Source organism: Entelurus aequoreus, linkage group LG06 (assembly GCF_033978785.1).
Source record: "Entelurus aequoreus isolate RoL-2023_Sb linkage group LG06, RoL_Eaeq_v1.1, whole genome shotgun sequence".
In the NCBI taxonomy this organism is placed as follows: Eukaryota; Metazoa; Chordata; class Actinopteri; order Syngnathiformes; family Syngnathidae; genus Entelurus; species Entelurus aequoreus.
Window position 1 is genome coordinate 8,056,511 of NC_084736.1, and position 72,089 is coordinate 8,128,599.

General features: G+C 36.6%; 2 protein-coding genes across 4 annotated transcripts in view; one reads left to right on the plus strand and one right to left on the minus strand.

Moving 5' to 3' along the window:
* The first annotated feature begins 2,506 nt into the window (after positions 1-2,506).
* Positions 2,507-29,551, plus strand: lfng (LFNG O-fucosylpeptide 3-beta-N-acetylglucosaminyltransferase). The gene is made up of 8 exons (XM_062049949.1): positions 2,507-2,990; positions 17,767-17,815; positions 18,007-18,109; positions 24,649-24,802; positions 24,882-24,967; positions 25,038-25,203; positions 25,280-25,365; positions 28,953-29,551. Exons 1-8 carry the CDS (start codon positions 2,604-2,606, stop codon positions 29,017-29,019), a joined length of 1,098 nt encoding a protein of 365 aa, XP_061905933.1. The 5' UTR covers positions 2,507-2,603; the 3' UTR covers positions 29,020-29,551.
* A 37,941-nt stretch (positions 29,552-67,492) lies between these two features.
* LOC133651803 (protein tweety homolog 3-like) overlaps positions 67,493-72,089 on the minus strand; it is a 58,187-nt gene continuing 53,590 nt past the window's right edge. For 2 of the 3 annotated variants that reach the window (XM_062049939.1, XM_062049936.1), the window contains exon 15: positions 67,495-68,844. In XM_062049939.1, the coding sequence (XP_061905923.1) occupies positions 68,764-68,844 (81 nt within the window). In that variant the 3' untranslated portion in view covers positions 67,495-68,763. Of the gene's footprint in view, positions 68,845-72,089 lie in introns of all 3 variants that reach the window. The other variant, XM_062049937.1, reaches the window with a different exon arrangement.

Consider the following 72,089-nt stretch of genomic DNA (forward strand, 5'->3'; position numbering starts at 1 on the left):
TCATGGCACCCACCTGTAAAAAAAATATGGTGAGTTGGAATAATTTCACCTCAAAATTTGTTGTATATTAATGTAAATGGAAAAACAGTACTGCTGTTTTTATGGTAAAACAAAGGAAGCTCAGTGGCCAGACTTATTGTAAAATTGACATTAGATTTTTTTTTACTGTAAATTAAAAAAAATGAAATTTTACAGTAATTTTTTTTACTAGTTTGTTTTTGTTGTTTTTTACTGTAAAATTTCCATTTGTTTTTTTTACTGTAAATAAAAACCCTGCAATTTTACAGTAATTTTTTTACTAGGTTGTTTTTGTTGTTTTTACTGTAAAATTTACATTTGATTTTTTTTACTGTAAATTAAAAAAAACTGCAATTTTACAGTAATTTTTTTTACTACTTTGTTTTTTTTGTTTTTTTACTGTAAAATTTCCATTTGTTTTTTTTACTGTAAATAAAACACCTGCAATTTTACAGTAATTTTTTTACTAGTTTGTTTTTGTTGTTTTTTACTGTAAAATTGACATTTGATTTTTTTACTGTAAATTAAAAAAACTGCAATTTTACAGTATTTTTTTACTAGTTTGTTTTTGTTGTTTTTTACTGTAAAAAGACTTAGAGGGCTCATGTCAGCTCAAGACTTAGAAAAACTTGTACATGCCTTTATTACCAGTAGGCTAGACTATTGTAATGGTCTCCTTGCAGGTCTTCCCAAAAAAACTGTCAGGCAGCTACAGCTTGTTCAGAACGCTGCTGCTAGAGTTCTAACAAAGACCAAAAAATGTGAGCACATTACACCAATTCTTAAATCCTTACATTGGCTCCCTGTACATCAGAGAATAGATTTCAAAATCCTCCTGCTCACATATAAATCACTACATGGTCTAGGGCCCAAGTATATCACTGATATGCTCCCACTATATACGCCCTCTAGATCACTAAGATCTTCTGAGACCAATCTGTTAGCGGTTCCAAGAGTAAACTCAAATCAAGGGAGATCATCATTCAGTCACTATGCAACAAATAGCTGGAATAAACTTCCTGAAGATGTCAGACTCTCCCCAACTCTCACTACTTTTAAAACTAGACTGAAGACTTTTATGTTCACCTTAGCTTTCAGCTAAATCTTTTAATCTTTTAACTTTTAACGTCTGCACTGTTTTTATTTTTATTGTCTGCATTTTAATTTTGCTTTTATTTTCTTTCATTTCACTTTGTTGTCTGTGAAGCACTTTGAGTCTGCCTTGTGTATGAAAAGCGCTATACAAATAAAGTTGCCTTGCCTTGCCAAGTTGCCTAAAATGTCCATTTGTTTTTTACTGTAAATAAAAAAACTGCAATTTTACAGTATTTTTTTTACTAGTTTGTTTTTGTTGTTTTTTTACTGTAAAATTGACATTTGTTTTTTTACTGTAAATAATAAAAAAAAATTTTTACTGTAATTTTTTTTTTTACTAGGTTTTTTTTTTATTTTTTTTTACTGCAAACTGTAGGCACCACAGTTTATTACAGTAAAAAAAAGTACTGTTTTTTTTCATTTAGAGAAAAATGCTGTAAAAAACACAGTAAATTTCACAATTTTACCATGAAATCTATTGCTACTTTTACATTGCACAATCTGATGGATAACTTGCTTTGAAATCATTATTATTAGTATTTATTTCTATTTTAAAAATGGTTTGAATGTTGGATAACATATTTTTGCATAATTAGTCAATATTTAAGTTAACATAATTTGCGATTACATGAAGTACATGTATTTTTTTTCCTCCCAAAATAGAAATAAATAATATATTTAGTAAGAAAAGTACAGCACTTTTATTGATATATATTAATTCCAGGCTTCCGAGGGCCAAATAAAAAGAAGTGGCGGGCATCTTGAGTTTGACACCTGTGCTCTAAAACCTTTGTCAGTAAATTTAGTGTAAAAAAAACAAAAATTTGGAGTAATATTTCACACTATCAAACACTGGAAACATGCTGTGCAATGTGTTTTTTTAAATATTTATATAGCGATTTTCTCTAGTGACTCAAAGCGCTTTTACATAGTGATGCTTTTAAAAAAAGGCTTAAAAACCCTTCTTTAAAAAAAAGCCTTTTTATAGATATATGCATACTAGTTCTAGCTATTAGGCTGTTCTAGTTTGAATTTTTTTTATTATCTTTTTATTATTATTATTATTATAATTCAATACACTGTAGCACTTTCAGGTTGTTTGCTCAATGTAAAGTGCTTTTTACAAATAAAATCTATTATTATTATTAATTATATTATCTTTTTTGGTTCTTGTCGGAAACTCTTAGATGTTTGACTCAGATGACAATAAAACTTCTTTTTTTTTTCCATCTTATCTTTCAACTGTAAAACGAAACAGCCTCGAGCGAACATCCTGCGTGCGGTTATCTTAGACAGGGCGTGGCCTTGGTGAAACTCCTCCCAGGGGGCGTGGTTAGCGTCAAAGCTTATATATAAGGGCTGCTGTGACGTAGCGGCCATTCGCTGGGTAGCAATGCACAGAAGAGGGCACGCAAGAGGACACCAAAAGTTACCGTATGGACTTTAAATTAGAAATGGTTAATCGTTTTTGTCATTAAAATAGTTGAATTATGTTAAAAAACAACGGGAAGAAGACCGCCATCTGCGTGGCCACCACTGCGGGTCTTTGCCTACTCACGCTGCTGGTCGCCGTGCGGCATCACCGGGCTTATGCGGAGAGCACCCTCCGGGGGACGCGCACCGAGCGGGACAGCGGCGCCGCCGGGCAGAAGGGATTCTCGGCGTACTTCAGCAAGCTGAACCGCGGGCGGAGGGAGGCGGAGAAGCCCGCGGAGGGAACCCCCGGCTCGGAGAGCGCGGGTGCTCACGCCTCACCTCCGCCGGCGGAAGACATCAGCCCCAACGACCTGTTCATCGCGGTGAAGACCACCAAGAAGTTCCACCAGGCCAGGCTGAACCTCCTGCTGGACACTTGGATCTCCAGAAGCATGCAGCAGGTAGACTTTATTCATAATTATATTAATAATCATTAATTATTGCTGGGTCTTTATGCCCCTCCTTTTGTGCACTTTCCATTATTTTCTGAGTGATGCACACTTTTAATGAGGGAGCCCCTCTTTCTATTACGCAAGGGGTGTCAAACGTACGACCCACGGGCCCAAATTTGCTAAGTATAAAAATGAGCCGGAATTTTTGAATGAAAGAAACTGCTGTTCTAAATGTGTCCACTAGATGTCGCAATACCAATTATGTGTATCTTTGTAGATGATGCTACATATGTAAACAAAGTTAAAGTACCAATGATTGTCACACACACACACGCTGGGTGTGGGGAAATTATTCTCTGCATTTGACCCTTGATCACCCCCTGGGAGGTGAGGTGAGGGGAGCAGTGAGCAGCAGCGGTGGCCGCGCCCGGGAATCATTTTTGGTGATTTAACCCCCAAACCACGTGATGTATGTACACCAGTTGAGGGAAATGAGCAAACTATAATAATAATAATAATGGATTAGATTTTATATCGCGCTTTTCTATTATTAGATGCACTGTAAAAAAAAAATCCTATTTATATGGTTAATTTACTCTAAATTTCTAATGTAATTTTTCTATTTTTTTAAATAGTTTATAAAACTGTAGAATTGAAGACATTATCTGTAAATAAACAATCCGCCTGTTATTTTAAGTAATATGCCAGTAATGACAAACTATGTATATTTCTTTTTTTTTTTTTTTTACACAAAAATACCAAATTAATTATACATAACATTTTCTGTTTTCTTAAATCACTTTCAAATTCATGTAATATTACGATATTTTTCCGTAAAACGTTTCATGAAAATTTCTGTAATTATATTTTTGATCATTATTTGGTTCACAATGTTTTACTTTAATTTTATGGTTTTCGTTTGGCAGCCAGTAGATGACCGTTTTTTTACAGAATTTTTTTTTTTACAGTGTACTCAAAGCGCTCATAAATAACATCCTGTAATTTGATTTTTTATATTCTTTTTTTTTATCTTGATAGATTGAAAATGAACGCCAATGAGTTGACTCGCAAACATTATCACAATTTACTAATAATAATAATAGATTTTATTTGTAAAAAGCACTTTACATTGAGCAAACAGTGTATTAAAAACTAATAAACCGATGATAAAATAAATTAAAAATAAAAACTAGAACAGCCTAATAGCTAGAACTAGTATGCATTTGGGCTGCAACTAATTTGATAATCGATTAATCTGTCGATTATTACTTCGATCAATCAATTAATAATCTGATAAAAGAGACAAACTACATTTCTATCCTTTCCAGTATTTTATTGAAAAAAAACAGCATACTGGCACCATACTTATTTTGATTATTGTTTCTCAGCTGTTTGTAAATGTTGCAGTTTATAAATAAAGGTTTATTAAATTTTTTTTTTTTTTTTTAAAAAGTAGCCTCCACGCATGTGCATAGCATAGATCCAATGAATCGATGACTAAATTAATCGGCAACTATTTTTATAATCGATTTTAATCGATTAGTTGTTGCAGCCCTAGTATGCATATATGTAAAAAAAATATTTGTTTAAAAGAAGGGTTTTTAAGCTTTTTTTTTAAAAACATCCACAGTCTGTGGTGCCCTCAGGTGGTCAGGGAGAGAAAATTTATTCAGAAAGTATAAATAATGACACATAAACGTAGAACACTATTAACCGCAACATGTAAGTGTAAAAAAACAACAACATTATGATTTGTACATTTTCAAAATGTGCTTGTTCTATTTTCTAAACAAAGAAAGCAATCTGAAGTCGTCTTTATTTTTAAGTTATCGTGCTGTGATTTTACAAGTCCGGCCCACTTGGGGAGTAGATTTTTTTCCATGTGGCCCCCCGATCTAAAATGAGTTTGACACCCCTCTCTTTTTTGGGGAGAGGGGTGGGTTTTTTTTCCAAGCCCCCCCCCCCAGATGCTTCTTTCTGCAAGCCAGCACCACAACTCCTGTCCCCCTTTCTTTCCAAACCATGAAGGAGGAACAAAGGCCGTCTTTTTGGGGGGGTGGGGGGTGGGAAGAGCTTTCCCAGCGCCTAGTCTCCCCTCTTTTTCTCCATGGGAACACTAGAGCCGAGTCTGGGTCAAGCGTACGGAGGTGACGGGGGGCTTCCTTCGAGAAGGGGGACGCGGACAAAAAAAAAGGGGGTGCGTGTGAAAATGTGTCCCGACAAAGACGCTCGGTTAAAGTGGTTTACATCCTGCAGATGGGGGGTGGGGGGGGGGGCTATCATCCCATGTGAAGATGCATGGAAAGTGTTAGGCCACACCACAGGTTTTCTATTGGATTTAGGTCTGGGCTCTGTTTGAGCATGCTTTTGGTACGTTTATAGCTGTGCATGTGTGGTTGAAAGGGGCAGGCTAATTGCTGGTAATGGCCGCGAGTTAAGATCTCTAACGACTGTAGTGAAAAGAAAAAGTGGTGCAGGGCAGCTGGTGACAATAAGGAAAAAGATAGAGACATGGTGTATGGGCTACAATGCAAGAGGGAGTTTCCTGCAAGGGAGGGGGGCGGGGGGGACAACGCCAGGTGGTCAGGAGACACGGAACAAAGGATGCTCCCGGTTCCCACCGTGTACATATGGCCGCACATAGCCAGCGTCATTCATTCTCACGCTCAGCTGATGAACATCTGCGCTGCTTTAGGCCATCATTTTTGGCAACCAGAGTCAGACAGATGTCTTCACCATGGCTACAGCCATCGATTGTTTTAGTGACCTATCGATTAGTTTATTCGATTAATCGGGTAAAACGCACTTTGCTTAGTCTGCTTGCCATGGCCTTCATTCTTCATTTCTTTCAAGTTGAATCCATTACTTGATTACTCGAACAAAGTAGTCAATACATTACTTGAGTGTAGCCCTAGCCTTAGGGATGTCCGATAATTATCGGCTGATAAATGCTTTTAAATGTAATATCGGAAATTATCGTATCGGTTTCAAAATTATCGGTATCGTCGCTGTGTACACGGACGTAGGGAGAAGTACAGAGCGCCAATAAACCTTAAAGGCACTGCCTCTGCGTGCCGGCCCAGTCACATAATATCTACGGCTTTTCACACACACAAGTGAATGCCATGCATACTTGGTCAACAGCCATACAGGTCACACTGAGGGTGACCGTATAAACAACTTTAACACTGTTACAAATATGCGCCACACTGTGAACCCACACCAAACAAGAATGACAAACACATTTCGGGAGAACATCCGCACCGTAACACAACATAAACACAACAGAACAAATACCCAGAACCCCTTGCAGCACTAACTCTTCCGGGACTCTACAATATACACCCTCCCACCCCGCCCACCTCAACCTCCTCATGCTCTCTCAGGGAGAGCATGTCCCAAATTCCAAGCTGCTGTTTTGAGGCATGTTAAAAAAAATAATGCACTTTGTGACTTCAATAATAAATATGGCAGTGCCATGTTGGCATTTTTTTTCTCCATAACTTTAGTTGATTTATTTTGGAAAACCTTGTTACATTGTTTAATGCATCCAGCAAAATTAGGCATAATAATGAGTTAATTCCACCACTGTATATATCGGTATCGCTTGATATCGGAATCTGTAATTAAGAGTTGGACAATATCGGAATATCGGAAAAAAAGCCATTATCGGACATCTCTACCTAGCATACTATATTTTGAAAACTTTGAATATTCAATGTTTAACTTCAAAGGGAATCTAAATGTCATTCTCCCGAATTAGACATATTTCACTTTGAAGTTAAACATTGAATATTCAAAGTTTTCAAAATATACTATGCTAGGTAGAGATGTCCGATAATGGCTTTTTTCCCGATATTCCGATATTGTCCAACTCTGAATTACTGATACCGATATCAACCGATACCGATATATACAGTCGTGGAATTAACACATTATTATGCCTAATTTGGACAACCAGGTATGGTGAAGATAAGGTACTTTTTAAAAAAATTAATAAAATAAGATAAATTAAATTAAAAAAAATTTCTTGAATAAAAAAGAAAGTAAAACAATATAAAAACAGTTACATAGAAACTAGTAATTAATGAAAATTTGTAAAATTAAGTGTTAAAGGTTAGTACTATTAGTGGAGCAGCAGCACGCACAATCATGTGTGCTTACGGACTGTATCCCTTGCAGACTGTATTGATATATATTGATATATAATGTAGGAACCAGAATATTAATAACAGAAAGAAACAACCCTTTTGTGTGAATGAGTGTAAATGGGGGAGGGAGGTTTTTTGGGTTGGTGTACTAATTGTAAGTGTATCTTGTTTTTTTATGTTGATTTAATTGTTTTTTTTTTTAAAAACCCGATAATAAAAAAAACGATACCGATAATTACCGATATTACATTTTAAAGCATTTATCGGCCGATAATATCAGCAGGCCGATATTATCGGACATCTCTAATTCAGAGTATAGTTTTGTAACTTATTTTTGTGTCGTATTTAAATAAATATTATTAGCATTGTACTATTAATATTCTTTCTCGTGTGATACATTTATGTACCGTATTTTTCGGACTATAAGGCGCACTTAATATCCTTTCATTTTCTCAAAACTCCACAGTGCGCCTTATAACCCTGGTGCACCTAATGCACGGAAACATTTTGGTTGTGCTTACCGACCTCGAAGCTATATCATTTGGTACATGGTGTAATGATAAGAGTGACCAGTAGATGGCAGTCACACATAAGAGATGCGTGTAGACTGCAATATGAGTCAAGTAAACACCAAAATGTTATATGTTCCATTGAAAATATAGAACATTACACACGGCGGTCAAAAATCTATCAAAATGTTTTAGTAGGACTTTGGTAAGCTATGAAGCTGCACCACTTGATGGATTGTACTGTGCTTCAACATAGGAGTATTATTATGGTGTGTGTATAAGGTAAGACATATTATCTGGCGTTTTGTTTCGCAATATTATGCAAAAGCAACTTTTCTTACCTTCTGGTACCTGCTGATCTGTATTTGGGATCTGCATAAGTCCTGAAAATTTGGATAAGCTTCTTCTTTTTCTCTATCTTCTTGTTATGGGACATTCATCCTCCGCTGTTGCCATTTCTAACATAAAGTAGTGTAAAGTTCTTACTTATATCTGTCAGTAAACTCGCCATGAAAGCGCTAAAACATACCGGTGTAGTGAGTTTACATTATTCACCCAAGGAACTTTAGTTATTAGAGAGTTCCGGTTGGACGTTTTTTTCACGGGACACATTTCCGGTGTTGTTGTTGTTTCCGGATGAGGAGATGCTGCTCCGTTATTGATTGAAGTAAAGTGTGAATGTCATTAAAACAGTTAGCGCCATCTTCTGACACTTCTTCCACTCCCGTCCTTGCACGCTACACCGCTACAACAAAGATGACGGGGGAGAAGACGCCGTCGACCCTCCCGATTTTCCTGGGAGACTCCCGAATTTCTCCCGATTTCCACCCGGACAACAATATTGGGGGCGGGCCTTAAAGGTGTCCTCTACAACCTGTCGTCACGTCCGCTTTTCCTCCATACAAACAGCGTGCCGGCCCAGTCACATAATATATGCGGCTTTCACACACACTTAAGTGAATGCGACGCATGCTTGGTCAACAGCCATACAGGTCACGCTGAGGGTAGCCATATAAACAACTTTAACACTGTTACAAATATGCGCCACACTGTGAAGCCACACCAAACAAGAATGACAAACACATTTCGGGAGAACATCCGCACCGTAACACAACAGAACAAATACCCAGAACCCCTTGCAGCACTAACTCTTCCGAGACGCTACAATACACACCCCCGTTACTAAATCTTGCACTCTACCGAATACACTTTGTTTTAGAATAGAAGGAGCCAGCGATCCAACAATGGCTGCCTAAATTCGTAAATGGGTGGAATTCAGTACATATTTGTTTTAGAAGCACTTTTTATACTACAATGGAGTCTGGGGTGCTCAATAGAGGGAAGGGTGCCCGCCAGTGGGCTTCCTTCCTGTGGCGCTGGAGGCAGCCATCCAGGCACCGCGCACTCCGACGGGGGCCATGCCAAGCCACCCCTGACCTCCCTCCCCTTATCTCTGCTGCACAGATACTTTCATTTGCATGCAGTGAAAGTTGCCGTTTACAAACAAAGGCGAGGGGGCTAAGGGGGGAGGGGCTTAACTCCTGCAGCTGAATGCAAATGCAAGCAAACATATTTAGAAACTCACCCCAGTGGAGGATTTTCCTCAGAATGAAAAGTCCCACATTGTTCTATTCACTCCACATAGAGCAGACCTGGGCATTGTACGGCCCGCGGGCCGCATCCGGCCCTTTGCGCATCCCTGTCCGGCCCGCGTGAGGCCAATCATAAATTACAAAATAAATTTAAAAAAGTATCTATGTCGACTGTGCAATACAACAGTGCTGCTTTTGTTTTGAAAAGCGTTATTTGTATTACTTCCGTGTGGACGTATGCGCGTGTGCGATTGTGAGTGAATTGAACGGCGCAATTACAAATTACAAAATAAAGTTTAAAAAACATCTATGTCGTGCGTGCAATACAACTGTGCTGCTTTTATTTTGAAATGTGTTATTTATGCCGTATGTCCGGGGGGAACCTGTGAGTGAAGGTGCATAGAGACAAGTGATGAGACGCTAAAAAAAGAAAAGTTGATGAGGAATGGCGTGTTTCCAACAAGACATGGACTGCCAAGTATTTCTTTACATAAATTAATGGTAAAGCCGTGTGCTTAATGTGTGGTACACAGCTTGCTGTGTTTAAATATCATTTTAATCGCCACTACACGAAGAAACACGAGGGAAAATACCGGAATGTGTCTGATGTAGCGCGCGCAAGGGAGGCTGATGCGTTGATGGTAAAACTGCAAACCCAACAAGGACTTTGTGCCATATTTCACACCCCCAGAGATGCAGCCGTCAGGACAAGTTTCGTCATTTCTCACAAAAGCGCCAGAAAAAGTAAGGCGTTTTCTGACGGAGAGTTTATTAAGGAGTGCTTATTGGACTTTGTTGCGCTGATAATGCCCAGAGACAGGACTGTTTTTCGCTAACTTTGGATGAGAGCTCTGATGCAGTCAATTAAAGAGACAACCACAGGTAATGACTTGTTCACAGAGGTAAATGCGTGTTGGGACACGCTGGCAGGTGTGACAATCCAATCCACTTTATTTATATAGCACATTTAAACAACAAAATGTTTCCAAAGTGCTGCACAACAATATTACAAACAATATTCAAATATTATCCTTAGCTCCACCAATGACTGAATAAAAAGAAAAAAACAATTACATATAAAACCAATATAAAAAACAATATAGAATAGATATGATTAAAAACTATTTTTAACAACAGATGGTTGTCCAAATCTGATGGGGGAAAATGTTGGATAATGCAGGATAAAGTGACCTTAAAAAGCAATCTGCTTTTGTATAAAGTTAAGTTAGGTTAAATGAAATTATTATTATTATTATTAATTATTATCATCATTATTATTTATCTTATGGTATATCAAAAATAATATTGAGCAAAATTTAATTGAAATATTGTCGTGTGGCCCTCCAGCAGTGCTCGGGTTGCTTATGCGGCCCCCGGTGAAAATTAATTGCCCACCCCTGACATAGAGGGTGGAGGTCTTGGGGGCAGGTGGACACGTACTTTTTGATTGACCGATCAGCTTCTGCGCCTCGCCATCTGCCATTAGCTCACAGGGGTCAAACCCAAGGCCCGGGGGCCAGACGTGGCCCGCCACTTTATTTTATTTGGCCCTAGAAAGCCTGGAAATAACATGTATCAATAAAGTACTGTAACTTGTCTTACTAAATGTAGTCTCTTTCTATTTTGGAAAGAAAAAAATATATATCGCAAATTATGTTAACTTAAATCAAACATTCCAACTAGGGATGTCCAATAACATCGGCCTGCCGATATTATCGGCCGATAAATGCGTTAAAATGTAATATCGGAAATTATCGGTATCGGTTTTTTTATTATCTGTATCGTTTTTTTTTTACATTTTTTATTAATTTTTTATTAAATCAACATAAAAAACACAAGATACACTTACAATTAGTGCACCAACCCAAAAAACGTCCCTCCCCCATTTCTTTCTGTTATCAATATTCTGGTTCCTACATTATATATCAATATATATCAATACAGTCTGCAAGGGATACAGTCCGTAAGCACACATGATTGTGCGTGCTGCTGGTCCACTAATAGTACTAACCTTTAACAGTTCATTTTACTCATTTTCATTAATTACTAGTTTCTATGTAACTGTTTTTATATTGTTTTACTTTCTTTTTTATTCAAGAAAATGTTTTTAATTTAGATATCTTATTTTATTTTATTTTTAAAAAAGTACCTTATCTTCACCATACCTGGTTGTCCAAATTAGACATAATAATGTGTTAATTCCACGACTGCATAAATCGGTTGATATCGGTATCGGTTGATATCGGTATCGGTAATTAAAGAGTTGGACAATATCGGATATCGGCAAAAAGCCATTATCGGACATCCCTAATTCAAACCATTTTTAAAAAATATAAATAAATACTAATAATAATGATTTCAAAGCTAGTTATCCATCAAATTGTGCAATGTAAAAGTAGCAATAGATTCAATGGTAAAATTGTGAAATTTACTGTGGTTTTTACAGCATTTTTGGCTAAATGAACTACTTTTTTTAACTGTAATAAACTGTGTTGCTGTTTTGGCATTTACAGTAATACACAGAAAAATCTACAGTTGTTGATTTGCGGTAAAAAAAACAAAATTTTACTGTAAAATTGTAGTCTAGAAGTAAATTAGTCTCATTGCATAGCATGTTTTTAGTGTTTTGATAACTTGAAATATTACTCCAAATTATTGTTTTTTTCCCACTAAATTTACTGACAAAGGTTTTAGAACACAGGTGTCAAACTCAAGGCCCGGGGGCCAGATGTGGCCCGCCACTTCATTTTATTTGGCCCTCGAAAGCCTGGAAATAATATGTATCAATAAAGTACTGTAACTTGTCTTACTAAATGTAGTCTTTCTTTCTATTTTGGTAGAAAAAAAATACATGTACTCCATGTAATCGCAAATTATGTTAACTTAAATATTGTCTAATTATGCAAAAATATATTATCCAACATTAAAACAATTTTTTTAATAGAAATAAATACTAATAATTATGATTTCAAAGCAAGTTATCCATCAGATTGTGCAATGTAAAAGTAGCAATAGATTCAATGGTAAAATAGTGAAATTTACTGTGGTTTTTACAGCATTTTTCGCTAAATGAACAACTTTTTTTTACTGTAATAAACTGTGGTGCTGTTTTGGCATTTACAGTAATACACCCAAAAATCTACAGTTGTTGATTTGCGGTAAAAAAAACAAAAAAAACACAATTTTACTGTAAAATTGTAGTCTAGAAGTAAATTGGTCTCATTGCACAGCATGTTTTTAGTGTTTGATAACTTGAAATATTACTCCAAATTATTGTTTTTTTTCCACTAAATTTAGTGACAAAGGTTTTAGAGCACAGGTGTCAAACTCAAGGCCCGGGGGCCAGATGTGGCCCGCCACTTCATTTTATTTGGCCCTCGAAAGCCTGCAAATATTTATCAATAAAGTACTGTGACTTTTTTTTATTAAATTTTGTCTTTCTTTCTATTTTGGTAGAAAAAAAATACATGTACTTCATGTAATCGCAAATTATGTTAACTTAAATATTGTCTAATTATGCAAAAATATATTATCCAACATTAAAACAATTTTTTTAATAGAAATAAATACTAATAATAATGATTTCAAAGCTAGATATCCATCAGATTGTGCAATGTAAAAGTAGCAATAGATTTCATGGTAAAATTGTGAAATTTACTGTGGTTTTTACAGCATTTTTCGCTAAATGAACTACTTTTTTTTACTGTAATAAACTGTGTTGCTGTTTTGGCATTTACAGTAATACACCCAAAAATCTACACTTGTTGATTTGTGGTAAAAAAACAAAAAACAAACTAGCAACTCAGATGCCAATTTTTTACTGTAAAATTGTAGTCTAGAAGTAAATTAGTCTCATTCCACAGCATATTTCTAGTGTTTGATAGTGTGAAATATTACTCCAAATTATTGTTTTTTTCCCCACTAAAATTACTGACAAAAGTTTTGGAGCACAGGTGTCAAACTCAAGGCCCGCCACTTCATTTTATTTGGCCCTGGAAAGCCTGGAAATAATATGTTTCAATAAAGTACTGTAACTTTTCTTACAATATTTGTATTCTTTCTTTCTATTTTGGTAGAAAAAAAAATACACATACTTCATGTAATCGCAAATTATGTTAACTTAAATATTGTCTAATTATGCAAAAGTATATTATCAAACATTCAAACCATTTTTCAAATAGGAATAAATACTAATAATTACAATTTCAAAGCTAGTTATCCATCAAAATGTGCAATGCAAAAGTAGCAATAAATTTAATTGTAAAATTGGGAAATTTACTGTGGTTTTTACCGCATTTTTCTCGAAATGAAAAAACTCGTACTTTTTTTTTACTGTAATAAACTGTGGTGCCGTTTTGGCATTTACAGTAATACACCCAAAAATATTTCCATTTTGGGAGAAAAAAAATGTACTCCATGTAATCGCAAATTAAGTTAACTTAAATATTGTCTAATTATGCGAAAATATATTATCAAACATTCAAACCATTTTTTAAATAGAAAAAAATACTAATAATAATGATTTCAAAGCAAGTTATCCATCAAATTGTGCAATGTAAAAGTAGCAATAAATTTAATTGTAAAAATGTGAAATTTATTATTGTTTTTACCACATTTTTCTCGATATGAAAAAACCTTTACTTTTTTACTGTAATAAACTGTGGGGCCGTTTTGATATTTACAGTAATACACCAAAACATCTTTCTATTTTGGGAGAAAACAATTTTACTCCATGTAATCGCAAATAATGTTACTTAAATATTGTCTAATTATGCGAAAATATATGATCAAACATTCAAACCATTTTTTAAATACAAAAAAATACTAATAATAATGATTTCAAAGCAAGTTATCCATCAAATTGTGCAATGTAAAAGTAGCAATAAATTTAATTGTAAAATTGTGAAATTTACTGTGGTTTTTATTGCATTTTTCTCGAAATGAAAAAACCTGTACTTTTTTTTCACTGTAATAAACTGTGGTGCCGTTTTGGCATTTACAGTAATACACCCAAAAATATTTCCATTTTGGGAGAAAAAAATGTACTCCATGTAATCGCAAATTAAGTTACTTAAATATTGTCTAATTATGCAAAAAATATATTATCCAACATTAAGACCATTTTTGAAATAGTACAAAAATACTAATAATAATGATTTCAAAGCAAGTTATCCATCAAATTGTGCAATGTAAAAGTAGCAATAAATTTAATTGTAAAATTGTGAACTTTACTGTGGTTTTTACCGCATTTTTCTCAAAATGAAAAAACCTTTACTTTTTTACTGTAATAAACTGTGGGGCCGTTTTGGCATTTACAGTAATACACCAAAACATCTTTCTATTTTGGGAGAAAAAAAATGTACTCCATGTAATCGCAAATTAAGTTCACTTAAATATTGTCTAACTATGCAAAAATATATTATCAAACATTCAAACCATTTTTTAAATAGAAAAAAAATACTAATAATAATAATTTTGAAGCAAGTTATCCATCCAATTGTGCAATGCAAAAGTAGCAATAAATTTAAGTGTAAAATTGTCAAATTTACTGTGGTTTTTACCGCATTTTTCTCGAAATGAAAAAAAACTTTACTTTTTTACTGTAATAATGTAATAATAATAATGTAATGCCGTTTTGGCATTTACTGTAATACATCGAAAAATCTACAGTTGTTGATTTGCGGTAAAAAAAAACAACCAAACATGCAGCTCAGGTGCCAAAATTTTACTGTAAAAATGCACTTTTTTTCTATTTACAGTAAAAAAAACTAATGTAAGTTTTACAGTAAAATTCTGGCAAATTAGCTGATTTTTTAGCATAAAAACAGCAGTACTGTTTGTCCATTTACAGTAATATACACTACATTTTAGGGTGAAATTATTGCAACTTACCATATTTTTTTTTTACATTTTAGTGTTAAAAAAATCTAATAAAATGCAAAAATTGTGTAATAATAGTATTCACTAGGGCCAAACATAACTGCGATGTGGCCCCCGGTGCAAAGCACTTTGACATTAGCTGGTGCACACAGACATGGAGTCGAGAGGACTTGCCCGGGCAACCGCCGCCCCAAAGCAAATAAAGTCTCATGGCGCTCCACTTAAGATGTTTGCCGCACAAACACAGCCAGGCGCCTCTGGTTTTGCAGGGACGGGGCGGTGAGGAGAAGGCGTTGTGAGGCGGCGTGTATAGACACGTGGCTAAAGTAGCGTGCCGCCCGGCAGGTGCTGCCTCACCTGGAGTGTAAACAGACTGTTGGGGCGAGCACCTGTCGAGCGTTGCACGCACAAAAGTCTTTTTTTTTGTTTTTGTTTTAAAAAGCGCCTCAAGTCACATAGTTGGGTGGGAAAAGGGGGTGATGATGATAATTGGGATGCATGAATAGGGTCTGCAAGAAGGTGGGCGGACAGTCTGCCTCGCCCCCCGCCCGTTTTGTTCCAGGGTCTGGGATGCTTCTGGGGCGGCTGTGCGGTTGCCATGGAGAGAGTAGAGACGGGCGGCACAATGGGCCTTTATGGGAGCAGGAGGTTGTTTAACTCGGGCGACATAAAAGATACGCTGAACGCTGCTAATCGGGGGCGGTTTGTCTTAAAGTGAAGGGAAGCAAGATGCATCATGGGGGCTAGCGTACACCTGCACCTTTTTCTATCCATCGAGCATTAGCCAGCTCCAGGTTTTAGGGTAGCTGAGTTCAGTCAACTAAATAAATACAATAAGTTATGTGTAAACGTCACATATCTTATAAAAATATTTGCTTTTACCGAGCTAATCAATAGCATTAGCGTTAGCACCAGCTAGCAAGTCAGACTTGTAAATTACTCTATCCAGCTATGTATATTTTTAGTGTAAGAAATACATATCACTAGCTTGTTATCTACATGTACTTGTTCTTAAAAAGCTAGCATCTATCGATCGATCGATCTAGCTTAGCATTAGCACCAGCTAGCAAGTCAAAATGCTAAATTACGCTATCCAGCTATGTATCATGTTAGTGTAAGAAATACATATCACTAGCTTGTTATCTACATATATACTTTTTCTCTAAAAACTAGCATCTATCGATCGACCTTAGCATTAGCGTTAGCACCAGCTAGCAAGTCAAACTGCTAAATTACGCTATCCAGCTATGTATCATGTTAGTGTAAGAAATACATATCACTAGCTTGTTATTTACATATACTTTTCTTTAAAAACGATCGATCGATCGATCGATCTAGCTTAGCATTAGCATTAGCACCAGGTAGCAAGTAAGACTGGTAAATTATGCTATCCTGCTACAGTATGTATCATATTAGTGTAAGAGATACATATCACTATCTTGTTATCTACCGTATTTTTCGGACTATAAGTCGCAATTTTTTCATAGTTTGGCCGGGGGTGCGACTTATACTCAGGAGCGACTTATGTGTGAAATTATTAACACATTACCGTAAAATTTTTCTTAAAAAACTATCATCGATCGATCTAGCTTAGCATTAGCGTCAGCCTGCTAGCAAATAACAAGGAATGTTAGGCAAATCAACTTTTTTTGCTACGCTTCTTGTTAGCAAAATGATAACTTACGTTTTCTCGCGAGCTGATCCTAACGCTATCTTAGCTATTTCTGTATTCTCGCGAGCTGATGTTCTGTACTTCTAATTCCCTGCAAACTTTTTTATCCACCAAGCATGCAGGGGACAATTTGATATTTTTGTATTAAAAAAAAAAAGCTAAAACAGAAATATATAATTAAGGAATACATTTTGTGTCAGCTTTGTGTTGTAGGTGATGTATTATTATTACTTATTAGTAGAGATGGCCGATAATGGCTTTTTCGCCGATATCCGATATTGTCCAACTCTTAATTACAGATTCCGATATCAACCGATACCGATATATACAGTCGTGGAATTAACACATTGTTGTGATGCCCCGCTGGATGCATTAAACAATGTAACAAGGTTTTCCAAAATAAATCAACTCAAGTTATGGAAAAAAAGTAGCGGCGGGTGTATATTGCAGCGTCCTGGAAGAGTTAGTGCTGCAAGGGGTTCTGGGTATTCGTTCTGTGGTGTTTACGTTGTGTTACGGTGCGGATGTTCTCCCGAAATGTGTTTGTCATTCTTGTTTGGTGTGGGTTCACAGTGTGGCGCGTATTTGTAACAGTGTGAAAGTTGTTTGTACGGCCACCCTCAGTGTGACCTGTATGGCTGTTGACCAGTATGCCTTGCATTCACTTAAGTGTGTGAAAAGCTGTAGATATGTGTAGATATTATATTGGCGCTCTGTACTTCTCCCTACGTTCGAGTACACAGCGACGTTTTAAAAAGTCATAAATTGTACTTTTTGAAACCGATACCGAATATTTCCGATATTACATTTTAAAGCATTTATCGACATCCCTACTTATTAGTATCAAAATGTTAGCTTTTTCTCATTCCGTTTAAAGTTTGCTCATTCTTTTTACTTTTTTAGGTGATTTTTTTGTTAATATTGTGACCTGTCACACATAATGAACACACCGTTAATTCGTTCCTTTCTCTTTGTCTACAGACATACATCTTCACGGACGGCGAGGACGAAGAGCTCAAACGGAAAATCGGTGAGTGTCACGATTTGGCGGGGATTTTTTTCCGCCCGCGCAGACGCAAGTGTTGACTTTTAAGCGCGTCGCGCCTTAAAGGGTCGCCGGACACATCTGTCTCTGTGGAAGTTCCCGCCAAGAACACATCGGCTTGCGTTGACACAGGCGTTTATGTTTCACGACTCTTCCTCCTTCATGTGTGGCCGCAGGGAGTCACGCCATCAACACCAACTGCTCCGCCGCTCACAGCAGACAGGCCCTGTCCTGCAAGATGGCCGTGGAGTACGACAAGTTCATCGAGTCCAGCAAGAAGTAAGTGTCTAGTCCAGGGGTCGGCAACCTTTACCACTCAAAGAGCCATTTTGGCAAGTTTCACAAATTAATGAAAGTAATGGGAGCCACAAAAAAAATTTTTAAATTTAAAATGAAAAACACCGCATACAAAGCTTAAATGCTTTGTGCTATGTTAACCAGGGGTCTCCGACACACGCACCGGCACGCACTTTAATGTGGAAATTTGATGTTAGTGCAGCCCGCGAGTTTTGAATGAATGGCGCTTGATAGCGTCATACTTGCCAACCCTCTCATTTTTCCCGGGAATACTCCCGAATATCAGAGCGTGATGACACTGCATTTGGCGCCCTCTACAGTCTGCCCTAACAGTGTAGCTGCTCGACCACACGTAGAATGCAATTTCAGCTTGCTCACGTAAGTGACAGCAAGGCGTACTACCTCAGCAGCCACACATCTTACACTGACGGTACCAATACCCAGAATCCCATGCAGCCCTAACTCTTCCGCTCAACCAACGCACGGAGAGGGGGGAGGGGAGGGGGGGGTTGATGTGTGGGGGGATTTGGTGGTAGCAGGGGTGTATAATGTAGACCGGAAGAGTTAGGGCTGCATGGGATTCTGGGTAATGGTTGTGTTGTGTTTATGTTGTGTTACGGTGGGATGTTCTCCAGAAATGTGTTTTTCATTCTTTTTTGGTGTGGGTTCACAGTGTGGTGCATATTTGTAACGTAACAATGTTAAAGTTGTTTGATACGGCTACCGTCAGTGTAAGCTGTGTGGCTGATGAGTAAGTATGCTTTGCTGTCTCCTATGTGTGCAAGTAATAACAACATGCAACATGTGGCTGGACTGGCACGCTGTATGTAAATGCTATAGAGGACAATTACTGCAGTGCGATTAGGGCACGCCTTTTATTTAGTAATTAGAGTGTAAATAGGATTATTTTTTCCCTGGGAGCAATCTATGAGAGACACTGAGATCCATAAGTCTCCTGGGAAAATTGGGGGGGGGGTCGGCATGTATGTAGTTGAGCCGCATCAAAGTGGTCAAGGAGCCGCATGCGGCTCCGGAGCCGCGGGTTGCCGACCCCTGGTCTAGTCGCACTAATTCCACAAAACCCCTAAAGGTGACTTTTTAAAGATGGCATTAACACACCAAAAATACATTGGTTTTGTTTCGTAAAAAAACCCACATTAAATTCAATATAGGGGCCACAAAATGACATCAAATAACTTGTCGTAGGGATGTACGTTATACCGGTACTAGAATAGTACCGCAATACCAATGAATCATAGTCGGTACTATACCGCCTCTAAAAAGTACCGGTCCCCGCCACCCCCTTTTTTTAACGGGCATGACGGCGCGTCGTCACATTGCTGGTTTTACAAGCAGAGGAGCATGTTCGGCAGCGCACACACACAGAGTACTTACAAGTAGACAGAAAAGGGAGAACGGACGCATTTTGGCTTAAAAAGTAAAGATAAAGGTCAAGTAATAACACTGAAATGCCCTCAGGAAGAGGTGCTTTAAGACATGACTAGCTAGCTAGCGGCTAACGTCCAGCTACTTTTAAATCACTAGTCCTGGTCTCCATGGCGACAAATAAAGTAAGTTTCTTACAAGTATCATTATCACTGCAGGACGAGGAATAGCTAAACATGCTTCACTACACACCGTAGCTCACCGGCGTCATAATGTAAACAAACGCCATGGGTGGATCCACACCTGACATCCACTGTAATGATACAAAGTACAGGAGCGTATCTAGTCGATACTACTATGATTACATCAATATTTTTTAGCATCACAAAATCTTTTTTTGTTTTTTTAACATGTATATTAAGTTTATAAAGCCCAACATTTTGGCAATTTTATGAAGTCGTAATTTTACTCGACAAAAGTCACAATTTTATAAGAAAACTTAAAAAAATGTTGCAATATCATAATAACAATCGGAATTTTTACTTTGCAAAATTATGACAAAAGTCGTAATTTTACTCAAAAAATGTCACTATTTTACAAGTACAACACAAAAATTGGCAATGTTGTGATAAAAGTCAGAGTTTTATATGACAAATGTCACCATTTTGCTTTCAAAAGTAATAATTTTACATATTCATATTATGTTTATAAACTCGGGAAATACGTCCCTGGACACATGAGGACTTTGAATATGACCAATGTAGGATCCTGTAACTACCGTATTTTTCGGAGTATAAGTCGCACTGGAGTATAAGTCGCACCTGCCAAAAATGCATAATAAAGAAGGAAAAAAACATATATAAGTCGCACTGGAGCCCGGCCAAACTGAAAAAAAACTGTGACTTATAGTCTGAAAATACGGTACTTGGTATCGGATTGATACCCAAATTTGTGGTATCATCCAAAACTAATGTAAAGCATCAAACAACAGAAGAATAAGTGATTATTACATTTTAACAGAAGTGTAGATAGCACATGTTTAAACAGAAATTATCACTGCAGGACGAGGAATAGCTAAACATGCTTCACTACACACCGTAGCTCACCGGCGTCATAATGTAAACAAACGCCATGGGTGGATCTACACCTGACATCCACTGTAATGATACAAAGTACAGGAGCGTATCTAGTCGATACTACTATGATTACATCAATATTTTTTAGCATCACAAAATCTTTTTTTGTTTTTTTAACATGTATATTAAGTTTATAAAGCCCAACATTTTGGCAATTTTATGAAGTCGTAATTTTACTTGACAGAAGTCACAATTTTATAAGAAAACTTTAAAAAATGTTGCAATATCATAATAACAATCTGAATTTTTACTTTGCAAAATTATGACAAAAGTCGTAATTTTACTCAAAAAATGTCACTATTTTACAAGTACAACACAAAAATTGGCAATGTTGTGATAAAAGTCAGAGTTTTATATGACAAATGTCACCATTTTGCTTTCAAAAGTAATAATTTTACATGTTCATATTATGTTTATAAACTCGGGAAATACGTCCCTGGACACATGAGGACTTTGAATATGACCAATGTAGGATCCTGTAACTACCGTATTTTTCGGAGTATAAGTCGCACTGGAGTATAAGTCGCACCTGCCAAAAATGCATAATAAAGAAGGAAAAAAACATATATAAGTCGCACTGGAGCCCGGCCAAACTGAAAAAAACTGACTTATAGTCTGAAAATACGGTACTTGGTACCCAAATTTGTGGTATCATCCAAAACTAATGTAAAGCATCAAACAACAGAAGAATAAGTGATTATTACATTTTAACAGAAGTGTAGATAGAACATGTTTAAACAGAAATGATCCCTGCAGGACGAGGAATAGCTAAACATGCTTCACTACACACCGTAGCTCACCGGCGTCATAATGTAAACAAACGCCATGGGTGGATCTACACCTGACATCCACTGTAATGATACCAAGTACAGGAGCGTATCTAGTCGATACTACTATGATTACATCAATATTTTTTAGCATCACAAAATCTTTTTTTGTTTTTTTAACATGTATATTAAGTTTATAAAGCCCAACATTTTGGCAATTTTATGAAGTCGTAATTTTACTCGACAAAAGTCACAATTTTATAAGAAAACTTTAAAAAATGTTGCAATATCATAATAACAATCGGAATTTTTACTTTGCAAAATTATGACAAAAGTCGTAATTTTACTCAAAAAATGTCACTATTTTACAAGTACAACACAAAAATTGGCAATGTTGTGATAAAAGTCAGAGTTTTATATGACAAATGTCACCATTTTGCTTTAAAAAGTAATAATTTTACATATTCATATTATGTTTATAAACTCGGGAAATACGTCCCTGGACACATGAGGACTTTGAATATGACCAATGTAGGATCCTGTAACTACTTGGAATCGCATCGATACCCAAATTTGTGGTATCAGCCAAAACTAATGTAAAATATCAAACAGAAGAATAAGTGATTATTACATTTTAACAGAAGTGTAGATAGAACATGTTAAGAGAGAAAATAAGCAGATATTAACAGTAAATGAACAAGTAGATTAATAATTCATTTTCTACCACTTGTCCCTAATAATGTGTACAAAATAATAGGTGTATAAATGACACAATATGTTACTGCATATGTCAGCAGACTAATTAGGAGTCTTTGTTTGTTTACTTACTACTAAAAGACAAGTTGTCTAGTATGTTCACTATTTTATTTAAGGACAAAATTGCAATAATAAACATATGTTTAATGTACCCTAAGATTTTTTGTTCAAATAAAGACAATAATGCCATTTTTTGTGGTCCCCTTTATTTAGAAAAGTATTGAAAAGCCTCAAAATACATTTTGGTACTGGTACCAAAATATTGGTATCAGGACAGACAACCCTAATGTGAAGTGTTCGAAGTTAGGTTTGCCGCTATCCAGGTGGAACAATCCATTTCGTATTTTCGATAGGCAATCTTAGGCATCCTTAATTTCATTCAGGCAACCTGATTGATTGATTGTTATCGGCTATATTAATTGCATATTATTATTATTTTTTTTTTCATTAATTACATATTTAAATGGCAGAGCAGGAATCTTCAAACTTTACAAAATCCACTGCGTACACACACACTTTAATCCAAAATGTCCCCACAAAGAAGGTATGTGCGACACTAGAGTAAGGTAGAATACTCTCAATTTTACAATTTGTCACACTTTTATTATTTCGCAATTTTTACTTTTTATTCGACCCCTTTTACGCATTGCTTTCGCACTATCTTGTTTAGCTCATTTATTAGGGTCCGCCCTGTACCCAGTACAAAGGAACCTATTGTATTTGTAAGGTTTTATTATTAGGGTCCGCACAGGACCTTTTCATTATTCTTTATTCTTCTGCCGCCACAAAAAACGCTAATTTGACCCACTTAACATGCTCCAAAACTCACCAAATTTGACTCACATCAGGACCTGCGAAAATTTCAATAAAATAAAAAACCAAACACCAAAAATCAAAATTGCGCTCTAGCGCCCCCTAGGAAAAAACAAAAACAAACTGGCTGTAACTCCCACTAGGAAGGTCGTAGAGACATGAAACAAAAACCTCTATGTAGGTCAGACTTAGACCTACATTTCATAATTTTACATCCTTGGGCAAAAACCAACAGGAAGTTGGCAATTTCCCCTTCAAGACAAAATTGTACTAAAAAAACTCATTTTTGCCTCTTTGACCTCTAATTTGACCCCTTTAAAATACTTCAAAACTCACCAAAATTAACACACACATTGGGACTGCTGGAAATTGCGATCTAAAAAAAAAATGTAACCCCAAAGCTCAAAATTGCGCTCTAGCGCATGTTTTTAATAAAACCGAGACAAAACTGCTTTTTAGAGGAAAACTCAGACAAAACTGCTTGTAACTTCCGGTAGGAACGGCTTAGAGACATGAAACAAATACCTCTTTGTAGGTCTCACCTAGACCTACATTTCATAGATTGACATCCTTCAGCAAAAATCAACAGGAAGTTTGCTATTCCTCCTTCAAAACAAAATTTTTGTTACAACCGGTCACCAAACATCAAACGTTATCTCCTCTGAGCGCGTTTGTCGTTTCGGCTTCAAACTGCTACAGGAGAGAGATTGAACCCTTCTGATTAAAAGTTCTTTACGGATTTTTGATACGTGCTACCGTTTTGATTTTACGAGCCTTCAAAGACCCGCAGCACTAAAGTTGCTTCGCTGCTGTGATTTTACGCGCCTTCAAAGAAAACAACCACTGTGCCGCAGCACCTATGTAAAAGACACAGACACAACTTCCTCTAACTCCCAGTACGAATATCGTAGAGACACGAAACAAAAACCTCTATGTAGGTCTCACTCAGGACTACCACTGGACAAAAGTATTGGGACACCTAGGACTAGCACCTGCCAAAATGCGGACCCGACCAAGGCTGCTTGCAGCTTTAATTGTTTATGTTCTCTGTTTGTTTTTTGTTTTGTTTTGTTTTTTTGCTCTATGCTTTTTAACTTGTAAAGCACTTTGGTTCAATTAAAAAATTGTTGTAAACGTGCTATATACCGTATTTTTCGGAGTATAAGTCGCACCGGCTGAAAATGCATAATAAAGAAGGAAAAAAACATATATAAGTCGGACTGGAGTATAAGTCGCATTTTTGGGGGAAATGTATTTGATAAAACAACACCAAGAATAGACATTTGAAAGGCAATTTAAAATAAATAAAGAATAGTGAACAACAGGCTGAATAAGTGTACGTTATATGAGGCATAAATAACCAACTGAGAACGTGCCTGGTATGTTAACGTAACATATTATGGTAAGAGTCATTCAAATAACTAACATATAGAACATGCTATACGTTTACCAAACAATCTGTCACTCCTAATCGCTAAATCCCATGAAATCTTATACGTCTAGTCTCTTACGTGAATGAGCTAAATAATATTATTTGATATTTTACGCTAATGTGTTAATAATTTCACACATAAGTCGCTCCTGAGTATAAGTCGCACCCCCGGCCAAACTATGAAAAAATACGGTAGTTTGATGCTAAAATGTCCAAAAATGGTGTTTCCAGGTGGTTCTGTCACGTGGACGACGACAACTACGTGAACGTGCGCACCCTACTGAAGCAGCTGTCCCAGTACCAGCACACCCAGGACGTGTACATCGGCAAACCCAGCCTGGACAGACCCATCGAGGCCACGGAGAGGCTGGGGGACAACAAGATGGTGCGGAAACCACCAATTTACCTCATTTTTGGATTAAGTTAGCCTTTCTACATTTGTCTTGTCTTCTTCTTCACCACAGACACCAGTCAACTTCTGGTTTGCGACCGGAGGGGCGGGCTTCTGCGTTAGTCGGGGTTTGGCGCTGAAGATGAGCCCGTGGGCCAGGTAAGAAACGCGGTCACCGATCAGAGGTTGTCTTATCACCACTTACCTTAACCGTGTCTCGTCTCTCCAGCGGCGGCCACTTCATGAACACGGCGGAAAAGATCCGCCTGCCGGACGACTGCACCATCGGTTACATCATCGAGTCGGTCTTGGGCGTGCCCCTGATCCGCAGCAACCTCTTCCACTCCCATCTGGAAAACCTGCAGCAGGTTTCGCGCTCTGAGATCCACAAGCAGGTAAGGAGCAATCGCCATCATCATGTCTCTCACCTTCTGGAACCTTCTTGACGTGACTTCTTCTCTTCCATGTCAGATCACTCTGAGTTATGGGATGTTTGAGAACAAAAGTAACATCATCAACCTGAAAGGAGCTTTCCCCATGGAGGAGGATCCATCGAGGTGAGACCTTACAACATTAGATGAGAGCAAACAATTAAAAAACAATATAACAAGATGTACGTATGTCATGTTTTAATTTTTTTAATTTTTTAAAATATAACCATAAACTACGGAGCCCCTAAAAGGACATGGAGGAAAGTTTGTTTTTTTTTAAATATTTTTTTATTTTTTTTAGACACGAATCTCGTGCGCACGAGAAACTTTTTATAAAGTTATAAAAAATAAAAATAAAAAATGTATAATTTTTTAAAATTTATTTATTTTTTAGACATGTATCCCGTGCGCACGAGAACGTTTTTTTAAAATAACTTTATAAAAAGTTTCTCGTGCGCATGAGAAACATGTCTAAAAAAAATAAATAAATAAATTATTTAAAAAAAAATCCCCCCCATGTCCCTTTAGGGCAGGGGTCACCAACGCGGTGCCCGCGGGCACCAGGTAGCCCGTAAGGACTAGATGAGTAGCCCGCTGGCCTGTTCTAAAAATAGCTCAAATAGCAGCACTTACCAGTGAGCTGCCTCTATTTTTTAAATTTTATTTATTTACTAGCAAGCTGGTCTCGCTTTGCTCGACATTTTTAATTCTAAGAGAGACAAAACTCAAATAGAATTTGAAAATCCAAGAAAATATTTGAAAGACTTGGTCTTCACTTGTTTAAATAAATTCATTAATTTTTTTACTTTGCTTCTTATAACTTTCAGAAAGACAATTTTAGAGAAAAAATACAACCTTAAAAATGATTTTAGGATTTTTAAACACATATACCTTTTTACCTTTTAAATTCCTTCCTCTTCTTTCCTGACAATTTAAATCAGTGTTCAAGTAAATTAATTTTTTTTATTGTAAAGAATAATAAATACATTTTAATTTAGTTCTTCATTTTAGCTTCTGTTTTTTCAACGAAGAATATTTGTGAAATATTTCTTCAAACTTATTATGATTAAAATTCAAAAAAATTGTTCTGGCAAATCTAGAAAATCCGTAGAATCAAATTTGAATCTTATTTCAAAGTCTTTTGAATTTCTTTTAAAATTTTTGTTTTGGAAAATCTAGAAGAAATAATGATTTGTCTTTGTTAGAAATATAGCTTGGTTCAATTTGTTATATATTCTAACAAAGTGCAGATTGGATTTTAACCTATTTAAAACATGTCATCAAAATTCTAAAATTAATCTTAATCAGGAAAAATTACTAATGATGTTCCATAAATTATTTTTTTTAATTTTTTCAAAAAGATTCGAATTAGCTAGTTTTTCTCTTCTTTTTTTCGGTTGAATTTTGAATTTTAAAGAGTCGAAATTGAAGATAAACTATGTTTCAAAATTGAATTGTCATTTTTTTCGTGTTTTCTCCTCTTTTAAACCGTTCAATTAAGTGTAAATATCATTAATTATTAATAATAACATAGAGTTACAGGTAAATTGAGCAAATTGGCTATTTCTGGCAATTTATTTAAGTGTGTATCAAATTGGTAGCCCTTCGCATTAATCACTACCCAAGAAGTAGCTCTTGGTTTCAAAAAGGTTGGTGACCCCTGTTTTAGGGGCTCCGTAATAAAAATAAATATCTTTTTTTAATTATTTTTTTATTAAATAAAATATTTATTTTGTTATATTGCCTATATATATATATATATATATATATATATATATATATATATATATATATATATATATATATATATATATATATATATATATATATATATATATATATATATATTTATTTGTTTTATTAAATAAAATATTTATTTTGTTATTACCTATATTTTTTTTATTATTATACAGAACAGCTACATCCTTGCAATATAAACTGGTACTTTTTTATTAAAAACATAAGTCTCTGTACAGCAATAGTTTTCTAAGGTTCAAATTTATGGGTCCTGTAAAAAAAACTTACAATGAAATACAATAATATCAACACAAATATTTTGATGCATACAATAATTTTATAATAATCATATACCGTATTTTCCGCACTATAAGTCGCACCTAAAAACCTCCAATTTTCTCAAAAGCTGACAGTGCGCCTTATAATCCGGTGCGCCTTATATATGGACCAATATTGAGCCACAACAGGTCTCGCAACTACGTGATGCATAACGTAACCCCAGCCTCTATACTGTAGCGTCTATTCTATGCGCCTTATAATGCGGTGCGCCTTATATATGAACAAAGTTTTAAAATAGGCCATTCATTGAAGGTGCGCCTTATAGTGCGGAAAATACGGTAATTGTTATAGAAAAAAGTGAATTACGTACAAGTGCCTATACAAATAATTATCGGGGTTTTAAAATATTTTTAAATTGGAAACAGTAACATTATGATTTTGGTCAATAAAATAAACTTATTTTATTGATGAATGTAGTGATTATTATTGTAATAATAATCAGATAAATATAGAAAAAAGGATTGGTCCAATTATGTGCAGATAATGATCTGGGTTTAAAAAGGTGTTTCAATTAGAAACAGAAAGTACATATAATTAAATAAACATATTCTACTGATGAATATAATATTAATTGAAATATAGAAAAAATTTACAAATAAAATCTACAAATAATGATCTAGGTTTTAAAAAGGTATTTACATTTAAAAAATAAAATACAATGAAATAAACATGCATTTGACTGTTTAATATAATGATTAATATTATAATAAAAATCATAGAAATACTATACAAAAAAGTGAGTTAAGTATTAAAATCTACAAATAATAATCTGGGTTTAAGAAAGTATGTCGAGTAGAAACCAAAACACTAATTAAATATAATAAAGTGAACATATATTGATGAAGGTGAGACCTTACAACATTAAATGAGAGCAAACCATTAATAATCAATACAACAAGATGTATAAATATGCCTGTATGTCAGGAGTTTTATTTTTTTAAGAAATATAACCATAAACATATATCTTTTTTTTATTTTTTAAATAAATTGAATATTTATTGTTATATTGCCAATATTTTTTTTATTATTATACAGAACAGCTACATCCTTGCAATATAAACTGGTACTTTTTTATGAAAAACATAAGTCTCTGTACAGCAATAGTTTTCTAAAGTTCAAATGTATAGATCCTGTAAAAAAAACTTACAATGGAATACAATAAAATCAACACAAATATATTGATGGATACAATAATTTAATAATAATCATATAATTGTTATAGAAAAAGGGAATTACGTACAAGTGCCTATACAAATAATTATCAGGGTTTTAAAATATTTCTAAATTAGAAACCAAAACACTAATTAAATATAATAAAGTGAAGATATATTGATGAATATAATAATAGTAATACAAAATATCATTAAAAAAATTGACAACAATCTACACAATGATGGTTTTAAAAAAGTTTATAAATTGGAAAAAGCAAATCTATAATCATACAAATAATCTACTGATTAAACAGCTAATTCTGAAAGTATAATTTTTTGCGGCTCAAATGATTACACATACACAATATGTAAGTCTGTGTAAAATACAATTCTCCAAATATTGTTACGTAATAGTTTTTTTTGTAATAATGTATGTTTTTTTGTGAAGTCCTTGCTAACCTAGTTTGTGGCCTCTCTTTCTTGCAGGTTCAAGTCTGTGCACTGTCTGCTGTACCCAGACACGCCGTGGTGTCCCCTCCAGGTTGCCTTTTAGGGCGACCGCTCCTTTCCTCATCCTCGTCCTCGCCGTGCCTCGGTATCTGAAAGGCACGCGAGGACCAGCGTCTTTCTCTTTAAGGCCGCGTGTCGCCGCCGCTGGGTTCTTTACAGCGAGCGCGACGCGGGGTCTTTGTGTTAATTGGGCTGCTGTGCGGCACCACACTTACGGGACTACCACCACTTCCTGTCTAGAGCTTGGACAGGAAGTAGCTTTCTGCGTTTTTTTTATTTTTTATTTTCTAAGCTTTGCAGGCAATCAGTGGCGCTTGTAAAATGAATCTGCAATTCTCATAGAATGTATTTGATATTTTCCAAGCCCTTTTTTTTGCCAGCTTTACGCGACTTTTGTTTGTCTTTTAAAATTTTCAAGCGTTTCGATGGTGACTTTCGATGACTGCGATTTTGTCATTTGTCAATAAGGCGGCCCAATCTGAAGTTAATCAGGACTAAGCACTTTTTTTAAAACAAATTACATAATATATGTCCTGGATTGGATTCAGATTTGTACGGAGTCCTTAAATGGACATGGGGGAATTTTTTTTAAAAATTATTATTATTATTTTTTTTTTAGACATGTATCTCGTGCGCACGAGAAACTTTTTATAAAATTATTAAAACAAATTTTTTTTAGACATGTATCTAATGTGCACGAGATAGTTTTTCGTGTGCAAGCGATAAATGCCTAAAAAAAAAAAAAAAAAATTGTTTTTTTTAAAAATAATTTTATAAGAAGTTTCTCGTGCGCACGAAAGTTGTTTTTTTTAAAAAAGTAATTTTTTTTTTTTAGACATGTATCTCGTGCGCACGAAATAGTTTCTCATGTGCACGAGATACATGTCTAAAAAAAAGAGAATTAAAAAAAAAAGTGTATTTTTTCGTGAACACGAGAGTTTCTTTTTATAAAATTATAAAAAATTTTTTAAAAAGTAATCTTTTTTTAATTTTTTTTTAGACATGTATCTCGTGCGCACGAGATAGTTTCTCATGTGCACGAGATACATGTCTAAAAAAAAAGAGAATTAAAAAAAAAAAAAATTGTATTTTCTCGTGAACACGAGTTTCTTTTTATAAAATTATAAAAAAAATTTAAAAGTAATTTTTTTACATTTTTTTTTAGACATGTATCTCGTGCGCACGAGATAGTTTCTCATGTGCCTATAATTGTATTTTCTCGTGAACACGAGATAGTTTCTTTTTATAAAATTATAAAAAAAATTTAAAAAAGTAATCTTTAAAAAAAAATTTTTTTAGACATGTATCTCGTGCGCACGAGATACATGTCTAAAAAAATTTTTTTTTTAATTATAATTTTTTTTGTATTTTCTCATGAGCACGAGATAGTTTCTTTTTATAAAATTATTTAAAAAAAAAAAAAAGTAATTTTTTTTTGTGACATGTATCTCGTGCGCACGAGATAGTTTCTCATGTCTAAAAAAAAAGAAAAAATTTTATAATTTTTTTTGTATTTTCTTGTGAGCACGAGAGTTTCTTTTTATAAAATTATTGAAAAAAATAAAAAAAAGGATTTTTTTTTTTTTGACATGTATCTCATGAGATAGTTTCTCGTGCGCACGAGATACATGTCTAAAAAAAAAATTACTTTTTTTAAAAAATAATTTTATAAAAAGAAACTATCTCATGAGATACATGTTAAAAAAATAATAAAAAAATAAATTTCCCCCATGTCCCTTTAGGGGCTCCGTAGATTTGTGTCAAAACTAGCAAAATATTTTAACAACCCCACAAAACCTCTTTCCATTCATTTGTATACACTTTATACAATGGCGCTCCTTTATTGCACGTGTTACAATCAGGAGGGACATTATGAGTGGAAGAGTTTTTGATTCAGGGTTAAAAAATCTGCTTTTTATTATTATTTGAAAATTGCACAGCTGAATTTCAAATGAGCTGATGTGACCTCTTAACCTGAGCAACATCAGCGTGTCTGCGCGGAGTCCACCCACATTGGGTTCAAACTGTACATGAGCATGACGACAGTATTGTGTACTGTGACTTATTGTGTACAAAATGTTGTAAAATGTGATTCTTTGTTGTACTGCTTTTTCAAGACAAATTATTCTCCAGCATCTGGAGCGTTCCAACAGTTCATTCCCATTAGTTAGGATTTCTCAGGGATTATGAGCTGATCCTGATATTTAACTAACTCCGTGGGGGCCCCAAAAAAACTCTAAATAAAAGTGCATAACCACTGAGAAACTGAATATGGATTTGCTTGTTGTGTTTTCTTTCAAATTCTCAATTGTTGACATTAAATATGCGCACTAATTGACTGAAAGAGCACGCACTTGGCGCGATGATGTCATGTTATCCATGGAAAAATGCATTTTTAGACCATATGATTTGCCTGAGCGGCTAGGAGACCCCGAGAGTAACAAGCGGTTGCCTTTTCATTAAGAACAATAAATTAGTTTTTAGTATAAGTTTGCTGGTTTCAAGAAATGTAATGCCGAGCGCATATCATTATGTCAAGATAATGGCACTAGCATTTACTTCATTTAAGAATATTTTTCAACATATTGAGCAAAAAGGTCTCTTTTTTTTTCTACCAAGAAAAGCGCACTTGTTATTAGTGAGAATATACTTATTTTAAGGTATTTTGGGTTCATTGAGGTTAGCTAATTTTTTTTTTGACTTGTTTTGGAAAGTCTTGACAAGCTACATTTTCTTGTTCTATTGGCAGATAATTTTGCTTAGTTCAAATAAAATACCCCTAATTTTTGTATTTTTAGGGACCCATTCCTTTGGGACAGAGGACCCTATCATTATTATACCGCCGCCTCTTTGAGCTGTAATTTGACCCCCTTAACATGCTTCAAAACTCACCATATATGACACACACATCAGGACTGGCGAAAATTGCGATCTAATCAAAAAACCTAGCCCCAAAACTCAAAATTGCGCTCTAGCGCCCCCTAGGAAGAAAACACAGACAAAACGGCCTGTAACTTCCAGTAGGAATGTCGTAGAGACATGAAACAAAAACCTCTATGTAGGTCTCACTTAGACCTAAATTTCATACACAGACATCCTTCAGCAAAAATCCACAGGAAGTTTGCAATTCCCCCTTCAAAACAAAAGTTTTGTAAAAACAGTCACCTTTGCCTCTTTGAGCTATAATTTGACCCCCTTAACATGCTTCAAAACTCACCAAACTGGACACACACATCAGGACTGGCAAACATTGCGATCTAATAAAAAAAAAACAACCCCAAAACTCAAAATTGCGCTCTAGCGCCCCCTAGGAAGAAAACACAGACAAAACGGCTCCTAGGAAGAAAACACAGACAAAACTGCCTGTAACTTCCAGTAGGAATGTCGTAGAGACATGAAACAAAAATATCTATGTAGGTCTCACTTAGACCTAGATTTCATACACTGACATCCTTCAGCAAAAATCAACAGGAAGTTTGCAATTCCCCCTTCAAAACAAAAGTTTTGTAAAAACAGTCACCTTTGCCTCTTTGAGCTATAATTTGACCCCCTTAACATGCTTCAAAACTCACCAAACTGGACACACACATCAGGACTGGCAAACATTGCGATCTAATAAAAAAAACAAACCCCAAAACTCAAAATTGCGCTCTAGCGCCCCCTAGGAAGAAAACACAGACAAAACTGCTCCTAGGAAGAAAACACAGACAAAACTGCCTGTAACTCCCAGTAGGAATGTCATAGAGACATGAAACAAAAACTTCTATGTAGGTCTCACTTAGACCTAGATTTCATTCACTGACAACCCCCAGCAAAAATCATCAGGAAGTTTGCAATTCCCCCTTCAAAACAAAAGTTTTTTTAAACATGATCTCCTCTGAGCGCGTTTGTCGTGTTGGCTTCAAACTAGCACAGGAGAGAGATTGAACCCTTCTGAGTAAAAGTTGACGAAAGAGTTTTAATTATCGCTCCGGTTTGGATTTCATGTGCCGTCAAAGTCGGTCCCGTCCATCGCTGCTTGCAGCTTTCATTTTTTCTTGTTTTTGAACACTGACTTTTTGCAGTGTGGTCAAACCTGACTGAAGAATGCTAGTCTTGACATTCTGTCTCATTTTTTGCAGTGTAGGGCAGCTGAGCTTTCATTCATTTACCTCTGAGGAAAAAGTGCAGTGAGCATGACGGGCTACAGTAGTTACTGCATCCTACAAAGTCTGCCTAGCAACAACACCAGAATAACATGGATAATCTGCAGGTGTAATTTGATGCTTCTGTTTGACAGCTACCATATATTTCGGACTAGTTAAAATCCTTCATTTTCTCAAAAATCGACAGTGTACCTTATAGCCCGGTGCGTCTAATGTACGGAATAATACTGGTTGTGCTTACCGACCTCAAAGCAATTTTATTTGGTACATGGTGTAATGATAAGTGTGACCAGTAGATGGCAGCCACACATACGAGATACGTGTAGACTGCAATATGACGCTAGTAAACAACACCAAAACTTTAAATGTTCCATTGAAAATAAAGAACATTACACACGGCACTCAAAAATCTGTCAAAATGTTTTAGTACGACTTTGAAGCCACACCGCTTGTTGGATGTCGGCCCATCACGGCAACCGTAGTCAGAGGTACAAGTTTTACTATGGTGTGTGTATAAAGACCACAATCTGCGGCACCCATTAGCAGACATATTATCTGGTGTTTTGTTTCGAAATATTATGCAAAAGCAACTTTTCTTACCGTCTGGTATTTGAGATCTGCACTGCCTTTGCGTGCCGGCCCAATCACATAATATCTACTGCTTTTCACACACACAAGTGAATGCAACGCATACTTGGTCAACAGCCATACAGGTCACACTGAGGGTGGCCGTATAAACCACTTTAACACTGTTACAAATATGCGCCACACTGTGAACCCACACCAAACAAGAATGACAAACACATTTCGGGAGAACATCCGCACCGTAACACAACAGAACAAATACCCAGAACCCCTTGCAGCACTAACTCTTCCGGGACGCTACAATATACACCCCCTGCTACCCCCAACTCAACCCCGCCCACCTCAACCTCCTCATGCTCTCTCAGGGAGAGCATGTCCCAAATTCCAAGCTGCTGTTTTGAGGCATGTTAAAAAAGATAATGCACTTTGTGACTTCAATAATAAATATGGCAGTGCCATGTTGGCATTTTTTTCCCGTAACTTGAGTTGATCTATTTTGGAAAACCTTGTTACATTGTTTAATGCATCCAGCGGGGCATCACAACAAAATTAGGCATAATAATGTGTTAATTCCACGACTGTATACAACGGTATCGGTTGATATCGGAATCGGTAATTAAGAGTTGGACAATATCGGATATCGGCAAAAAAGCCATTATCGGACATCTCTAGTTCTAACTTATATCTCGCTATGAAAGCGCTAACAACTACCTGTGTAATGGGATTACATTATTTACCCACAGAACTTTAGTGGGTAGCGGGGGGTGTATATTGTAGCGTCCCGGAAGAGTTAGTGCTGCAAGGGGTTCTGGGTAGGGATGTCCGATAATGGCTTTTTGCCGATATCCGATATGCCGATATTGTCCAACTCTTTAATTACCGATACAGATATCAACCGATACCGATATCAACCGATATATACAGTCGTGGAATTAACACATTATTATGCCTAATTTGGACAACCAGGTATGGTGAAGATAAGGTACTTTTTAAAAAAATGAATCAAATAAAATAAGATAAATAAATTAAAAACATTTTCTTGAATAAAAAAGAAAGTAAAACAATATAAAAACAGTTACATAGAAACTAGTAATTAATGAAAATGTATAAAATGAACTGTTAAAGGTTAGTACTATTAGTGGAGCAGCAGCACGCACAATCATGTGTGCTTACGGACTGTATCCCTTGCAGACTGTATTGATATATATTGATATATAATGTAGGAACCAGAATATTAATAACAGAAAGAAACAACCCTTTTGTGTGAATGAGTGTGAATGAGTGGGGGAGGGAGTTTTTTTGGGTTGGTGCACTAATTGTAAGTGTATCTTGTGTTTTTTATGTGGATTTAATAAAAAAAACAAAAAAAAAACGATACTGATAATAAAAAAAACGATACCGATAATTTCCGTTATTACATTTTAACGCATTTATCAGCCGATAATATCGGCAGACCGATATTATCGGACATCTCTAGTTCTGGGTATTTGTTCTGTTGTGTCTATGTTGTGTTACGGTGCGGATGTTCTCCCGAAATGTGTTTGTCATTCTTGTTTGGTGTGGGTTCACAGTGTGGCGCATATTTGTAACAGTGTAAAAGTTGTTTATACGGCCGCCCTCAGTGTGACCTGTATGGCTGTTGACCAAGTATGCTTGCATTCACTTGTGTGTGTGAAAAGCCGTTGATATTATGTGACTGGGCCGGCACGCAAAGGCAGTGCCTTTATGGTTTATTGGCGCTCTGTACTTCTCCCTACGTCCGTGTACACAGCGGCCTTTTAAAAAGTCATACATTTTACTGTTTGAAACCGATACCGATAATTTCCGATATCACATTTCAAAGCATTTATCGGCCGATAATATCGGCAGTCCGATATTATCGGACATCTCTAATTTTCATGGTGCCTGACTGTTATTTACTCCATAAAACCACCACTGACTGTATGAACCCCAGATGGAATGCCGGAGCAGGACTCAGACGTGGGAGGTCTTCCTCATGTGGCGAGCATGGGAATGTGCATAATTGCAACAGCAAACTGTGGTGCAGCAGCAGAGAGCAGTACTGCAATTAGACGTAATAAGTGCCCTCTGTGATGTCACGCAGATGTGACAGTGGGCTGTGTGGGAAGGATGCTGAGGAATTATTATACAAATATCCCTCTGGGTCACGAACTAGAGGAGGGGGGGAAAGGGAAGGGAAAACTTACAAAGGATGTTTTTAGCCTGGAGTGCCAAGAAGGTCCTTGTCATAAAAGTCTAATATAAATGTAATGTAACATTTTCCCCCCACACTGTCACTACATTAAAATATTCAAACAAATAACAGAATACTTAAAATGTGTTTTGCTTGTATGGATAAACAATAAATGCTATCTATTATATTCCATAGTATCATATTTAGGGGTGTCCTGATTTGATATTGATAATGATCCCATATCAGCAAAAGACCAAAGGCCAGATTTATTAAAGGTTTGCATGAACTAAAGCAAGTGTACACTGCAAAAACTGAAATCTAAGTAAGATTAAAGGCCTACTGAAAGCCACTACTAGCGACCACGCAGTCTGATAGTTTATATATCAATGATGAAATCTTAACATTGCAACACATGCCAATACGGCCGGGTTAACTTATAAAGTGACATTTTAAATTTCCCGCTAAACTTCCGGTTGGAAACATCTATGTATGATGACGTATGCGCGTGACGTCAATGGTTGAAACAGAAGTATTCGGACACCATTGAATCCAACACAAAAAAGCTCTGTTTTCATCTCAAAATTCCACAGTATTCTGGACATCTGTGTTGGTGAATCTTTTGCAATTTGTTTAATGAACAATGGAGACTGCAAAGAAGAAAGCTGTAGGTGGGATCGGTGTATTAGCGGCTGGCTGCAGCAACACAACCAGGAGGACTTTGAGTTGGATAGCAGACGTGCAGGTGAGCACGGGTGTTGATGAGCAGATGAGGGCTGGCGTAGGTGGAGAGCTAATGTTTTTAGTATAGCTCTATCGAGGTCCTGTAGCTAAGTTAGCTTCAATGGCGTCGTTAGCAACAGCATTGCTAGGCTTCGCCAGGCGGTACAGCATTAACCGTGTGGTTACAGGTCCAGAGTTTGGTAGTATTGTTGATCTTCTGTCTATCCTTCCAGTCAGGGGCTTATTTCTTTTGTTTCTATCTGCATTTAAGCACGATGCTATCACGTTAGCTCCGTAGCTAAAGTGCTTCGCCGATGTATTGTCGTGGGGATAAAAGTCACAGTGAATGTCCATTTCGCGTTCTCGACTCTCATTTTCAAGAGGATATAGTATCCGAGGTGGTTAAAAATACAAATCCGTGATCCACAATAGAAAAAGGAGAAAGTGTGGAATCCAATGAGCCAGCTCGTACCTAAGATACGGTCAGAGCGAAAAAAGATACGTCCTGCACTGCACTCTAGTCCTTCACTCTCACGTTCCTCATCCACGAATCTTTCATCCTGGCTCAAATTAATGGGGTAATCGTCGCTTTCTCGGTCCGAATCGCTCTCACTGCTGGTGTAAACAATGGGGAATTGTGAGGAGCCTTTCAACCTGTGACGTCACGCTACTTCCGGTACAGGCAAGGCTTTTTTTTATCAGCGACCAAAAGTTGCGAACTTTATCGTCGATGTTCTCTACTAAATCCTTTCAGCAAAAATATGGCAATATCGCGAAATGATCAAGCATGACACATAGAATGGATCTTCTATCCCCGTTTAAATAAGAAAATGTCATTTCAGTAGGCCTTTAAATATCTCAAATAAGGGTGATATTTGCTTATTTTCTGTCTGATAAGATCATTCTTCTCACAAAGCAGATTTTATGTTAGAGTGTTTTACTTGTTTTAAGGGTTTTGCTCCTAAATGATCTCAGTAAGATATTACAGCTTGTTGCTGAGATTTGATGACCTAAATTGAGTAAAACATGCTTGAAACTAGAAAATATCAACTGTTGCAAAGCTGTGTCATCAACACTCACAAGTATAAAACTACTTTTTAAAAGTAATCATTTCTTATTTCAAGCATGAAAAACAAATCATGACTTTGACACAATTGTGTCTCATAATTAAAACAGATGACAGCCAAATGGACTTTGCTGTTTTATTTTCAATGAAACAATAGAAAATACGTACTCATATAGTAGTACAGTTGTTATTAGTGAGAATATACTTATTTTAAGGTATTTTTGGGTTCATTGAGGTTAGCTAATTTTACTTGTTTTGGAAAGTCTTGACAAGCCAAAATTTCTTGTTATATTGGCAGATAATTTTGCTTAGTTCAAATAAAATACCCCTCATTTTTGTATTTTTTTTCCTTGTTTTTGAACACTGACTTTTTGCAGTGCAAACTTAATAGCACACGCAAAACTGATCCACGGAACGCATTCAAAGTGGATTGCGTCCGTTAAGTGAGCAGAATAAAGCGTGCAATCCTTTCTGCGTCTCTGTCTTCATTAATCTGCAAAATATATGATGATCATCAAAACGCCCACAATACTGGGAGGAGGAGATGCAAACATTATTATTTAGAACGCGCAATGTAAAATGACAATAAGTTTAATGAAATAAGTTTATTTCGGTCATATAATCAACCATCAACCATTTTGTGTGACCAGGGGCCGTATTTATCAAGCGTCTTAGAGTGCCATTTTACACTTAAGTCCTGAGAATTTGCGAAATTTAGTCCTACTCTCAAACTTAAGAATAAAAGCTTTTTATCAACGTTCTTAAGTCTAAGAATGACTCCTACTCTCCACGATATTTAAGAGACCTTCAGAGGTGTCCTAAGTGGTTAGGAGTTGCCAGCGGGGGATGGCACTGAGGCGAGAGAGACGCGCGCGGACGTTCAGGGAGCGGAACGATGTTCTGGCTTTGTTTGATGACGAGCAACTGATCAAACGATATCGTTTGGACAGAGCGGGTATTATTTTTGTCACAGATTTAATACTTTTCGATTCCATGTTGATTTCTGCATGTGGCTGCGGTGGGCTAGTATATATAGAGCCACCCACACCAGTTTCAAATTAGTTGCCTAATTAATGAATTGGAAAGAAAATGTTATGAGAGTAGCGTATGTGTGGCCCTTTAATAGGTGACAGCATGTGAGGTGAGTGACGTCAGTGAATGTGTGGGCGAGAGAAGAGAGGGAGCGGTAGCGTGAGTGCGGGCGGGGATTAGTTTGTTTTGTGTTGGATTGGCTGTGTGCAAGCAATCAATAAAGCAAGATTTGCAACTAATCGCCGGACTCATCATTCACCCTAAAGTCGTCCGCTGTGGAGACCCACTGCCGGGTAAAGTGAAGGGTGTTGCCCCGAGCATACATCGGCCCTGGAGAAGTGTCTCCCCTGCGCTCTTCGACTACGGTCTGGGAGCAGGAAGCAGGAAAGGTGCAACAAAAAGGAAACATTTATTTTTGATTCATTGCCAATATTGTTTGTTTGTTTTGTATTATTTTGTAGTTTAGTGTCAAAATATACACTCCCATTGTCCACTTAAATATTCCTAAGATATTTCTTTATTCTTAGACAAGGGATTCCCTTCCGTGATTGGTCATTTCTATGGACACAGAAATGACGTCACCTAAAATTCCGTTTACGGCACATAGTAATGTCGTAATTCAGCTCTGAGTGTGACACTTAAGATTCAGTCCTACACTTCGCTGAAAGTGTGAGTAAGACGCTTGATAACTAACTTTTAAGTGCAGCTTTCAGCGAGGAATTTATTTACTCTTAAGTCAACTCTTAGCAGACTTCTTAGGAGTAATTCTAAGAAGCTTGATAAGTACGGCCCCAGATTAACAGTACAGATTAGACCAGGGGTGTCCAAACTTTTTCCATTGAGGGCCGCACACTGAAAAATCAAAGCAAGCGGGGGCCAATTTGATGTTTTTTATTTTAAAAAACAATACAATATATGTATAAAAAATATACATTTAGGCCTCCACTCAGGTTTGATCCTGGGGACACCAAAGGGTTTTGGTCAAAAAAAATGTAAAAAATGTGGCATTATTCAGTATTATTATTATTATTCAAGGCTTAAATCTCTAGATCAACATTAGGTCTATCTGTCAATATAACATTTTCAAAAATTGAAGTTTTATACTCTTTTTGTCAAAGAAAACCATTTTTTTTAATAGAAAAAAACCCAAAATATGCAATATTTTCACCCAATGACATTTTTAAGTGGAATATTTCAGATTATATAATAATTGTAGCTTTAAAAAGGTCAATAAGTCATAACAACATTGATTTTTGAGCAATGACCCTTAAAAAAAAAATCACACTAAAATTATTGGGGATCCAAAAGGGTCCTTCTCATTAAAGTGTTAAAAAATATATATATATTTTTTTTTACTGTTTACTTTTAACACAATAATCTCGAGATCAACTTCAGATCTATCCGTCAATTATAAGTTTTATTGTTGTTCATGTTTTTTGTTTGTTCGTTTTAGGCCCTTCTTTAAAAAAACAAAAAAACTTATGGCAAACACAAAATATGCAACAAAGTGGAATATTTAATGTGACATAATTGGAGCCTTGAACAGGTCAATAATTCATAATGACATTGATTTTGATTCTTTTTTTTTTTTGTTATGAAAGAAACAGCCTGCATGGCAGCTTTGTCTTATTAGAGTCAACATTGCAACATTTTCTTGTTACATTTCACCTGTTTGCTCTTTTATACCACTTTTTATGTTTTGTATTTTTTTAATCGTATTTTTAGAATGTGCCGTGGGGCCGTTAAAAAAATCCCTGCGGGCCACAAATGGCCCCCGGGCCGCACTTTGGACATCCCTGGATTAGACATATTTAACAATTGTACACATTTACACACAAAAAGGAAAAGAAAAGAAAAAGAATGACCGAAAAAGGAATAGGCTGAAGGCTGAATGTGATTTATCGTTGTTTTGCAAGCACTTTTAGACTTAGACAAACTTTGATGATCCACAAGGGAAATTGTTCCACACAGTAGCTCAGTCACAAAGGATGGAAAGGATAAGGATGGAAAGGATAATGCACACAAGGGCACAAAAAGAAGGCGAAAAGGTATAAAGTAGACTAAAAAATGTACCATAGTAGCAATATAAAATACAACATACATGTAATATTTACATATTATATATACAGTATAGGTGACTACCTTCAAGAGGTGTGCTTGAAGCTCATCGAGAGAATGCCAAGAGTGTGCAAAGCAGTAATCAGAGCAAAGGGTGGCTATTTTGAAGAAACTAGAATATAAAACATGTTTTCAGTTATTTCACCTTTTTTTGTTAAGTACATAACTCCACATGTGTTCATTCATAGTTGTGATGTGACAATTTACAATGTAAATAGTCATGAAAATAAAGAAAATGCTTTGAAATGAGAAGGTATGTCCAAACTTTTGGCCTGTACTGTACATTATAAAAGTTTAATATTTGGGATATTACAAGCTAAATACATTGATGATTTTTTTTTGTTATAATAATTGAATGGTTTAAAACTACAATGGGAGTCAATGGGATCAAATCGGTCCCATAGGTCAGTGTTTTTCAACCTTTTTTGAGCCAAGGCGCATTTTTTGCGTTGAAAAAATCCGGAGGCACACCACAGCAAAAATAATTTAAAAAAACGAAACTCTTTTGACAGTAAAAAGTTGTTGTCGCAATTGTCGGATATGACTTTAAAGCATAACCAGGCATGCATCAATATAGCTCTTGTCTCAAAGTAGGTGTACTGTCACCACCTGTCACATCACACCCTGACTTATTTGGAGTGTTTTGCTGTTTTCCTGTTTAGTGTTTTAGTTCTTGTCTTGCGCTCCTATTTTGGTGGCTTTTTCTCTTTTTTTGGTATTTTCCTGTAGCAGTTTCATGTCTTCCTTCGAACGATATTTCCCGCATCTACTTTGTTTTAGCAATCAAGAAAATTTCAGTTGTTTTTAATCCTTCTTTGTGGGGACATTGTTGATTGTCATGTCATGTTCGGATGTACATTGTGGACGCCGTCCTTTGCTCCACAGTAAGTCTTTGCTGTCGTCCAGCATTCTGTTTTTGTTTACTTTGTAGCCAGTTCAGTTTTAGTTTCGTTCAGCATAGCCCAGTGTTTTTCAACCTTTTTTTGAGCCAAGGCGCATTTTTTGCGTTGAAAAAATCCGGAGGCACACCACCAGCAGAAATCATTAAAAAAACTAAACTCAGTTGACAGTAAAAAGTTGTTGTCGCAATTGTTGGATATGAATTCAAACCATAACCAAGCATGCACCAATATAGCTCTTGTCTCAAAGTAGGTGTACTGTCACCACCTGTCACATCACACCATGACTTATTTGGAGTTTATTGCTGTTTTCCTGTGTGTAGTGTTTTAGTTCTTGTCTTGCGCTCCTATTTTGGTGGCTTTTTGTCCTTTTTTGGTATTTTCCTGTAGCAGTTTCATGTCTTCCTTTGAGCAATATTTCCCGCATCTACTTTGTTTTTAATCCTTCTTTGTGGGGACATTGTTGATTGTCATGTCATGTTCGGATGTACATCGTGGACGCCGTCTTTGCTCCACAGTAAGTCTTTGCTGTTGTCCAGCATTCTGTTTTTGTTAACTTTGTAGCCAGTTCAGTTTTACTTTCGTTCTGCATAGCCTTCCCTAAACTTCAATGCCTTTTCTTAGGGGCACTCACCTTTTGTTTATTTTTTGGTTTAAGCATTAGATACCTTTTTACCTGCACACTGCCTCCCGCTGTTCCCGACATCTACAAAGCAATTAGCTACCGGCTGCCACCTACTGATATGGAAGAGTATTACACGGTTACTCTGCCGACACTCAACAACAACACATCATTTGCAGACTATAATTACTGGTTTGCAAAAAATATCTTTAACCCAAATAGGTGAAACTAGATAATCTCCCACGGCACACCAGACTGTATCACACGGCACAGTGGTTGAAAAACAGTGCCGTAGGTGAACAAGTGTATGCATGTTTGCAAATGTTCTACTTTATACAATAGATAAATCCAATAAAGGGAATTATCTCACATTAAAACGAATAATTACAACAACAACACTTAAAAGTGACTACTGAGAATGACAACAATCCCAAAAGGGTTCAAAACATTTCCACTGATATGTGAACAACAAAAAAAGATCACTGTTTGCACATTTAACGCTTGCCAATCTAATCATCCACGAGGGCTCACATGCTCTGCGTTCCCACGACGGGCCGGAACAAGAGAGGACCATTTATTTGGTCGCCGAATAAAAACGCTCACGGACTCACCCATCGCCGCGACACCAGAAGATGATGGATGTCCGTCTGACACAGAACACTTTATCTCCATTCCACATCCCTGCGAGGCAAAAAAGCATCATGATGATTTGTGGAGGGAATGTTTTGACTTCCGTGCGCGACTTTTGTTTTTATTGACTTTTCCACAGAATCACATCCCTTCAGTTACAGAGAAATACTCTCAAGCTCATGACTATTATTGTACGGATGCTGGGAATAATCTTTGACAATCATTAAGACTAGAGATGTCCGATAATATCGGTCTGCCGATATATCGGCCGATAAATGCGTTAAAATGTAATATCGGAAATTATCGGTATCGTTTTTTTTTATTATCAGTATCGGTTTTTTTGGTGTTTTTTTTAAATTAAATCCACATAAAAAACACAAGATACACTTACAATTAGTGCACCAACCCAAAAAACCTCCCTCCCCCATTTACACTCATTCACACAAAAGGGTTGTTTCTTTCTGTTATTAATATTCTGGTTCCTACATTATATATTAATATATATCAATACAGTCTGCAAGGGATACAGTCCGTAAGCACACATGATTGTGCGTGCTGCTGGTCCACTAATAATACTAACCTTTAACAGTTAATTTTACTCATTTTCATTAATTACTAGTTTCTATGTAACTGTTTTATATTGTTTTACTTTCTTTTTTATTCAAGAAAATGTTTTTAATTTATTTATTTTATTTTATTTTATTCATTTTTTTAAAAAGGACCTTATCTTCACCATACCTGGTTGTCCAAATTAGGCATAATAATGTGTTAATTCCACGACTGTATATATCGGTTGATATCGGTATCGGTAATTAAAGAGTTGGACAATATCGGCATATCGGATATCGGCAAAAAGCCATTATCGGACATCCCTAATTAAGACAGATGATCAACGACTTATGGACAACTAGCTGCGAAGTCCCGCCCACATTTGGCTTGATGACGGCCATATTTCCTCACCGAGTTTTACACACGTGGTTGTCGATCCCAAAAACGTGTGTACCAGTTTTTGGGATGATTCAACTAAGGCAGGGGTGTCCAAAGTGCGGCCCGGGGGCCATTTGCGGCCCGCAGCTAATTGCTTACCGGCCCGCCACACATTCTGGAAATGCTATTGCAAAAATGTTAAAAAAAAACATTTTAATAAGTGGAATGTGGTTGACACAAAGCTGCCATGCAGGCTGTTTTTTTTTCTTTTGTCTTGCTTCATTTTTATTATTTTGCCATTTCTCCCCCCCAAAAAATTACCAAAAAAATCAATGTTATAGTGAATTATTTTCAATTCTCCAATTACTTCAAAAAAATTCACTTTAAATTGTTTTATGTGGAAAAAATATTGCATATATTGTGTGGTTGCCATATAAAAACATCAAACAAAGCATAAAACAAACCAAATAATAGTTAGAATCGACAGATATATCTGAAGTTGATCTCGTAACTTACGTGTTGAAAGTTAAAAAAAAAATAATAATAAAACATTATCACTTTAAGAGTGGGGTACCTTTTGGATCCCAAAGATATTTAGTGAGATTTTATTTATCTTTACACTGTGATTACTCAAAAATAATAATGAATCAATGGTGTCCTGCATTATTGATTATGGCTCTAATGACTAAATACTGCATATTTCAGTTTTACTATAAAAAAACTGAAATTTTGTCTTTGACAAAAAAGGCATAAAACCTTTTTTTTTTTTTTTTTTAACTTCATATCAACCTGAAGTTGCTATATAGATTTACTGTAAGTGTTAAATAAAATTAAAAATAATAATTTCACTTATTTTTAACATTTTAATGACTGAGACCCTTTATGGTCCCTGGGAGCCCTAAAGGTAAAAAAAAACACAAAAAAAACCCCCACATATTTTGTTATGGTTTGAAAATGGCCCCCACATGCTTTAATTGTTCCATGTGCGGCCCTCAGTGGAAAAAGTTTGGACACCCCTGAACTAAGGGATGTCGGGATCAACATTTCTGGCCTACAATCGAGATACGATTTTTTTTAGCCTCACAGTGCTAAAAGTCAGTGTTCAAAAACAAGAAGAAAAAAAATACTAAAATGAGGGGTATTTTATTTGAACTAAGCAAAATTATCTGCCAATTGAACAAGAAAATGTGGCTTGTCAAGACTTTCCAAAACAAGTCAAATTAGCTAACTTCAATGAACCCAAAAATAGCTTAAAATAAGTATATTCTCACTAATAACAAGTGCACTTTTCTTGGTAGAATTTTTTTTTTGAGAACTTTTTGCTCAATATGTTGAAAAATATTCTTAAATGAAGTAAATGCTAGTGCCATTATCTTGACATAATAATATGCGCTCGGCATTACATTTACTTATACTAAAAACTAGGGATGTCCGATAACGGTTTTTTGCCGATATCCGATATTGTTCAACTCGATACCGATATCAACCGATACCGATATATACAGTCGTGGAATTAACACATTATTATACCTAATTTGGACAACCAGGTATGGTGAAGATAAGGTCCTTTTTAAAAATAATAATAAAATAAAATAAGATAAAAAATTTTAAAACATTTTCTTGAATAAAAAAGAAAGTAAAACACTATAAAAACAGTTACATAGAAACTAGTAATTAATGAAAATTAGTAAAATGAACTGTTAAAGGTTAGTACTATTAGTGGACCAGCAGCACGCACAATCATGTGTGCTTACGGACTGTATCCCTTGCAGACTGTATTGATATATATTGATATATAATGTAGGAACCTACCAGAATATTAATAACAGAAAGAAACAACCCTTTTGTGTGAATGAGTGTAAATGGGGGAGGTTTTTTTTTTGGGTTGGTGCACTAATTGTAAGTGTGTTTTTTATGTTGATTTAATAAAAATTTTTTTTTAAAAAAGACCGATACCGATAATAAAAAAACCGATACCAATAATTTCCGATATTACATTTTAAAGCATTTATCAGCCGATAACATCTCTACTAAAAACAAATATATTGTTCTTAATGGAAAGGCAACAAGGCAACCACTTCTTACTTTCGTGGTCTCCTAGCCGCTCAGGCAAATCATATGGTCTAAAAATGCATTTTTCCATCGACAACATGACATCATCGCGCCAAGTGCGTGCTCTTTCAGTCAATTAGTGCGCATATACACAGCCCGACACCCCGGCCAAAAATGTTTTAATTGTAATTTTGAGGAATTTATCTGAATGTGCATAAACCATTTCTGTTCAATATTCTTAGAAATGTCACATGTTCAATGTTTAAATATTAACTGTCAGTTTACTGTACTGTGCCAACTGTACTACTATAATATATACAATACATTAAACTTTTCTCCACAAATCTGAAAACGTGGCTTAAGGAAAATCAGAAGTGTGAGCACTAGAACTGGGTGTAGTACGGACAAATGGGGACAATTATTTTTATTTAGTACTTGTCTTAATCTTTTTGTATGTGTTTTTCACTTTTCTCAACTTTTTTTAAAAGCCTAAACAGGGACGAGGGTTGTAAATTCCCCTGTGGCTAGAAGGCATCTGTTACCTATGGATAGCAATGTTTAATTGTACTGTCCCTGTCAAATAAATAAATAAATAAATAAATAAAAATAAAGACCGATTTCGAGTCCTGATCCGATACTTTGACAATACAGAACTGAAAATGTTTAATGGCCGGTAACTAAAGTGAACACCATAACACTTTTTTTTAAATAAAGATGATCTTATTATATGTATGATTTGATAGTATAGTTGTAAATCCGATGACATATAAAATGTGTGGTATTGAATGTGACATACAATTTTTCAACAAAATAAAGTTGCAGTTTGTAAACAATAACAACAATATTTTGTAATAACAGGAAAAATATTGTTCGAATCACTTTCTTATTGTTTTTATACAGATACTATACCACAGGGGTCACCAACGCGGTGCCCGCGGGCACCAGGTAGCCCGTAAGGACCAGATGAGTAGCCCGCTGGCCTGTTCTAAAAATAGCTCAAATAGCAGCACTTACCAGTGAGCTGCCTCTATTTTTTACATTTTATTTATTTACTAGCAAGCTGGTCTCGCTTTGCCCGACATTTTTAATTCTAAGAGAGACAAAACTCAAATAGAATTTGAAAATCCAAGAAAATATTTTAAAGACTTGGTCTTCACTTGTTTAAATAAATTCATTATTTTTTTTACTTTGCTTCTTATAACTTTCAGAAAGACAATTTTAGAGAAAAAATACAACCTTAAAAATGATTTTAGGATTTTTAAACACATATACCTTTTTACCTTTTAAATTCCTTCCTCTTACTTCCTGACAATTTAAATCAATGTTCAAGTAAATTTATTTTTTTTATTGTAAAGAATAATAAATACATTTTAATTTAATTCTTCATTTTAGCTTCTGTTTTTTCGACGAAGAATATTTGTGAAATATTTCCTCAAACTTATTATGATTAAAATTCAAAAAAATTATTCTGGCAAATCTAGAAAATCTGTAGAATCAAATTTAAATCTTATTTCAAAGTCTTTTGAATTTCTTTTAAAATTTTTGTTCTAGAAAATCTAGAAGAAATAATGATTTGTCTTTGTTAGAAATATAGCTTGGTCCAATTTGTTATATATTCTAACAAAGTGCAGATTGTATTTTAACCTATTTAAAACATGTCATCAAAATTCTAAAATTAATCTTAATCAGGAAAAATTAGTAATGATGTTCCATAAATAATTTTTTTAATTTTTTCAAAATGATTCAAATTAGCTAGTTTTTCTCTTCTTTTTTTCGGTTGAATTTTGAATTTTAAAGAGTTGAAATTGAATATAAACTATGTTTCAAAATTTAATTGTAATTTTTTTCGAGTTTTCTCCTCTTTTAAACCGTTCAATTAAGTGTAAATATCATTAATTATTAATAATAACATAGAGTTAAAGGTAAATTGAGCAAATTGGCTATTTCTGGCAATTTATTTAAGTGTTTTGAAACTGGTAGCCCTTCGCATTAATCGGTACCCAAGAAGTAGCTCTTGGTTTCAAAAAGGTTGGTGACCCCTGCTGTACCAGGTATCAATAGTATCGACATTTGTCTACTTTACATGAAGCCTTAACGGTTAGTTTTTAGTGTTCTCCTGCTCGGTGTGAGTGTAGCATGCTTGGCCATTCCTTTTCATGTCATCCAGTGCTTGGAAGAAACTTTTGGTGGTGAGTAATAGTATCTTAGTGAGTGGCTTCAGACTGTGAATAGACAATTTTAGCCATGTACCGTATTTTATGGACCATAGGGCGCACCGGATTATAAGGCGCACTGCCGATGAGCAGGTCTAGTCAGGTTTATTTTTATACAAAAGGCGCACCGGATTATAAGGCGCATTAAAGGAGTCATATTATTTTAAAAAAATTCTAAATGTAAAAGACTTCCTTGTAGTCTACATAACATGTAATGGTGGTTCTTTGGTCAAAATGTTGCATAGATGATGTTTTACAGATCATCTTCAAGCCGCTTTCTGACAGTCGCTTCCGGATGCACCGTTTTGTGGGCGGGTCTTATTTACGTGGCTCACCTTCGACAGCGTCTTCTCCCCGTCATCTTTGTTGTAGCGGTGTAGCGTGCAAGGACGGGAGTGGAAGAAGTGTCAAAAGATGGAGCTAACTGTTTTAATGACATTCAGACTTTACTTCAATCAATAACGGAGCAGCATCTCCTCATCCGTGGCTCACTAGTGCAACAACAACGCCGGAAATGTGTCCCGTGAAAAACCGTCCGACCGGAACTCTCTAATAACTAAAGTTCCTTGGGTGAATAATGTAAACTCACTATACCGGTATGTTTTAGCACTTCCATGTCGAGTTTACTGACAGATGTACACTACCGTTCAAAAGTTTGGGGTCACCCAAACAATTTTGTGGAATAGCCTTCATTTCTAAGAACAAGAATAGACTGTCGAGTTTCAGATGAAAGTTCTCTTTTTCTGGCCATTTTGAGCGTTTAATTGACCCCACAAATGTGATGCTCCGGAAACTCAATCTACTCAAAGGAAGGTCAGTTTTGTAGCTTCTGTAACGAGCTAAACTGTTTTCAGATGTGTGAACATGATTGCACAAGGGTTTTCTAATCATCAATTAGCCTTCTGAGCCAATGAGCAAACACATTGTACCATTAGAACACTGGAGTGATAGTTGCTGGAAATGGGCCTCTATACACCTATGTAGATATTGCACCAAAAAGCAGACATTTGCAGCTAGAATAGTCATTTACCACATTAGCAATGTATAGAGTGTATTTCTTTAAAGTTAAGACTAGTTTAAAGTAGGTATGTCCGATAATGTCTTTTTGCCGATATCCGATATGCCGATATTGTCCAACTCTTTAATTACCGATACCGATATCAACCGATATATACAGTCGTGGAATTAACACATTATTATGCCTAATTTGGACAACCAGGTATGGTGAAGATAAGGTACTTTTTAAAAAACTGAATAAAATAAAATAAGATAAATAAATAAAAAACATTTTCTTGAATAAAAAAGAAAGTAAAACAATATAAAAACAGTTACATAGAAACTAGTAATTAATGAAAATTTGTAAAATTAACTGTTAAAGGTTAGTATTATTAGTGGAGCAGCAGCACGCACAATCACGTGTGCTTACGGACTGTATCCCTTGCAGACTGTATTGATATATATTGATATATAATGTAGGAACCAGAATATTAATAACAGAAAGAAACAACCCTTTTGTGTAAATGGGGGAGGGAGGTTTTTTGGGTTGGTGCACTAATTGTAAGTGTATCTTGTGTTTTTTATGTGGATTTAATAAAAAAACAAAAAAACAAAAACAAAAAAAAACATACTGATAATAAAAAAATGATACCGATAATTTACGATATTACATTTTAACGCATTTATCGGCAGACCGATATTATCGGACATCTCCAGTTTAAAGTTATCTTCATTGAAAAATAAGGACATTTCAATGTGACCCCAAACTTTTGAGCGGTAGTGTAAGTAAGAACTTTACACTACTTTATATTAGAAAAGAACGTCCCATAACAAGATAAAGAAAAAGAAGAAGCTTATAGACTACAGTCGTCGGCACGGACTACAAAGGCGGACGTACGCACATTTTCAGGACTTATGCAGATCCCAAATACACATCAGCAGGTACCAGAAGGTACGAAAAGTTGCTTTTGCATAATATTGCGAAACAAAACACCAGATAACATGTCTTACCTTATACACACACCATAATAATACTCCTATGTTGAAGCACAGTACAATCCATCAAGTCGTGTGGTTTCATAGCTTACCAAAGTCCTACTGAAACATTTTGATAGATTTTTGAGCGCCGTGTGTAATGTTCTATATTTTCAATGGAACATATAACATTTTGGTGTTGTTTACTTGAGTCATATTGCAGTCTAAACGTATCTCTTATGTGTGACTGTCATCTACTGGTCACACTTATTATTTCACCATGTACCAAACAAAATAGCTTTGAGGTCGGTAAGCACAACCAAAATGATTCCGTACATTAGGTGCATCGGGTTATAAGGCGCACTGTGGAGTTTTGAGAAAATGAAAGGATTTTAAGTGCGCCTTATAGTCCGAAAAATACGGTACACACTGGGACAGAGCTGCGGTAAACATCGACTGTGCTCCGCGGCGTGTTTGAAGTGGTGGTTTGATAACAGTGGTCAGTTGATAACAGCGCCATCGTGTGGTGTATCAGCACAAAAACAATACAACATTAGAGGTGCACTATACGGTGGTTCAGGGGTAGACTACAGACTGGACGGAGAAAAAGGGACATGGTGGACAAGTGTGTGTTAATGGATTGATTGCAACACAAACACAAAGCTGTGCTTCCTCGCACCTCCCGTTGTTGAACGCTCGCAGGGAACCCGTGAAGTTTGTCAGCTCCGTTAAGTCTCGTTTACGACCGAATCAAAGCCGACGACAACAGCAGGTATAATGGCTCTTTGGAGGGCAGGGGGGCTACGGGGGTGTGAAGTGTACATGGCAGCCAGCGAGGGACATTCCTCGGATTTCAGGGGATTACGCGGACGGCGTCCACTCGCACATTGTCTTCATGGCTTCCCTCCGCCACGTCCAATTAAGAGTCGGTATTGTCTGCCGGATCAGACGTGGGACAGCAACTGGCAGTAAAGGTTCTGATCCTTCTGGTCGGCACACGAGAGGGACTCTAAACAAATCCTGCTATCACGTGTCACTGCAGCTTTGTAGAGGGCAACACTCCACAACTCTACAACCTGCTGAGTGTCTCCAATGCGCTCACAAGACCTTTAAAACAGGTTTTCAATCAAAATCTTCATTTTGCAAATGATTATTCTTTGTTTTCATGCAATAAATGTGCAGTACAAATCCATCAATCAATCAATCAATGTTTATTTATATAGCCCTAAATCACAAGTGTCTCAAAGGGCTGCACAAGCCACAACGACATCCGCGGTTCAGAGCCCACATAAGGGCAAGGAAAAACTCACAACCCCAATGGGACGTCGATGTGAATGACTATGAGAAACCTTGGAGAGGATCCGGTCTCCCTCTAGGGGAGACCGGATGCAATGGACGTCGAGTGGGTCTGACATAATATTGTGAAAGTCCAGTCCATAGTGGATCTAACATAATAGTGTGAGAGTCCAGTCCATAGTGGATCTAACATAATAGTGTGAAAGTCCAGTCCATAGTGGATCTAACATAATAGTGAGAGTCCAGTCCATAGTGGATCTAACATAATAGTGGGAATCCAGTCCATAGTGGATCTAACATAATAGTGAGAGTCCAGTCCATAGTGGATCTAACATAATAGTGAGAGTCCAGTCCATAGTGGATCTAACATAATAGTGTGAGTCCAGTCCATAGTGGATCTAACATAATAGTGAGAGTCCAGTCCATAGTGGATCTAACATAATAGTGAGAGTCCAGTCCATAGTGGATCTAACATAATAGTGTGAGTCCAGTCCATAGTGGATCTAACATAATAGCGAGAGTCCAGTCCATAGGGGATCTAACATAATAGTGTGAGAGTCCAGTCCATAGTGGATCTAACATAATAGTGAAGTCCAGTCCATAGTGGATCTAACATACTAGTGAGAGTCCAGTCCATAGTGGATCTAACATAATAGTGAGAGTCCAGTCCATAGTGGATCTAACATAATAGTGAGAGTCCAGTCCATAGTGGATCTAATATAATAGGCAAGGCAAGGCAAGGCAAGGCAACTTTATTTGTATAGCGCTTTTCATACACAAGGCAGACTCAAAGTGCTTCACAGACAACAAAGTGAAATGAAAGAAAATAAAAGCAAAATTAAAATGCAGACAATAAAAATAAAAACAGTGCAGACGTTAAAAGTTAAAAGATTAAAAGATTTAGCTGATAGTGAGAGTCCAGGCCATAGTGGATCTAACATAATAGTGTGAGAGTCCAGGCCATAGTGGATCTAACATAATAGTGTGAGAGTCCAGTCCATAGTAAATCGAACATAATAGTGAGAGTGCAGTCCATCGTGGATCTAACATAATAGTGAGAGTCCAGTCCATAGTGGATCTAACATAATAGTGTGAGAGTCCAGTCCATAGTGGATCTAACATAATAGTGAGAGTCCAGTCCATAGTGGATCTAGCATACTAGTGAGAGTCCAGTCCATAGTGGATCTAACATAATAGTGAGAGTCCAGTCCATAGTGGATCTAACATAATAGTGAGAGTCCAGTCCATAGTGGATCTAACATAATAGTGAGAGTCCAGTCCATAGTGGATCTAGCATAATAGTGAGAGTCCAGTCCATAGTGGATCTAGCATAATAGTGAGAGTCCAGTCCATAGTGGATCTAACATAATAGTGAGAGTCCAGTCCATAGTGGATCTAACATAATAGCAATATTAATAATGTTGCGTTTATTATGCACTTTAAATAATTTCGACCATATTTAGTAAAGGTGTGGGAAAAAATAGATTCAAATTCGAATTGCGATTCTCACGTTGTGCGATTCAGAATCAATTCTTATTTTTTAAAAATCTATTTTTTAAAATTATTATTATTATATTTATTTTTTTAATTAATCAATCCAACAAAACAATACACAGCAATACCATAACAATGCAATCCAATTCCAAAACCCAACCCGACCCCGTTAGCGGGGGGTGTATATTGTAGCGTCCCGGAAGAGTTAGTGCTGCAAGGGGTTCTGGGTATTTGTTCTGTTGTGTTTATGTTGTGTTACGGTGCGGATGTTCTCCCGAAATGTGTTTGTCATTCTTGTTTGGTGTGGGTTCACAGTGTGGCGCATATTTGTAACAGTGTTAAAGTTGTTTATACGACCACCCTCAGTGTGACCTGTATGGCTGTTGACCAAGTATGCCTTGCATTCACTTGTGTGTGTGAAAAGCCGTAGATATTATGTGACTGGGCCGGCACGCAAAGGCAGTGCCTTTAAGGTTTATAGGCGCTCTGTACTTCTCCCTACGTCCGTGTACACAGCGGCGTTTTAAAAAGTCATACATTTTACTTTTTGAAACCGATACAGATAATTTATCGGCCGATAATATCGGCAGTCCGATATTATCGGACATCCCTACATACAACAGTAGTGGTAAGAATTATAAACTTAAATGAACTTAATCTGATTTAGATTTTAAACACCAAACTGACTATTTTCACACCGTTAATTGTTTTCCTTTTTGCTGTTTTTGAATAAACACCTAAAAAAAATCTTGAAATAAATCTAATTATCTTTTTAATTGATGAATTTTGCGATCATTCATTTTTTTTGTGTTAAACTTTATTAATAGACTCATGTTAATCACCAAAGGGATACTCATTAATAATTTAAACTCTGTATGTTCCTTTCAACCCCTTTTTGACTGTCAAAATGCCAACTCTCTAAAGGTTGGGGGTGACAATGTTGGTAGTAAAGGGGCAAATAGCTTCCTGGTGAGCGGGCGTCTTTTCTTCCTTTATGGAGCTGTGCTAACTCTCCAGCTCCATAAATCCTTCATTGGCTGCATGCTCCCTCTGACTGCTGTGGCTGACGTGTACAAAGGAGGAGGTGAGGCGTTAATAACGTGACGCCACCACAACCACTGACTGACTCACCCCCCCACACACCCCCTCTCTTTCTAAAAAGCCATCCAGGATGCAGCTGCCTCCTTGTGTGCAGGAGACAATAGAATAGCATCACTATGACACGCACGCACACACAATGACTTCAATGATTTCTCATCAGTCACTCGGCTGCTGTTTGCTTTCTAACAGGCTAACAATCGAGTTGAACTATTGTTTGTCACTTCAATAAGTAACAGCTGAAGTGCAAAAATCAACACAAGTCTTATCCAAGGTAACCATTTTGAAGGACTAAAACCAAATAACAATTTGGCCTTGATTGGTGCATTTTGTTATGTACCATATAGAGATGTCCGATAATGGCTTTTTTGCCGATATCTGATATTCCGATATTGTCCAACTCTTAATTACCGATTCCGATATATACAGTCGTGGAATTAACACATTATTATGCCTAATTTTGTTGTGATGCATTAAACCAGGGGTCACCAACCTTTTTGAAACCAAGAGCTACTTCTTGGGTACTGATTAATGCGAAGGACTACCAGTTTGATACACACTTAAATAAATTGCCAGAAATAGCCAATTTGCTCAATTTACCTTTAACTCTATGTTATTATTAATAATTAATGATATTTACACTTAATTGAACAGTTTAAAAGAGAAGAAAACAGGAAAAAAATTACAATTAAATTTTGAAATATAGTTTATCTTCAATTTTGACTCTTTAAAATTCAACTGAAAAAAAGAAGATAAAAACTAGCTAATTCGAATCTTTTTGAAAAAATTTAAAAAAGAATTTATGGAACATCATTAGTAATTTTTCCTGATTAGGATTAATTTTAGAATTTTGATGACATGTTTTAAATAGGTTAAAATCCAATCTGCACTTTGTTAGAATATATATAACAAATTGGACCAAGCTATATTTCTAACAAGGAGAAATAATTATTTCTTCTAGATTTTCCAGAACAAAAATTTTAAAAGAATTTCAAAAGACTTTGAAATAAGATTTAAATTTGATTCTACAGATTTTCTAGATTTGCCAGAATAATTTTTTTGCATTTTAATCATAATAAGTTTGAAGAAATATTTCACAAATATTCTTCGTCAAAAAAACAGAAGCTAAAATGAAGAATTAAATTAAAATGGATTTATTATTCTTTACAATAAAAAATTTTTTTTTACTTGAACATTGATTTAAATTGTCAGGAAAGTAGAGGAAGGAATTTAAAAGGTAAAAAGGTATATGTGTTTAAAAATCCTAACATCATTTTTAAGGTTGTATTTTTTCTCTAAAATTGTCTTTCTGAAAGTTAAAAGAAGCAAAGTAAAACAATTAATGAATGAATTTATTTAAACAAGTGAAGACCAAGTCTTTAAAATATTTTCTTGGATTTTCAAATTCCATTTGAGTTTTGTCTCTCTTAGAATTAAAAATGTCGGGCAAAGCGAGACCAGCTTGCTAGTAAATAAATAAAATTGAAAAAATAGAGGCAGCTCACTGGTAAGTGCTGCTATTTGAGCTATTTTTAGAACAGGCCAGCGGGCTACTCATCTGGTCCTTACGGGCTACCTGGTGCCCGCGGGCACCGCGTTGGTGACCCCTGCATTAAACAATGTAACAAGGTTTTCCAAAATAAATCAACTCAAGTTATGGAAAAAAAAGGGCCAACATGGCACTGCCATATTTATTATTGAAGTCACAAAGTGCATTATTTATTTTAACATGCCTCAAAAAAGCAGCTTGGAATTTGGGACCTGCTCTCCCTGAGAGAGCATGAGGAGGTTGAGGTGGGCGGGGTTTGGGGGAGCGGGTGGTGTATATTGGAGCGTCCCGGAAGAGTTAGTGCTGCAAGGGGTGTTGGGTATTTGTTATGTTGTGTTTATGTTGTGTTACGGTGCGGATGTTCTCCCGAAATGTGTTTGTCATTCTTGTTTGGTGTGGGTTCAAAGTGTGGCGCATATTTGTAACAGTGTTAAAGTTGTTTATACGGTCACCCTCAGTGTGACCTGTATGGCTGTTGACCAAGTATGACTTGCATTCACTTGTGTGTGTGAAAAGCCGTAGATATTATGTGATTTAAAATGTAATATCGGAAATTATCTGTATCGGTTTCAAAAAGTAACATTTATGACTTTTTAAAATGCCGCTGTGTACACGGACGTAGGGAGAAGTACAGAGCGCCAATAAACCTTAAAGGCGCTGCCTTTGCGTGCCGGCCCAATCACATAATATCTACGGCTTTTCACACACACAAGTGAATGCAAATCATACTTGGTCAACAGCCATACAGGTCACACTGAGGGTGACCGTATAAACAACTTTAACACTGTTACAAATATGCGCCACACTGTGAACCCACACCAAACAAGAATGACAAACACATTTCGGGAGAACATCCGCACCGTAACACAACATAAACACAACAGAACAAATACCCAGAACCCCTTGCAGCACTAACTCTTCCGGGACGCTACAATATACACCCCCCAACCCAGCCCACCTCAACCTCCTCATGCTCTCTCAGGGAGAGCATGTCCCAAATTCCAAACTGCTGTTTTGAGGCATGTTAAAAAAAATAATGCACTTTGTGACTTCAATAATAAATATGGCATTTTTTCCCATAACTTGAGTTGATTTATTTTGAAAAACTTTGTTACATTGTTTAATGCATCCAGCGGGGCATCACAACAAAATTAGAGCATAATAATGTGTTAATTCCACGACTGTATATATCGGTATCGGTTGATATCGGAATCGGTAATTAAGAGTTGGACAATATTGGAATATTGGATATCGGTAAAGAAGCCATTATCGGACATCTCTAGGTATAACATATGTGGGGGTTCACTCGTATTAATCGTAAGAGACACGTGCAGAACTATTATAATAAAAGTTGAAGTCTGAGGAATAATAATATGGGCTGCTTGCATTGCAGCAGGCCCATAACAAAGATTCCTCCAAGACTTGCATTTTTTAGGAGAACAATGAGTAACCAGCCATAGAATATTGTTGCACATCCAGCAGATAAAATATGGGGGTTTGCATTACTGCCACCTACAGTACCGGAGTGAAAAAACACATGTTCATACAATTTTGTAAAAAAAACAAAACAAGACTTGCATTAGCAGGTTAAAAAGGAGAACCCACCCACAACATTTTGGTGCAGACCCAAGATGTGGTTTTGCATTGCTGCCACCTACAGGAACGGAGTGGAATAACAAAGTTTGTTTGTATGATTCTGTAAAAAAACAACCACATAACAGATTCCTTCCAACTTGCATTTGTAGGCAAAGTAAAAGGACGGACACACCCACAACATTTAGAGGTAGATCCAGCAGATACAAGATGTGGGTTTGCATTATTGCCACCTACAGGACTGGAGTGGAATAGCACAATTTGTTTGTACAATTATGTGAATAAAATACAAACCGGATTCCTCCAAGACTTGCATTTGTAGGTGAGAAAGGAGAATCCACCTACAACATTTTGGTGAGAATCCAGCATATAAAAGATGTGGGTTTGCATTGCTGCCACCTACAGGACTGGAGTGGAAGAGCATAGTACACAAAACTGCAAAAAAAAATAGGCAACCGATTCCCACAAAAAAATAACACATTACAGATTCCTTCAAACTTGCATTTGTAGGCAAAGTAAAAGGATGGACCCACCCACAACATTTTGGGGTAGATCCAGCAGCTACAAGATGTGGGTTTGCATTATTGCCACCTACAGGACTGGAGTGGAATAGCACAATTTGTTTGTACAATTATGTGAATTAAATACACAACAGATTCCCACAAATTGGCATTTGTAAGTGAAAAAGGGGAACCCAGCGACAACATTTAAAATATGTGAGTTTGCATTCCTGCCACCAACAGGACCGCAGTGGAATAGCATAGTTTCTTTGTATGATTCTGTGCAAAAATACATAACGGATTCCTCCAAAACTTGTATTTGTAGGCGGAGTAAAAGGGAGAACCTACTCACAACATTTTGGCGCAGATCCAGCAATACAAAATGTGGTTTTGCTTTACTGCCACCTACAGGACTGGAGTGGAAAAGCACATCTTGTTTGTGCGACTATCCGAGACTTGCATTTGTAGGTGAAATAAAAAAGGGAGAACTCACCCACAGCATTATGGTTCAGATCCAGAAGATACAAGATGTTGGTTTAGATTCATGCCACCCAGAGGACTGGAGTAGAATTGCAAATAACAATTGTCAGACTCGGCAATAAAATACATGACAAGATTCCGATAAAATGTTGTGTTTGTACATGGAAAACAAAATGACAACCTACAAGGTATAGTTTGTCAGCATGATTCTGCATAAAAATACATTCCCTAAATAATCTTTTTGAGTTTTTACATACAAAATAAGAACCTACCGCAATTTGATGCAGATCCAGTGGGTTTGAAATACTGCCACCTATGGTACTGGAGTGGAATAGCAAAACTTTGTGTGTTTGCGCATGAAAAAAAAGGAGAATCTACATCATTTTGGTGCAGATAAAACTGAAACGTTGCATTACCGCCGCCACCTACAGGATTGGAGTCAAACAACAGTTTGTTAGCATGATTATGCAAAAAATACATGCTTTATAATGTAATATTGGAAATTATCGGTATCTGTTTCAAAATGATCGGTATCGGTTTCAAAAAGTAAAATGTATGACTTTTTAAAACGCCGCTGTGTACACGGACGTAGGGAGAAGTACAGAGCGCCAATAAACCTTAAAGGCACTGCCTTTGCATGCCGGCCCAGTCACATAATATCTACAGCTTTTCACACACACAAGTGAATGCCATGCATACTTTGTCAACAGCCATACAGGTCACACTGAGGGTGACCGTATAAACAACTTTAACACTGTTACAAATTTGCGCCACATTGTGAACCCACACCAAACAAGAATGACAAACACATTTCGGGAGAACATCCGCACCGTAACACAACATTAACACAACAGAACAACTACCCAGAACCCCTTGCAGCACTAACTCTTCCGGGACGCTACAATATACACCCCCTGCTGCCAACATTTTGGTACAACTGCAGTAGATTTTGCATTTCTGCAACCTAAAGAACTAGAGATGTCCGATAATATCGGCAGTCCGATATTATCGGACATCTCTAGCTCTTTAGCCCGGTGGTCCCCAACCACCGGGCCACACGAGAAATAAAAAAATAAATAAAAATTAAATCAACATAAAAAACACAATATATACATTATATATCAATACAGTCTGCAGGTATACAGTCCGTAAGCACACATGATTGTATTTCTTTATGACAAAAACAGAAATACAGGACCTTATCTTCACCATACCTGGTTGTCCAAATTAGGCATAATAATGTGTTAATTCCACGACTGTATATATCGGTATCGGTTAATTAAGAGTTGGACAATATCGGAATATCGGCAAAAAGCCATTATCGGACATCTCTACTATCAAGTATTTTTAGCTTGCCCCGTTTCTAAAATGATCCTCATTCCAGTAGTTTGAAGTGTCATGACAACAAAGAGAAGCAATGACATCATCTCCCCTGCTGCTGATTGTCCTGGCTGCTAAACAAACAGCATGGCGGCACAGGGGGTGTTTGATGGCTGGAGAGGGGATGTCATTATCAGCCGTCGTCCGCAGAGGGCGAGGGCAGATGCAAATTACATTTCACACGGCCTCTCGCTGTCGGAGAGAAAATTGAATTAGCTCGCTTGTTGCTGGGACTGCAGAGGAATGCGTCGCTAAAGCTTTGAGGCACAGACCTCAATGGTCGTGGATTTGGGGGGGTGATGCAGACACCAGCACCCCCTCCGCACCCTCCTGGCGGACACTTCCTGTGTCTGCCCAGGCCGAGCGCCAGCTGCTTTGCTTGTGACGCCACGCAGGGCAGCTGCAGCATGAAAAGCATTGAGAGACTACAAGGACGTCTCTATTGCTATTCAACATAGCCTTGTTTTTTGTGTTTTTTTCTAACTGTTTTGCATCCTTCCCTGGCAAAACTAGCCCTCTGGTCACAAAACCCCTGTTTCCTCAGTGCGTCACCCTTTAAAACTTGAATAAAACCAGGTCGCACAAGCGTAATTATGTCATGTGTACCATTAAAAACAAATGTTGCTGTTCCATTCCAGTCCTGTAGGTGGTGGTGATGCAAAACCACAGCATTTGACATCAAAATTACTTACAAAAGTTATTTTAAGAATCTTTTCTTTATTTTTTTATTATTATTTTACAGTCTTTCTTAATAGAATTATGCTAACAATTTGTTCTTTATAGAGATGTCCAATAATGGCTTTTTTGCCGATATCCAATATTGTCCAACTCTTAATTACCGATACCGATATTAACCGATACCGATATATACAGTCGTGGAATAAACACATTATTATGCCTAATTTGGACAACCAGGTAAGGTGAAGATAAGGTCCTTTTTAAAAAAATTATAAAATAATAATTTTCTTGAATAAAAAAGAAAGTAAAACAATATAAAAATAGTTACATAGAAACTAGTAATTAATGAAAATGAGTAAAATTAACTGTTAAAGGTTAGTACTATTAGTGGAGCAGCAGCACGCACAATCATGTGTGCTTACGGACTGTATCCCTTGCAGACTGTATTGATATATATTGATATATAATGTAGGAACCAGAATATTAATAACAGAAAGAAACAACCCTTTTGTGTGAATGAGTTGGTGCACTAATTGTAAGTGTATCTTGTGTTTTTTATGTTGATTTAATAAAAAAAACAAAAAACAAAAAAAACGATACTGATAATAAAAAAAAACGATACCGATAATTTCTGATATTACATTTTAAAGCATTTATCGGCCGATAAAATAGGCAGGCCGATATTATCGGACATCTCTACTGATAATGGCTTTTTTTGCCGGTATCAGATATTGTCCAACTCTTAATTACCGATTCCGATATCAACCGATACCGATATATACAGTCATGGAATTAACACATTATTATGCCTAATTTTGTTGTGATGCTCCGCTGGATGCATTAAACAATGTAACAAGGTTTTCCAAAATAAATCAACTCAAGTTATGGGAAAAAAAATGCCAACATGGCACTGCCATATTTATTATTGAAGTCACAAAGTTCATTATTTTTTTTAACATGCCTCAAAACAGCAGCTTGGAATTTGGGACGTGGGCGGGGGATGAGGTGGGGGTGGGGTGGGGGGCTGGGTGTGGGGTAGAGGGTGGCGGGGGTTGTATATTGTAGCGTCCCGGAAGAGTTAGTGCTGCAAGGGGTTCTGGGTATTTGTTCTGTTGTGTTTATGTTGTGTTACGGTGCGGATGTTCTCCTGAAATGTGCTTTGTCATTCTTGTTTGGTGTGGGTTCACAGTGTGGTGCATATTTGTAACAGTGTTAAAGTTGTTTATACGGTCACCCTCAGTGTGACCTGTATGGCTGTTGACCAAGTATGCTTTGCATTCACTTGTGTGTGTGAAAAGCCGTAGATATTATGTCATTGGGCCGGCACGCAAAGGCAGTGCCTTTAAGGTTTATCGGCGCTCTGTACTTCTCCCTACGTCCGTGTACACAGCGGCGTTTTAAAAAGTCATACATTTTACTTTTTGAAACCGATACCGCTAATTTTGAAACCGATACCGATCATTTCCGATATTACATTTTAAAGCATTGATAATATCGGCAGTTTTTAAAAAATTAGTAAAATAAGATAAATAAATTAAAAACATTTTCTTGAATAAAAAAGAAAGTACAACAATATAAAAACAGTTACATAGAAACTAGTAATGAATGAAAATTAGTAAAATTAACTGTTAAAGGTTAGTACTATTAGTGGACCAGCAGCACGCACAATCATGTGTGCTTACGGACTGTATCCCTTGCAGACTGTATTGATATATATTGACATATAATGTAGGAACCAGAATATTAATAACAGAAAGAAACAACCCTTTTGTGTGAATGAGTGTAAATGGGGGAGGGAGGTTTTTTGGGTTGGTGCACTAATTGTAAGTGTATCTTGTGTTTTTTTATGTTGATTTAAAAAAAAAAAAAAAAAAAAAAAAAAAAAAAAAAAAAAAAACCGATACCGATAATTTCCGATATTACATTTTAACGCATATATCGGCCGATCTCTAGTTCTAATGGTATAATGTGTTTGCTCATTGGCTCAGAAGGCTAATTGATGATTAGAAAACCCTTGTGCAATCATGTTCACACATCTGAAAACAGTTTAGCTCGTTACAGAAGCTACAAAACTGACCTTCCTTTGAGCAGATTGAGTTTCTGGAGCATCACATTTGTGGGGTCAATGAAACGCTCCAAATGGCCAGAAAAAGAGAACTTTCATCTGAAACTCGACAGTCTATTCTTGTTCTTAGAAATGAAGGCTATTCCACAAAATTGTTTGGGTGACCCCAAACTTGTGAACGGTAGTGTATTTACAGTAAGTCATTAATTTGACTTGGTCATTATTTTGTCTTAGTAAGTCAATATTTACTAATTCAAAATAATGACCAAGTCAAATTAATGACTTACTGTAAATAAGCGCTTTGTCATTATTTTGACTTAGTAAATATTGACTTACTAAGACAAAATAATGACAAAGCCTGCCGATATCATCGGCCGATAAATGCTTTAAAAATGTAATATCGGAAATTATCTGTGTCGTTTCTTTTACCTGATATACTAAGTATGTCATTATTTTGACTTACTAAGACAAAATAATGACATACTTAGTATATCAGGTAACTAGGACTGTTTTGTGTGTTGTTTTTACTTTACGAAAAAAATACCGAGATATATATCGTATATTGCCATTCGGCATACGGAGCGGAAAACTCCTCGTCCGTCCGCCTGTCCCGGGCGACGCCCCCTTCCTCCCTTCCCCCTGGAGAGTCACCACCTTAACTAACAAATAATCTGGGGGAAACACTGAACACTTACATCATGTGTTGCCTTCATCATAACACTTATATAAGACTTAATATATGTGGCTCCAGACAGATGTTTAATTTTTGTATTTTTGGTCCATTTGGACCCCTGTTCTGCAAGCCTATCAGTCCATGAAGTGTGTACAAAATTTGGTGATGATACAGCCAAACACTCTGAATACAGTGGGTGTTTTACATCGAACTCTGACGTTTGGGGAATAGTAAATAACAGCTCCACCATTGATCCAATAGTACCATCTTAATGTTGCATGTTATATGAAACCTGGAAGCCCCCCCCCCCCCCCCCCCCCCCCACATGACGGGGAACAGCAGCAGCAGCTGGTTGGCAACAAGCGAGGAAAGCTGACTAAACCAGACGGGAGGTTTTGGCGCTGACTTTGACCTCGACGCCAGCGAAACATCAGACACACAACACCTGCTTTGTCCCTCACCCGCACAAACGAGCTGATGTCTATTGAAAGCCGTTAAAGGGGAACTGCACTCTTTTTGGAAGGTTGCCTATTGTTCACAATCAATATGAAAGACACGACGATGGAGGTTTTTCGGGGTTTTTTTGCATTCTAAATAGCAAATAAATGCAATCAAAAGTCAGCTTACAATGGAGCCTATGGAAGCTGTGCAATCCTGCCTTGAAAGCCCTTAGAAAAACATGTAAACACCGCCATATTTAAAGTTAAAAGTACCAATGATTGTCACACACACACTAGGTGTGGCGAAATTATTCTCTGCATTTGACCCATCACCCTGGATCACCCCCTGGGAGGTGAGGGGAGCAGTGAGCAGCAGCGGTGGCCGCGCCCGGGAATCATTTTTGGGGATTCAACCCCCAATTCCAACCCTTGATGCTGAGTGCCAAGCAGGGAGGTAATGGGTCCCATTTTTATAGTCTTTGGTATGACTCAGCCGGGGTTTGAACTCACAACCTACCCATCTCAGGGCGGACACTCTAACCACACAGTTGTGTTCATAAGTTTACATACCCTGGGAGAATTTATGATTTCTTGGCCATTCTTCAGAGAATATGAATGACCATGCAGCCCATTTTTCTTCAAGTGCCTCCTTATTGTGCATCTTGAAACAGCCACACCACATTTTTTCAGAGAGTCCTGTATTTCAGCTGAAGGTATTTGTGGATTTTTCTTTGCATCTCCAATAGAGATGTCCGATAATGTCGGCCTGCCGATATCATCGGCCGATAAATGCTTTGAAAATGTAATATCGGAAATGATCTGTATCGTTTTTTTTTATTATCAGTATTTTTTTCTCTCCATTTTTTATATTAAATCAACATAAAAAACACAAGATACACTTACAATTAGTGCACCAACCCAAAAAACCTCCCTCCCCCATTTACACTCATTCACACAAAAGGGTTGTTTCTGTTATTAATATTCTGGTAGGTTCCTACATTATATATCAATATATATCAATACAGTCTGCAAGGGATACAGTCCGTAAGCACACATGATTGTGCGTGCTGCTGGTCCACTAATAGTACTAACCTTTAACTGTTAAATTGACTCATTTTCATTAATTACTAGTTTCTATGTAACTGTTTTTATATTGTTGTACTTTCTTTTTTATTCAAGAAAATGTTTTTAATTTATTTATCTTATTTTACTAATTTTTAAAAAAAAGTACCTTATCTTCACCATACCTGGTTGTCCAAATTAGGCATAATAATGTGTTAATTCCACGACTGTATATATCGGTATCGGTTGATATCGGTATCGCTAATGAAAAGAGTTGGACAATATCGGAATATCGGATATCGGCAAAAAGCCATTATCGGACATCCCTAATCTCTAACAATTTTCCTGGCAGTTGTGGTTGAAATTAGGACTGCAACTAACAACTAATTTGATTATCGATTAATCTGTCGATTAATACTTCGATTAATCGATTATAAGAGACAAACTACATTTCTATCCTTTCCAGTATTTTATTGGGGGAAAAAACAGCATACTGGCACCATACTTATTTTGATTATTGTTTCTCAGCTGTTTGTAAATGTTGCAGTTTATAAAGGTTTATAAAAATAAAATCTAATTAAAAGTAGCCTCTGCGCATGCGCATAGCATAGATCCAACGAATCGATGACTAAATTAATCGCCAACTATTTTTATAATCGATTAGTTGTTGCAGCCCTAGCTGAAATCTTTGCTGGTCTACCTGAATCCCTCATTTTCCACTTCTTAATCAGCGTTTGAACACTGCTTATTGGCATTCTCAATTCCTTGGATATCTTTGTATACCCCTTTCCTGTTTAATGCAGTTCAATTACCTTTTCTCGCAGATCCTTTGACAATTATTTTTTACCTTCCCCATGACTCAGAATCCAGAAACATGTGTGCAGCACTGGGTGAAAGATGCAATGGTCTGTCAGAAGCCCAGAAACTCACTGACCTTTTTATACACACACATTCATTACAAACAAACATGTCACAGGTGAGGATTGGAACCTTGATTAGCCATTCAAACCTGTTTGTGTCAACTTTTGTGCATGTTGTCAGATCAAAGTCACTGGGGTATGTAAACGTTTGATCAGGGTCATTTGGGTACTTTCTTTTGTCATTTTGATTTAAAAAGAGTAAACACAGTTGTTTGCCAATATATAGCTTCACACAACCGTTAAGCATGAGTGGTAGAAATGTTTTTGTGTTATCGTTCATATTCTCTGAAGAATGGCTAAGAAATCCTAAATTCTCCCAGGGTATGTAAACTTACGAGCACGACTGTATGATTGATATGTAATGTAGTAACGGGCACATTTATAGTAACTTTTATTATTTACGTATTTTGATCATTTCAATATCGCATCACATCTTCTTTTTCTCCCCATTATCACTGATTATTACTCACTGCAGACTTCACGAGAGCCAACAAACATGATAAAACATCGCTCACTGTACAAGGTCTGCTGTCATTAGGATGCCAACTGTTAGGATGTTCATATATTCCCATTCAGATGAAAAATACATCATAATCCCCGCGAAGTAACGGGGTTGTCTTTACGTGTCGTCCTCGCCAGTTTCGGGTCCCGAATGGCTGTCAAAGTGTATCAACTTGTCGGAATACCTACTCAGGCTTCTTCTGTCCATGTGCGATGCATGATTTATGATCTACAATAAACTTACAGGGAGCAGAGAAGCGAGGAAGGTAAACATAGGAACACACGGTAATGATCACGGCACCGCAATAAACATTTCGTCTGCTTTCGCATTATGATAATATCACTAATACAAAACCCAAAACCAGTGAAGTTGGCACGTTGTGTAATTTGTGAATAAAAACAGAACACAATGATTTGCAAATCCTTTTCACCTTATAATAAATTGAATAGACTGCAAAGACAAAATATTTAATGTTAAAACTGAGACACTTGTTTTTTTTTTGCAAATAATCATTAATGTAGAATTTAATGGCTGCAACACATTGTCTTGCTGAAAATAAGCAGGGGCGTCCATGATAACGTTGCTTGGATGACAACATATGTTGCTCCAAAACCTGTATGTACCTTTCAGCATTAATGGTGCCTTCACAGATGTGTAAGTTACCCATCATGCCTTGGGCACTAATACACCCCCATACCATCATAGACGCTGGCTTTTAGAACTTTGCGCCTAAAACAATCCGGATGGTTCTTTTCCTCTTTTGTCCGGAGGACACGACGTCCACAGTTTCCAAAAACAATTTGAAATGTGGACTCGTCAGACCACAGAATACTTTTCCACTTTTCATCAGTCCATCTTAGATGAGCTCGGGCCCAGCAAAGCCGGCGGCGTTTCTGGGTGTTGTTGATAAATGGCTTTGGCTTTGCATAGTAGAGTTTTAACTTGCACTTACAGATGTAGCGACGAACTGTAGTTACTGACAGTGGGTTTCTGAAGTGTTCCTGAGCCCATGTGGTGATATCCTTTACACACTGATGTCGGTTTTTGATGCAGTACCGCTTGAGGGATCGAAGGTCGGTATTATCATCGCTTACATGCAGTGATTTCTCCAGATTCTCTGAACCTTTTGATGATATCACGGACCGTAGATGGTGAAACCCCTAAATTCCTTGCAATAGCTGGTTGAGAAATGTTGTTGTTCTCAAATTGTTGGACAATTTGCTCACGCATTTGTTGACAAAGTGGTGACCCTCGCCCCATCCTTGTTTGTAAATGACTGAGCATTTCATGAAAGTTGCTTTTATACCCAATCGTGGCACCCACCCGTTCCCAATTAGCCTGTTCACCTGTGGGATGTTCCAAATTAAGTGTTTGATGAGCATTCCTCAACCTTCTCAGTCTTTTTTGCCATTTGTGCCAGCTTTTTTGAAACTACAAATTCCAAATGAGCTAATATTTGCAAAAAATAACGTTTTCCAGTTCAAATGTTAAGTATCTTGTCTTTGCAGTCTGATCAATTGAATATAGGTTCAAAATAATTTGCAAATCATTGTTTTTGTTTTTATTTACGATTTACACAAAGTGCCAACTTCACTGGTTTTGTTTTGTTTTTTTAAAAAATACATCCGTCCCCAAGTATTTCATAATGATTGTGAACAATAACCAAACTTTAAAAAAAAGTGCAGTTCCCCTTTAAGTGAGTATCCAGCAAAGTGAATACAAACTAGCACAACCCATGCAGTGCTCTGCTGCCATCTGCTGCCTGCTAGTGTAATTACACACAAAGGAACTACAGTTAAATGTATTTAATTTTGAAAACACGGCGTTCAAGCTCATTAACCACAGTTTGAGATCACATAACTGTATAAAACCTGATTAAAAAGGAAAACATCTATTATCATCCACATCATTTTTACTAATAAAATAAAGCGAAACAATCCACTCAAATTTAAAGCAACAAAAAAAGTCAAATTTCAGTAACTGAACAATGACACACAAAGATAATAAGACGGCCAAAGAAAAAAAATAGCATTAAACATGAAAAGAAAAAAAAATTAGGCTCATTTAAGACATTTAAAAAGGTTTGTTTGGCACCGTCTGTAAACTGGCATAAACATGTGGTCGTAGTCATCTATTTGTTAAAAAATGCTAAAACACATTTGTGAGACGCTGCAATACCGACGCAAAAGCTTTGGAAGTCTACCAACAACAAAAATGCTTATTTCACATCAACTTGCACCCAGGTGTCTTTTACTGTAAACTGCTGCACTGTTTTAAGCGCCCTTTGCTTTTGCCGTGCAGGTTTTTTTTGTTGTTGTTGTTGCAGTGAGCAGGTTTGAAGACGGCGAGGCAGACGATCTTCCAAAAAACAACAAGAAACTGAGTAGTACTGTAAAAATGTTCCGCTTTCCAGTAGTTGTCAAAAAAAGTCTCAAGTTTTAAACCCTCTTTTGATTCACATTTTTCATCCATCTGACAGAAACCTCTTTTGTTTTTTTTCCCCAATGCAACAAATCAAATCCTCCAAATTCCCAGCTTTGTGGCTGGTCAGTGCTGCGGGAAATGTCTGGAAAAAAAATCGCTCCGTTTCAGGCTTGTAATGCATGCAAGTTGTGCAGGATGACTGGTCCCCGACACCAGGGTTAAGACTAAGTATCAAAGGAATACTATACCATGTACAAGTCAGTACGCATGAAGTCTTTTTTCTTCGTTCGTTCCAGTAAGAGGAAAGATTCTGTGAAAAGTCGCCAGGAAAACGGCTAAGGAGGAGTGATCCGAGGATGTTGGGAGAGTAAAAACTTCAGAGAGAAGGTGGGAGTGATGTTTTCAAAAAACAAAAATAGAAGAAAAAAAGAGTGGCAGCAATTGGAGGTCCATTTCCTGCTAGTTTGATGACGACGGGGGCGTGTTCTGGGGTTCCGCTCGGCTGTTAGCGATGTACTTTGCCCGCATGCTGGAGGTGTACTGTGTGTGACAATCAGATGGGAGGATGAAATGATGGAAAAAAAACGAGTTACTCTCTGCAGGATGTTCACAGAGCTTCAAACAGGAGGAGAAAAGGGGACGGACACACAGTGGTTACACATGCAAGGGGTCACTCTGCAAACTGCACACTGGGGGGTGCAAAGGTCTACTGATCCAAACAGAAGCTGCGCCACAGAGGAAAAGGAAGGGTATACTTCCATCCATCCATTTTCTACCGCTTGTCTCTCTAGTACAGGGGTGTCAAACTCATATTTAGCACAGGGGCCACATGGAGGAAAATCTGTGCACACGCGGGCCGGACTATTAAAATCATGGCATTAAAACTAAAAACTTCAGATTGTTTTCTTTGTCTTACTTTGGCCAAAAATAGAACAAACACATTCTGAAAATATTACAATAAATATATAGAAAAAAACTACCGGCAGCGGTAAAGTTTGGATCCATGAAGGAAAGAAGAAAGTGAATGAATGTTTATAACTGAATACATTTACATATCCATAAACATTTTTCTTTTGTAATATTTTTGAATGAATTAACGTTTATGACAACCTTTTTCCAAAACACGATATAGAATGTGAGATATGACAGGATAATGCATACATTTATCACGTTTTCAAAACGCTTACAAAAAAGTGGGACCCCAAAAATGTACTGTGGGACCCCGTTTTTATGACTTGATGGGGTACCTGGGACTAGGGATGATGTTCGAAACCGGTTCTCCCGGTTGTTCGATAAGAAAAGAACCGATTCCATGGACTCGAATCCCTTTTTGAGAAGCGGTTTCCGTTATCGAGGCCACTATAGTAAAGAAAAAGAGTTGGTTCTTTATTCGAATCCCTGGGAACGAATCCCGTCCCACAAGAAATGCCCTGTGGGACATCACAGGAAATGACATGTCATTTCCTGTGATGTCACACAAGCAGCAAAAATAATGCACCGGAAAAAACGCTTCAAGGCATGGCTATTCACCTATAGTGATCACAAAGACAGGTTGTTTTTGTGTTACTGTATATAATTGTTTTTCTGAAAAATCACACTTAATATACTTTGGGTAATAATTATTTCTTTAGGGGGGTAACAACAGTCAATATTTATTTATTTATTTTATTTTATTTTTTTCTTATAAAATAAAAGTGAGCTTTTGTTAAACCAAATATTGTGTTTTTTTTTCCATATACAACAACCTTTTTGGATTCGATAAGAGAATCGATAAGGTATCGGTTTCGATAATGGGCTCGAACTCAATAATTTCTTATCAAACATCATCCCTACCTGGGACCCCATTTTCAACATTCCTAGCGCCAACACTGATGGAGTATTGGTGCGTGCAAAACAGCAGCAGGCGGCTGTGGCCTGCGGGCCGGTTATAATACTAATCAAATATCATCCCGGGCCATAGATCATTCATTCACGAGCTGGATCTGGCCCACGGGCCTTGACTTTGACACACAGGCTCTAGTACCAGTCAAAAGTTTAAACACACTTTATCATATTATCCAAAGAAAGGATGTGTCTAAGCTTTTTGACTGGTACTGTACATCTTTTTAAAAGTACAATTCTTAACTACATCATTCCGGTAAGTCCTACTCATGTTTAACTTGATTAAAAACATAATTTAAGGGCTTACATTTTTTTTGGAGCCGTGCAGAAGACATTTTCCATCACAAACACTACATATTTACAACACCTCATGTAAAGCAATAACGCCCAAAAATGTACTGGTAAATTCTAACCATATTAAATCGATTGCGTTATATTATAACCATTGGTTTTAACCATTTAATGTTATATGTTCACAATATTGTTGTTTTGTAAACGCAGCAAATGTAAGGTTCACAAATATTTTGACAATGACAGTTTTTTTCATTGATTTTGCCTTTACTGTACGTACCACCACAAAGGATTAGAACTAAATTAATCAATTAATAAATTAGTATGTGATTGAAGTATAGACTTTCAACTTTAACTAGATGAGGCAATTCCTGAAGGAAGTGCGTGTGAATGCTGAAGTTGATCTGAAATGCTGACAGAATGTAGTATGAATGTAAGAATAGTTTGAATGTTGGAATGGTTTGAATGTTGAAGAGTTTGAATTTCCGGAAAACCGGAATTTGGTTTGGAACTTGGGAAAGTGTTAGTTTGAATGTGCAGGATGAGTGGAATGTGTTGATGTTGGAATGGTTTGAATAGGTTGAAAAATGTGGGAATTTTGCAACTTGGAAAAATGTCCCATTCATTTCAATGGGAATTTCATGGAAATTTGGGAATTTTGGGAAAAGCGGGATTTAAAAAAAAAAAGATTAAGAGCATGAATGTCCTGAATGAGCTGAATTGGTTGGTGTTGGAATTGTTTAAATCGGTAAAGAAATGTTATTATGGAATTTCAGGACAACCGGGAATTTTTCAAGCTCTTGAACCAACTTAGTTTTTTGTCATGACCAAGAGGAATATTTTGACAGTGGAACGGTTGAAATGCGTTGAAAAATGTGAAAGAATGAACATATCTGGCGTTATGTACTTAACAAAAATAACTTGCAGTGAAATAACTGAAAACATGTTTTATATTCTAGTTTCTTCAAAATAGCCACCCTTTGCTCTGATTACTGCTTTGCACACTCTTGGCATTCTCTCCATGAGCTTCAAGAGGTAATAACCTGAAAGGGTTTTCACTTCACAGGTGTCATAGTTTTGATGCCTTCAGACAATCTACAATGTCACGAAAATAAAGAAAACGCATTGAAATGAGGTGTGTCCAAACTTTTGGCCTGTACTGTATATCGTTATCGCAAGAGGATTTTAGACTACCGTATTTTTCGGATTATAAATCGCTCCGGATTATAAATCGCTCCGGAGTATAAATCGCACCGGCCGAAAATGCATAATAAAGAAGGAAAAAAACATATGTAAGTCGCACTAGAGTCCCGTAATTTCCGGACTATAAGCCGCTACTTTTTCCCCTCGTTCTGGTCCCTGCGGCTTATACAAGGGTGCGGCTTATTTACGGCCTGTTCTTCTCCGACACCGACGAAGAGGATTTCGGTGGTTTTAGTACGCAGGAGGAAGACGATGACACAATGATTAAAGACTGACTTTTCATATACCGGTAGGCTGGTTATTTTGATAACGTACAGGCGAGCACTTTGTATTACTTTGCACCGTTGTATTATTTGTACTCTGCACGAATGCTGTTCGCCATGTCAAAGATGTGAAAGTTTGATTGAATG

What these genes read in the sequence shown, in the direction of transcription:
- lfng (XM_062049949.1), top strand. Translation starts at nt 2,604, where the DNA reads ATGTTAAAAAACAACGGGAAGAAGACCGCCATCTGCGTGGCCACCACT. An exon ending in AGAGCTCAAACGGAAAATCG is followed by an intron (nt 17,816 to 18,006) that starts GTGAGTGTCACG and finishes GTGTGGCCGCAG; the next exon opens with GGAGTCACGCCATCAACACC. An exon ending in ATGGAGGAGGATCCATCGAG is followed by an intron (nt 25,366 to 28,952) that starts GTGAGACCTTAC and finishes TCTTTCTTGCAG; the next exon opens with GTTCAAGTCTGTGCACTGTC.